General features: G+C 38.5%; 4 protein-coding genes and 3 pseudogenes across 4 annotated transcripts; 3 read left to right on the plus strand and 4 right to left on the minus strand.

Moving 5' to 3' along the window:
* Positions 1-15,151: 15,151 nt before the first annotated feature.
* On the minus strand, positions 15,152-17,312 carry LOC148918751 (G-type lectin S-receptor-like serine/threonine-protein kinase CES101). The gene is made up of 7 exons (XM_089048695.1): positions 17,210-17,312; positions 16,751-16,864; positions 16,463-16,641; positions 16,172-16,382; positions 15,836-16,079; positions 15,562-15,712; positions 15,152-15,466 (listed from the first exon to the last, which is right to left on the minus strand). The coding sequence occupies exons 1-7, from the start codon at positions 17,310-17,312 to the stop codon at positions 15,152-15,154; spliced, it is 1,317 nt and encodes a 438-aa protein (XP_088904821.1).
* Positions 17,313-20,663: 3,351 nt separating this feature from the next.
* LOC103326179 (G-type lectin S-receptor-like serine/threonine-protein kinase CES101) lies at positions 20,664-28,635 on the plus strand (annotated as a pseudogene).
* Positions 28,636-30,332: 1,697 nt separating this feature from the next.
* On the plus strand, positions 30,333-33,130 carry LOC148918752 (uncharacterized; annotated as a pseudogene).
* A 10,157-nt stretch (positions 33,131-43,287) lies between these two features.
* Positions 43,288-43,938, minus strand: LOC148918753 (uncharacterized). Its single transcript, XM_089048696.1, has one exon. The coding sequence runs from the start codon at positions 43,936-43,938 to the stop codon at positions 43,288-43,290; it is 651 nt and encodes a 216-aa protein (XP_088904822.1).
* A 379-nt stretch (positions 43,939-44,317) lies between these two features.
* LOC103326178 (G-type lectin S-receptor-like serine/threonine-protein kinase CES101) lies at positions 44,318-47,475 on the plus strand. Its single transcript, XM_089048697.1, has 7 exons — positions 44,318-45,503; positions 45,735-45,838; positions 45,926-46,114; positions 46,195-46,405; positions 46,524-46,767; positions 46,888-47,038; positions 47,134-47,475. Exons 1-7 carry the CDS (start codon positions 44,318-44,320, stop codon positions 47,473-47,475), a joined length of 2,427 nt encoding a protein of 808 aa, XP_088904823.1.
* A 19,506-nt stretch (positions 47,476-66,981) lies between these two features.
* LOC103326177 (tyrosine-sulfated glycopeptide receptor 1-like) lies at positions 66,982-69,295 on the minus strand. Its single transcript, XM_008228374.3, has one exon. The coding sequence runs from the start codon at positions 69,245-69,247 to the stop codon at positions 67,052-67,054; it is 2,196 nt and encodes a 731-aa protein (XP_008226596.1). The 5' UTR covers positions 69,248-69,295; the 3' UTR covers positions 66,982-67,051.
* Positions 69,296-72,074: 2,779 nt separating this feature from the next.
* LOC103326176 (tyrosine-sulfated glycopeptide receptor 1 pseudogene) overlaps positions 72,075-72,089 on the minus strand; it is a 2,323-nt pseudogene continuing 2,308 nt past the window's right edge.

A 72,089-nucleotide genomic window follows, 5' to 3' on the forward strand; every position in this document is an offset into this window, starting at 1 on the left:
CTGGCTATACTCCGTTTCATAGGTTTTTGGCGCTGGTTTTTTTTTTTTAATGAAAAGTTTGGTGGTTTTTTTTTATGTAAGTTTTGGCACACTGGAAAATATGAATTCCAGCACTACGGAAATTGTGAAATGACGCCTATTTTGGTGGAAATTAAACTTGGGAATTTGATGCCTCAATTTCCATGATTTTTTCCACGCGTCATTTAATAAGTTTCGAATTTAAGTTGCCAAACAAGGAATTGTCAATTTCTCTTCTTCAATTCCTGACTTTTACCTAAATTCTAAGTTATTTTCCCTCATCCAAACGGAGGGTAAGTGATTTTCTCATAGTTTACCAAACGGGCTAGGCTTCCCAAATTTTTTTTAAAATAATTTTTTTAAAAATCACTTATCACTCCAAATAAGCAATGCCAAACATGCACTTACAGTTTAGTTTTCACAACTCCATTCAATTTTCCTTCAATCGCAGGGGCAAGTTTGTCATTTTACAAGGGAGAATACCAGAGAAACCTAAAATAAAAATATGTAAAAGAAAAAAATATTAAAAAAAGAAGGGAGTTTGGGTCGTGGTGTGCCGTTGGTGAGAGAGAGAGAGAGAGAGAGAGAGAGAAAGACTCGGCAATTGGTCACCAACAAAGGCATTGGAATCCCTAAGCCGCCATACCCACCACCACCCCACAATTACGCCCCTACCCACCCCCTGAACCCCAACCTCTGCCCCACCAGACAACAATTTATGAATGTTTCATAAATGATAATTAAGGTACTAATACGGTGTTAGTTGGATTGGCCAAATTTTAGATGTGCTCTCAAGTGGTGTGGTGAGTTCAAGTAACTATGATACTCGTGTGTGTGTGTGAGTTTACCTCCTCCCCTTCTTAACTCTGACAAAAAAATAAAAATAAATTATACGCTGAAAAACAAAGGCATGAGTCCTTCGTTGAGAAATAGACTGTGTTCTTGTTAATTGAATTATGAAACTTTGCTTCTGAAGTTTTGAGTAAGAATTTTGGTTTGCTTTTTACCTTTATTATTTATGGTTACCTTGGTTGCTTTCGAGCTGTTGTGCCTGATTTTTAAAAACGAAATTGAAAATTTGATTGGTTTGAATAAGAACTTTAGATTCATATATCCGAGAGTGAGAGATAAATGACTACTACAATCTAGGTGACAAAACCTAGTGACCCAAATACTCGGTCTCATTGCTAATGGGCTCTGTAGCAGAGCCACTAAGGCCGAGGATGGCCTTGGCCCCACTTTTCTTAATTTCATATATATATATATATATATAATTGCCATTTTATTAAGGGATTCTTTAAATAATTTTATTTAATGAACACTCTTTAGGGTATTCTACTAATTTTTTTTTTTAAAGATCCAAACTATCTATTTTTTAAATCTACATTCATAAATCATCCTTGCAAAAAATTAGACAAATTGAAAAACATTTCGATATGCAATTCTATCCTACAAAATTAATGAATACGGTGCTTCAAGAAAGTACTAAAATTTCAATAACACAATTGAGTGGTCAAACGATATTGGATTCAAGTGATTTTTTATAAAGACGATCTTTGAATGATTATCTAAAATATGGACGGTTTGGATTAGTGAAATACAATATAAAGTGGGCCCTACAAAGGTGTCCCTCAAATAAACTAATTTGAGGGATCCCTTAATAGAAGTTCTCTGTATATATATATATATATATATATATCTATATATCTATATATCAGTTCCATTTTATTAAGGGATTCCTCAAATAATTTGAGGGACACCCTTCATGAAACTGTTTAGATATCTAATTGTGTCCTACAAGATCAATGAACAGGTGCTTTAATAAAGTACTAAAATTTTAATAATTTAATTGAGTGGTCAAATGATATCGAATTCAAGTAATTTTGTATAGAATAAATTGACACTATATTAATATTCTTAAGGAGAAAATGATGTGGTCTTATGTTTGTAGACGTGGTTTAGGATAGTTGGCTAAGATAATGTGCCCACTCCTTGCATTTGAATTCGATCATTCTCTCTGCAGTAATTTAGAATATCGCTTTATTAAACTTATAAAGTGACCTTCAGTGCAAGAGATTTATATCTCAAGTGGTTAAGAGCATTAACTCTTGCACCCGAGGTCCTTAGTTCAATCTCCCTCCTTCTTCCCCCTTCCCTCTCCAATATTGCTTGAATTAACAGAAAAAAGAAAAAGAAAAAAGAATAGGAGCTTACGTCTGAGAATTCTAATTGGTTATGATTTGGAGTTTATTTTCCATAACCATAAAGAACCACTCGTACTGGTCGTTCCAATTACGCGTGCTTCGTGAAAGTAAGTTTTTTAAAGCCTTCTTTAAATTGATTATCAATCACAATGTCTGGACTCGAAAACTATAGTTACGGCATGAAGTATTCCACTATTTTCTTCAGGTCAAGGTCAATCACTTGCAATCAACCCATATTTTAATTGTCATTACAATTCTATTCGCCCATATATCGGATGATGAGACTATTTAGATTAGGCAAGCTGGTCGAGACAATATGCCTCCTCTTCGCACATTGAAGCAGTTTAGAATATTACTTTATCAAAAGTATTAAAAAAAAAAAAAAAGTCTTATGTGCAAGGAGAGTTTATAGCTCAGGCAATTAAGAACATAATATCCCCATTCCTTATTATTGCGTGTATCAACAAAAAAAAAAAAAAAAAAAAAAAGTGGCCGTAAGTTTGAGAATTCTAGCTGGTTATGATTTGGAGTTTAAATTCCGTAACCATAAAGACGCACTAGTGGTCATTCCAATTATATGTCTCATTGAAGTGACTTCTTTAAAGCTTTCTTTAAGGGCAATGATTTCCCCACTCCTATTTTATCCACTTACACTCATTTTTTTATAAAAAAAGAGTGTAAATGGATAAAATATGAGCAAAAGGACTGGGGAAATCACCACTCTTCTTTAATTAGGTTATCAATTATTTACACTAACAACCCTTGAGGTTTTAGTGTTTACACAAAACTCCTTGAGATTTCAAAACCTACACAAACAACCTCTGAAGTTTCAATTTGTTTAAAAGAAACCCATTTTTGTTAATTGCTCATTTAGTCTAACTTTGTAGATAACAAAAGTAACCTCAATAAATGTATGTGCAATCTAATCTCAAGGGCTAACTTTGTCATTTGGAGAATTTTTTTAAGAGTTATTTATAACACCCCCTCAAGTTTTTGACTTTTTTACAAAACCCCCTGAGGTTTTGGTAATTACATGAATACCATTTGAGGGTTTAAACTGTTTTCACAAAACCCCTCAACGAAAAGGTGTTTGTGTAATTTCTGAAACCTCAGGTGGTTTTGTGAAAAAACGGAAAACTTAAGGGGGTGTTATAGTGTAAATAACTCAATTTTTTTACATATATAAAATTATCAATCTTTGGACGAAAAAATCAATGTAAAGGGATTTTGTGAAAAAAAGTTAAAACCTCAAAGAGTATCCATGTAATCTCTGAAACCTTAGATGTGTTTTGTGAAAAATTTTAAAAAAAAAAAAAAAATCAAAAGAAGTGTTAGCGTGAATAACTCTCTAATAAAATACACAGCAAGGGCATCGCAGCAACTTCCAAAATATGAAGGGCTAAAGGAGAAGAAAATCCAAGGGAAGCAAGTTGGTCAGCAGCACCATTCATTAATTCTCGATAAACATGAGAGATGTTGCAGCTCCAAATCTTTTGCAATTCTCAAGCAAATTGCACTTTTCCATCTCTCAGTGCTCTATAATCTTTTTTCCAAGCCAATCACAATCCATAATATATACACAATGCCTACAAATTATTCAGCCTCCATAATACCAACAACAGTTGCTTGTCTCTTTTGTTGTTTATTGTCTTATTTAATTTGGGCACATTTGATACAATTAGAATAATAGAAATGATTAGAAATTGAATAATGCTACTTTTATCATATTTGTATGTAACATTCTCATATCATCATATGTGGCAGATGAGGTGGATAGTCATATTAATTAAAATTAATTTAATATTTTAGTTTTCTTTATGATTTATTAACACTTTTTAATTGATGTGAATGTTCACTTCATTTGCCACATAAAGTAGTATAATAATGTGATATACAAATATAGTATGAATAGCAATAAAACCTGTTGGATTAGATGACGTATTTAATTGTGTGGCATCTCTTCATTCCATTTACTTTGGACGAGGACTTGAGCTAGACATTTTAATCAAGCACCAGATAAGATTGATGCTATCTTTGGTGAATTTAATTTAGTGGGATTAAAAGAAAGATTAAATTAATTTAGTGGACGATCACTTTTATCATCAGGGAAATTTTTTAATTACCATTTATTTATTTTTCTGTCATTAATTTGGGGGCTAATGCTCATTCCAATTACGACTTGTAAAAGTAAGTTCTTAAAATAGATTGGACATTGATTCTTTGTTTTATTTTAATTGTCATTAATTACAGTTCTATTCACCTGTATGTATGTCGGATTGGACGACATTTTAGGTTAGATTATTCCCACCTCACCCAGCGAAAGTAAAAAATGAAAAGAATTTCACTAAGTGCTTGTACACGATCTCCACTCTGGACTTTTGGCTTGTATACCCCAGGACCCTCCATAATCTACCACTTATTCCTAATTAAGCTTTGTTGGCTATAGAGTTTGTTTGAGTTGAATTTGTCCAACTTGGAAAAGTTAAGAGTGTCATGGAGGTCTTTATAAGACTTAGGGCTCGTTTGGTACACCATATTAGACTCTGGATTGGAGTAAAGAGTCTATGTCAGTTGTTTGGTGTCAACTTGTATTCTTTAATTACCTGCCTATTTTGAACGGGTTAGACTTTTAATACTCTCCTTACCTGACTAATTAATACAACTCACAAACCCCGGTTTAATACACGCTTAATTATACTGGGGAAAAAGAATACACACGTTCACGTGAAAATTTCTATTTTCATCATCTTCTCCCTCGAATTCTATTTTCATCCTCTTTCCATCTTCTTCATCTCTTTCCCTCTCATACTCTCTCCAATATGCTTCTTCTCTCTTATCTTGTCTTCATCTTCTCTTTCTTTATATATTTCCTCTTTTTAGGTGGGTTAGGAGTGAGGACACACAAAAATACAAATTTTGACACACCTTAACTTTTAGATATTTTATCATCCTACGGTTGAAAACATACAGGTGAATTTAAAATTATGTATCCCAAAAACTGGCATTAAATATTATTAATTGAAATTATGGCTGCTCACCCTTGATTTAATCCAAAGCAGTTGACCAATAAACTCCTCGGTCCTAGGGGAATGGGACTGAAAAACATATATGAGATTAAAAGCTCATTTATTATTTTATCAGTAGTATAGTGCCATTAATCTATTTTACACGGTACGAGAACAATAGAGCATCTCTAATAATCTCTTCAATCATTTTAGGATGATGAGCCACATCATAAAAAATCTCTCCAACAACCTTATCAAACCTATTCATCAAAACTGCAACTTCATTCTCTTTTTTCAGGACTGGTAAGTTGACTTTAACTCTTCAAAACATTTAATTTTACTTTGGAAAAACAAAACCTACCTTAAAAATATTAAAATCTGCATTTTTTCTTTTCAAATAATAAATACATAGACAGTTTTCACATGTTTTCATTTTTTTTCAAGATATTGCATTAACTAAATTGAAGAGTTTGTTGGAGGAAAAATTATTCAAGTATCAAATAAACCTTTTTAAATTGCCACATAAGTCAACAAACTTCAATTTGAAAAGTTTAATTTGCTACTACTATTGGATATGCTCTTAAGCATTAGCCATATACTCTTCTTCCCCCTCATTTACCAACCATTTTCTCTCCCTAACTATTCAGAACAGCCCTTTCATATTTCACCATTTTTTCTTTCTTTGAAGCCCCCGTTTCTCTCTCTAAAAACAAGAAGAAGTTGAAGGTAACATAATTTTGTGAAATCCCCTATTTCTTTCTTTAAAACCCCCGTTCCCTCTCTAACTTGTACTATATATCGTGGCTTGTTTTTTTGATACCAGACTATGCTCTGCTTTCTGGAAATTGAAGGAGCTGCCGTAGGTTTCTATTGTGAGCATTCAAAACGGCAAAGTTTTACATATCCTATTCTGTATGTATTTACTATTTGAACCCGTATATATATCCACCTTATAGAATCAGATAGAATGCTATAAAAATAATTCAAAAGGAATATTCCTCAGCCTCATCATCCATATCCAGAACAGCTTGGCATGTCGTTGGTCTCTTGCTAAAGCTTGGTCCTTGGTGCCGTGATTGTTTTCCTGGGTATGCTGTTGCTTTTCTACCCTGTTATTTGTGTTAGACTATATATGAGATGTTGCCATCTGTAATATTTGTAATAGCGTATGATTGTGACACATGCCAGTAGAGGTTTTGCTGTTTGTACGGAAAATCATCTTAACAAAGTTAATCATCGTTTGGGAGTGATTCTAAAGAGGCTAATAGTCACTTTTATGAAGAATCACTTCTCCAAATAATCACTTTAAGTTATTTTAAGTGATTTTATGAAGAAGCACATAGGAGGTGATTCTAGAGAGAAGCACGTGGGAGATGTTTATTCCCAAAAGTGATTTTGGTCTATCTAGAATCACTCTATTTTATCAAAACTACGATTCTTTGTTCATTTTTTTTAATAAATGTTTTGGTTTTTATTTTTGTTTTAAATTTGAAAGTTTTTCCTTTTTTTTTTTTTTGTTTTGTTTTTTTTTTTCAATATTTCATTTTAAGAAATGTCAATGATTTGTTAGAGGTTAATTGGTGTTCGAACGTTCTCAAATTATATATATATATATTTTTATATATAAAAGATATAGTCTAAATTATTTTAAATTAATCTAATGTAAGAAGAGGCATTCGAACTTGGATACAGGGGACGCCCTGACCAACGTACATATGCAATTGAATAATTTTTAAATTGAAATATTTGTCCCTAAAACTTACTCGCAATGGTGGCATTGGTTCTCTCATCTTTTACCCACTTCAGACATTAGGGATAAACTGTGGGAGCAAATATTCCGACTTCCACAAGGTGCCAAGTGGATAACAAGAATATCTTCTAGGTTAGTAATTGAGCCCATTTATATGGCCAATTAATTGATACCAAAAATAGGGATTTATCTTAAATATGGGATATTATCTTTATTTGGGAATATAATCACCAATTAAAAGATAATATCATCAATTTAGGATATTATCTTATTTTGGAGATATTATCATCAATTAGTGATTTGATCCTAATCAAATCCCTAATGGACTCAATCTCTACATTTTGGGAAAAGAATATCTTCCTTTCAAATAAGAATATATTCTTTGAAAAACCCTAGATGGCTAGAGCCCTATAAATACCTAGCCACATTCAACATATAAGATAATTCGAAACCTAACTCTAAAACCTCCGAAACCTCTTTCTCCCCCTAGCCTTCGACCACCTCCATTGTAGCCGGCCACTTCTTCTCTCATATCTCCCACACAGCTAAGTGCCACCATACACGGCTTCGGCCATCCGACTCTCCCCGTGAGAGAAAACTCCAACCAATTTAGTTATTGCCACATCTTTTCTCAAAGATCCAATTGAACTAACTAAGGCATCGGAGGACATTTGGCCAACAACTCCCGAGTGTGGTCCTTTACTCCTATTTGGTTTACAAGAATTGAGGAACAGAGAGAATGAAGCTAAGAAAGTAAAGGATCTACACGTAAATATTCTTCCGTGAGAAATTTGGACAAACGTTTTGGTGCTTTCATTGAGAGTACGAGTTATGCTCAATGCATGCTTTTGAATCAAAGGAATCCGTTTCTTCCTATTCATCACCCAACCGAAGCCTTTCAAATAACCGTGGTTGGAAGCAAGCGAACGAGAAAGAAAACTGCCATGACGACGCAATCCGCGACGGATCCAAACCACCAAGGAAAAACTTAAGAAAGTGTTAAGGTCACCAGCTTGATGGTTATGATCAACTAGCTTGATGCAAGTAGACGAGCTTGACATGAAGTTTGTCTTAAGCAGATAAGATACACATGCATCCTATGCAGAGTTAGACTTGTCAACCTTTGGACCAGCTATTCGCAATTCCGAAAAACCTTTTGCCCGAGCAAATGACTTTCTAGCCTTTTTAGCTGCTACCACCCTTGCTTCTAAAAGAGTCAACGACATTGAATCAGCTTCATGTTTGACTGCTCGGGCTCGACGCTGGATCGCAATGGTTAGGCGGAAGATTAGTTCTCCCAGTTCGATCCTCGTCCCTTGACCGATGAAGGCGACTTGAAATTTGGGGATGAATATCAATATCTCTTTGCCTCTTGGTAGGTAAACTGGTTCGGGAGCAGACTTCTCTACAAGGTAGTTTGAAATTTCTGAGCTTGTCAGTAGGATACTTGAGCGGAGTGTCTCGAACATTTTGCATGTCACCAATCTTCTTGCTATCCGCATTGACAAGGTGCTTGACCTTGGCAAATGATGAAGGAGCAGTCCCAACTTGCGTCTTCTAGGCAGATGGGACATTTTTCAAAGAAGACTTGATCACAGCAAAAGGAAGTGCTAGCTTCTTTCTCAGCGATGACATATCTCTTGCCTGCGAAGTTGCAACTTCATCTTTAAAGGACTTAGCGTCGACCATCATTTTTTAGGGGGGTTCGGCTGAACACTCATCCTATTCGATGGGCAGATCCATCGAGTCTAGACCATACTGTTTCCATCTCTCAACATCCTGGGCAGGGGACCGGCAACCAACTTTCTTCGGATACTCGCTCAAAGCTAGCGCCATTCGCGAAACCTTAATGGGATGTTCAAGTCCCAGTGGACCTCAGCCATATCCGACTCGAGATCCAGTCTATTGCAAATTTCATTCTCTGCAAGCAAATGATAGAAGTCAATTAGTCATACATCAAAGAATTCATACAAAATTGAAGCGGATGAAAAAAAAAGTTATATGTACCATTGCAGTAAATGATGGGAACAAGTGGAACATCGCCGACCTCGCCTTCCCACTATCCGCTGACCTTCAATACATTGGCGTGCCATACATGATCTCCTTGGTTAAGACTGTCGAACAGCTTGGCTCTGCATATATGAACTTGGACATACTTCTCATGGCGTTTCACTTCGAAGAAGTAGAAGAACTCTCACATTGCCAGATCCAACTTGAAGAAACTGCTCAGATTCTCAAAGCACATGATTGCTTGGTAGACGTTCAGATTACATTGACTTGGGGCACACTCCATGGAGCAGAGCACCTTCTTGAAGAATTTCGACAACCGGAACGTGAAGCCCACTGAGAAATAGAAGAGACAAAATGTTATAATTCTAGGATCTGGATCATTCGTATCTATACAAGGCGGATCGTCGGTCAAAGACTCCACTAGCTTGACGTGCATGTCATCAGGTATGACAGAAGCATATGTGGCACGCCATTTCTGGAAGTGAGCTTCAAACGTAACGTGGTGTAGATTAGCCACGAATCTTTTCTTATGCACTTTGGAACCACCTCACAGGTACAAAGGCACTTGCGAGCTCAGTGATCAACTACCTTTCTCACAACATGATGAGTGGACAATTGCAAGACAAAAAGAATTTTTTGCAAGTCGGATTACATGTCAGGTTTGCAATTGAAAGAAAAAGAACTAGCAACACAAAAGAAAAAGAGAAGAAGAATTGACCTTGTGGCCCGAGTCGCAAGGCAAGCCATGGAGTAGTCAGTGGAAGCCCAAGCCTTGGAGCCCGGGACCCGTCCGAATTTCCCGAACCGAGATGAACCTGCGGAGACCCGGCATCACCCCATGCGGGTTCACTCCTTAAATCTATGTCCTCGTTTACGAGAGGATTAGGGCACGAGACTTCTGCAAATTTGTGAGTCTCCCCTGTAAATTGAACATTTCCCCAAAATTTCCACCTGCAAAAACACATTTATAACCCAAATGCCAGCATGCACAATATAATCTCATGCCATTTACATAAATGGCCTCCGGCCTTCAAATGATTCTAGCATAACTGCCCACAAAGTTCTTAAAATAACTTCATGCATCAAACATGCATATAACAACTTCAAAATCTACTCACGCGCACCTTCACTCACTTAGTCCCCAGGACAAGCCTCAATTCAACCAAGTTTTGGGACCAACAACGAGGTCCAAACCAATCCCAATAAGACCACCTAAGTGGGGTCTAATCTGTGGCTGCACCTAGTAACTTCAGGCTGCCTACGTACCCTACTAAGGGATCAAGCCACACGTAGCTCTTTCGTATCTATCCTGGCTACTAATATCACATAAACCATTACCACCACACAATTACATACATTCTAATATTTATCCATCACAACCCATCAAACACAATCACAGTATCACCCCTCATACGACGGGGCACCCGGCCTCGTATGGAGCACATCAACACGCGCTAATCCAAAGACGCTGCGTGCGACCTCACCGGGCTGGCTACATTCTCACCAGCCCGGCACGCTACATTCTCACCAGCCATCACATAATCACATCTCCCCTCATACGTCGGGGCCGCGACCGCCACGTATGGGGTGCAATCAACTGTTGGCTAATCCAAAGCGCGTGCGACCTCACACCTGGGCACGCTACATTCTCACCAGCCCGGCCGCTACATTCTCACCAGCCATCACATAATCACATCTCCTCATACGTCGGGGCCGCCACGTGTAGGGTGCTCAACACGCCGGCTAATCCAAAGGCGTGCGACCTCACACTAGGCACAGCTACATTCTCACCACCCTCAACATGATCACAATATGGAAGTGCGTGGGGTAGTGCGTATAGCACTGTAAGCTAACATTCAACCGCTTTATTTACTTTTAAACATCCACACAATTTAAATATATAAAAATATAATTTCTAAACTTATATAAACCTCCACAAATAAAGCATACCGTAAACTCCCCCATTTAATTTCACTAATTTAAATCTTAAGCTCACGGTCTCCGTTTCACTCAGCAACGCTCGAGACCTGTCACTAAGGTCATTCTAGCCCTCCTGGGATGGTAGAACTACAAGGAAAGTCTAGCGGTCAACCCAGGGTCAAACTACCCAAACTTGGTCAAACGGGCCCGCGGGGCCCACGACCTCCAAATTCGATCCGAAAGTTCCTATAGGTTCTACAGGCTCTAGGACACACGTCCTGCAAGTTTGGTCCAGATCGGACGGTCGGATCGCTCACGATCGCACGATCGGACGGTCACTAAAACCCTAACCCTAGGGTTAGCATTTCTGGAGTATCCGGGACTCCATTTTACGATCCGTCGAATCCTACATGATCCTGGAAATACCTAGATCAACATATTATAATTTCAGGACCATCCAACGGTCCAAACCTAGCGAACCCGGAAAATACGCGATATCGATATCCGTTCGGAACTCTAACGGTATCCAAAATGAGATCCGAGCACACCTCTGGCGCTCGTGACATCGAGAGGATCACAATGGGACAAAATGCCCTCAGCTCGGTGCCCACGCGCCGCCACACGCGGCATGGGTGTCTAAAGCGATATCGCATCGCCGGAAAACTTCCAAATCGTGAGCCAAGACTCCTACCCTAGGTAATACACCTAATTTGGAGTCACTTTTGTTCTTGGGCATACCCCAAAATTGACCGGAAGTGGCCGGAATCGCGATCGCAAAACCGGCCGAATTCAAATCGTAGATCGAGCTACTTAGCCTCAAAATTTATGAAATCCTACCCAACCATCAGCTAGATCATGCAGAAGGGATGAATTTCCATACCTTGATTGCCAAAAATGGCGGCCGGACGACGGAGAAGCGGCCGCGAAGTTTCACAAAACCGGCGCTTTCTCCTCGTTTTCCGCGGAAACAGGCGGTGGCGAGACCCGGCTGGGTAGGAAGAGGACGGCGGCCGGTCATTTTGGCCGTCGACTTTGGTGGCGGACGAGCACGGCCGGCCAAAGCGTGGCGGCCTCCATTCTTTGTCGCGAACCAGCGGAGGGAGAGAGGGCCGCGGGAGAGAGAGAGAGACAGACGGGGCATTTCCGTCTTTTAACCAAAAATCCAATTTCCAAATATTTACGATTATGCCACTGAGCTTCTTCTGATCATATCTCTCTCGTTACAACTCCGATTCGAGCCCACTACGTGTCTACGAACTCATCTCACCGTGCTCTACGCAACGGTACAACCGAAATTCCCAAATTCCTTCCGGGTAAGAAAATGACCAAAATACTCTTATCCCACGGGTAATTTCTCAATTCCACTTAAATTAATTAAACATGAGATAAATTTGGGGTCGGGGTGTTACAGCCACAACAGGGAAGCCATGGTGCATCCCAATGAGGAAAAAAAGAAAGGCCCGTGCGTCCCAAACTACGCCAGATGGAACAACTCTTCCGCACCAAGCAAGGCCCGAGCCGTAATGAAGCACATACGCTTCCCCATTTCCCTTGGTCATAGCCTTTGTTGCGAAGCTAAACGGCCCAGCTTTGATAGGAAAAAGAAGTAGAAAAGGCGCGCGTGGGCAGGCAGCAATGGCAACCATTGCCATCGCCATTGTCGTCGCCACCTGCAGCTATCCTATGCCATCATGACGACTCCTCTCTCTTCGACAGGCAGTACAATTCTCCAAGATCTCTCTCAAGCTAGAAGGTAGAGAAAACAAGTTTGCAATTTGAAGAGGAGTGAAAAGAAGCCTTGTATTTATAAAGGTTGGGCATCCTAGGTCGATGAGGAATCACAAGCCTATTCCCATTGGGAGCCCAACTCCAAGAAAAAGTCTAAAGCCTACTCCAATTAGGAGCCCAATTTGCAAAAGGTGTCCAACTCAAAGAAGAAACCCCAGATGCAGTTGGGAAGCCAGAAAAATATTTCTCATCTCCTTCCTATGCCTCACAAACGCCATGGAAAAGTTGGGGGCATTTGTGGGAGCAATATTCCGGTTTCCAATCACAAGGTGCCATGTGGATAAGAAGAATATCTCATAGGTAAGTAATTGAGCTAATTAAGTGATACCAAAAATAGGGATATTATCTTTATTTGGGAATATAATCACCAATTAAAAGATAATATCATCAATTTAGGATATTATCTTATTTTGGAGATATTAACATCAATTAATGATTTGATCCTAATCAAATCCCTAATAGACTCAATCTCTACATTTTAGGGAAAGAATATCTTCCTTCTAAATAAGAAGATATTCTTTGAAAAACCCTAGATGGCTATGAAATAGGTACTTAGGTGACAAGGGGTAAATTTTACAAGACAACCAAGACACAACAACCTTCACACACTTTAGAACTTGATCAAAGACACTTATGACTAGTCAACAGCTAGTCATGAATAATCACAATAAAGAGTGCACATAGAGTATGCCGCGAAGCACTTGCAACCCTAGAAGATTACTAGTGACAACCTAGACACTCAGAAGGACCCGTCAATCTAGGCATCCCCTGTGCTAGCAACAACTATGGTGAAAGTGTGTGAAATCATTATAATCAAGTATATACCAAACAGCAAATAAAGATGACTAGTCAATTACCAAGAACACAAACCCAGAAAAATTATAGATATGTAAAACAAAATTTGTTCACCCAGAAACTTACCATTGGGAAAAACTGGGAGTCATCAACGGACCAGGCAATCCACTAAGTAGAAAAAGATTCTTAAAAAGGAAACACAACCAAGCTCAAGAAACACCTAGATCTATTTAGGAGGATGAGCTATACCTTCCTTCGTGCAATCTTTTTCTCCAACTTAGCAAAACTTGAAGCTCAGTTCTTCATAGCAATGGCAGCTCCTTCTCCAACTTGTTCATCCCATGGCACTAGTTTGCAAGCTCCAGCTCAAACCGAAACCAAAATTTGGATTCAAAGGAGAATGAACAATTTCTTCAAGAAACCATACTCTTGAAGAAATCAGTCTCGAATTTGACCTATATATAAATGAGAGAGTGTTTAATGAAGCTAGATGCAGATTCGTATTTCAAATGCAGTTTTTCCAAAAAGAAATCAATGGGAAAACTCATAGATGAAATATTTGGTTCTCTCTTGAGGAAGAAGAAGAGAAAGATAGCAAACCAATCTTTCCAAAACTTCCACACAAAAGAGACGGTTACCAAAAGAGGAATACACTAGCCTTTATAGACAAAAATCCCTTAGGTCAGAATGACACATGGTAGCAGAGAGAGAAAAGAGAATAGGACAAAAAGTTCGTTAACTAGCTGGAAATCCTACAGAGCAAGGATGACTTGGCATATGAGAAACAGGTGACTAGTCATCATTTTATGAGAACAATTTAATGCAATGATATGCAATGCACATATTACCTTTGTCAATTTGCTTGAGCCTCCATAGGATAGAAGTTAGTTAAGAACACCTAGAGAAGCTATTCTTAAACTAAACGTGAGCTTGATAAACACAATAACAATCCTATTACAAAGTTGTCAAGGGAAGCCAAAAGAAACAAACTCATAAATGCATACATTAACAGGCTAGAGCCCTATAAATATATAGCTACATTCAACACACAAGGTAATCCGAAACCTAGCTCTAAAAACCCCAAAACCTCTCTCTCTCCCTAGCCGTTAGCCACCTCCATTGCCGCCGACTACTCCCTCTCTCATCTCTCCCCACGGCGAAGTGCCACCACACACGGCTCTCCCCATGAGAGAAAACTTCGACCAGTTTAGCTATTGCCACATCTTTTCTCAAATATCTAATTGAACTAACTTAAGCATCGGAGGGCCTTTGGCCAACCACCCACAGATGTAGTCTTTTACTCATGTTTGTTCTACAGGAATCGAAGAAGAGAAAGAAGGAAGCTCAAAAGATGAAGAATCTACATGCAAATATTCTCCCGTGAGAAATTTGCACAAACATAAACCATATATATGATAACCTATGTGGAAAATATAGAAGCAGAGCAAACATTATGATATAGACACTAGTGCCTTGTTAATAACATAGTTTTTAAAAGAAATAATTTTGGAAATTCACATATATAGCCAGCATCACCTGAAGATCAAGCTTCGAACATATCATCATCTATCTTTATTATTTACAATTTTATGAAGTATTTCCATATGTAACACTTATGAAATTAAGCATAACTGAGGCTAACCAAATATATATTAGTGATTTTAACGTCCCTCCAAATCCGAATTAGACAAGCCATTTATTGATATAATAAGTTCCAAATCATTTCCACCCACGCCACCCCGGCCGACCACCCTTCTTTTTGTGAAAAATGCTGGCTTTGTAGGCATAGGTAATGGCACACCTTCATTGGTCAACATAGATATGACATCTGACATGGTGGGTCGATCGACGGCATTTTCCTCCACGCATAATAGACTAACATGGACGCATCTCAACAATTGATCCCTAACACATGACTCGCCTAGTGTTGGATCCATAAGTTCTAGCCCTGCCCCTTCTTTCCATAACTCCCATGCCTGATGTAATAAGATCATCAAATTAATTCATTTAGGATATCATAATCTCACACCTGAAAATTTTATCAAACATGGTATATATGTGTTTGACGTACATAACCCACTATACTGATCACATGATCATCATTGTAGAAGCTGCTGTTTTTTCTACCACATATGATTTCAAGCATTAGTACTCCAAAACTGTAGACATCGGATTTTGGGGAGAAAATTCCCTCCATGGCATACTCTGGAGACATATAACCTCTATTTCAAATAGAGAAAAAAAAATAAAAATTAGTACGTATAAATATACATGAATCATGATTAACAACCAAAAGTGAAATTATATATATGCATGTTAATTAAGAATATGTATTGTTTGCTTACAATGTGCCAACGATCCTATCAGTATTTGCTTCCAGTTCATTATGGACAAATGCCCTTGCCATACCAAAATCAGAGATTTTAGGGTTCATGTTTTCATCAAGTAGTATATTACTAGCTTTTAGATCTCTATGAATTACTCTCAATCTTGAGTATTTGTGAAGGTAAAGCAATCCTTGAGCGATTCCTTCAATTATGCCGAAACGCGCCTTCCAATCTAGTAACAGGCCTCTGGTTGGATCAGTACCTAAAATAGAGTTAGAAGGATGAGTAATATATATCACAATATGTATGTACTTCAGAATAAATAACAAATAGATGTTTGTGTATGTTCTCAACCAAATAAAAGGTAGTCCAAACTTTTGTTTGGCATATTCTCATATATTAACATCCTCTCTTCCTTATGAATGCAAAATCCAAACAGACGAACAAGATTCGTATGTTGAAGTTCAGATATGAGTATCAATTCATTCTTAAACTCGAATGTTCCTTGCCCTGAACATCTTGAAAGCGTTTTCACGGCTATTTCTTGTCCCGATTCCAATGTTCCCTGAATTAATGGTACAAAATATATTAGGTATTTCTTGGAAATCGATATAAAAATACTTTCAATAGTAATCATAGACTTACCTTATAAACAGGTCCAAATCCCCCCTCACCAAGCTTGTTTTGAATGGAGAAGTTGTCTGTGGCAGCCATGACAGATGCATAGCTAAATACTCTTAAATCATGTTCCATCACTCCATCATTTTGAAGCCCGTTGACATTAGTGTCCGTCAACTCGACCAATACATTCTCAATCACTGTCCCTTTTTGTTTGTCAGAGATGAGAATCATTCTATCAATATGATGTTTCAAGGTTAATATATGTACATGTTCTGTATAAACGGCTGCACATTAAGTTTAAATAATCTATACCGGAACGTAGTAATTTTCTTCTCCTTCGTAAATAGCACACGATCCAAAGCACCGCTACCAATAGAGCAGCAGTACTGCCAGAGCCAATCCATAACCACTTATCATGTGCTGCATCTAGTATCGCAACATTTAATTAGCTATATATGTATTTTGTTATGATACAAAATTAGAACACATTTGTTGTCCCTCATCCTAACTTTCAAATTACAGTCTGCCATACAAATGACCGAAAAAAGAAAAGACTATTGAAAATAAAACAAAGAAAAATTATTGCATATATGCACACACACTGTGATTTGTGATAAGAAGGAATAACATTATGTGTAATGGGTCAAGTATTTTTCTGCCTGAAATTCATGTATCTGGAATACTTCGAATTGTTGTGATCACTTACATAGGAACCCAAAGTGAACTTCCCGTTCGCAGAAACTAAGAAGCTGGAGTAATCTAGAGTCTCACCTGGTTTAAGTGTGTCCGTGCCTCTTGCACCACAAGCACAAGTACTCCATATTAAGATTGAGAAAATGATGAAGACAATTAAGGTGAGACTGCACCTAGCCATGATTCAGTACCGCAGCCACAAGGTGTACTTCTGCAAATTATTCTGACCAAGGTACCTGTGTGCAATGGAAACGATAACCATCGTCTGTAAAACAGGTCTCTATTTCAAATGGAGCACCCCTCATACATATCAGGAGATGCATTGTATCATTTTAAGAAAATTCATGCAATAATTAAGGGCTCTAAGGTCGCAAGAGATCGCTGCTTAAAAGGATATATGGAATCTAGTATTATTTCTATAGTTTAAGATTCAGAACAAGAAAAGAAAAACAAAATCCAAAGTTTTGATATGAAAGTTAAGAGCACTCGCCCATTGTAATTCAGACTTATACTGTTGTATATATAAACGACTGTACAATTTAGCGAGATGCCCACTTAATTTTTTCCCTAAATGAAAGTGGTGGAGCGAGGAAAACTATCATGGGAATCAACCTTAAACGACATCAACTTCATTTTGAACAGTATCATGGCAATAATTGCACAGTTAGGGTTAGAAGACTTGATTGTTTGGTTTTTTCAATAACCCCACAAAGAAAACTGAGGAACTTTGCCCAGCCAAGTGTACGGACGTTGACAGCTTTTCTGAGAAAGGTCAAGCCTTAAGAATGTTACATACAAAAATCAAATAGAAGCATGCAAACCAAAATCTGCAAACTTGAGAAGGGTCTGTGAGCCTCAAATGATTCAAATGAACATAACCTACCTTACCTTAAAGCATATGCACGGGAGTTCTGTACAATTACTGTTTGAGGCCCCGAAAGCAAATTAATGAACCTCTAACTAAGAGGGAAAACGATGAGATTCATTGTAATTAGTCTCTAATTGGATGGGATTAAGTAGTCCATGTCCAGTGAGATCCCACATATATTTTGATAAGATTAATTAATTAAGTAGTCTGTGGGCGGATCACCCTGCACTAAGAACTGCGTGGTTTTTTTCCCTGACTTTTAACCATCAAAACCTCCTCAAGAAACCAGTCAAACCGGGGCCAACAAAATTACTTAATTAAAAAGGGTTCAAGACCTCAACCTTAAACTAATCTTCTGCGTAACTACGTTCGGACTGCAGATGTAAACTTTGCTTAGCATGTGTACACGCCTCCAAATATTTCGGCTTCCTGTATTTAAGCACGTTGGTGAGCTGCAATAGACCATTTTTTTCCCATTAATTGAAAAGACTTAGCCAATTAATGGACTTGTTCGTTAATCAAACTGAGAATCACAATGACTAATTGTTGTATGACTTTTAACCATCAAAACCTCGTCAAGTTGTGTCAAGCCGGTGCCCAACAAAATTACTTTGGAAAAAAGGGTTCTAAGCCTCAACCTTTCTTTCCATAGTAATTTTCTACATAATTACGTGCAGACTGCAGATGTAAACGTTGGTTAGATTTCGGCTCCTAACTTTAATTAGTAATGTTGAATGGAGTACAAGAAAGTCATGGGGCGCGTGCCAAAATATAGTTAAATTGGACTATGTACAACTAAATTCTAAATTGCTCAACACCCATGTTTCATGAGCTTTCTCTTTTCTTCCCCTCCAAATGCTGTCTGTGGGTTGAGGACAGATGCTGTCGGGGGGTTGGGCACCTTCGGTTATACCTAGGATCGATGTTGTCAATAATTTTAAATTTTATTTTTGAGTTTTGTTGGTAATATATATAAACCTTAATACGTTGGCTTGGCAGCAGCCTGTTAAACCTTATGTTACTTTTGATCTCGAATGTCTCCCCGCACCATTCTTGACTCTGCAATGTTTCCTTTGTGCCCACATATACATAAAATACTTTGTCTTTTGCTTTTCTTCAAAAAAAGAACAACATTATAGGCAGTTGTAAGATCAGAACCCAGTAGCGAAAGGGAAGCCGAAGGCCGGAAGCCACAACACTTGTTCTGTTCATCATATCTGTAGTTTCTGGAGCCGACCTGAGCTTTATCATCCCCACCTCTGTCCAAGAACGAAAGGAAAACCCTAATAATTGAGTACAAGTATGAACATATTATAAGCTAAAAAACCTTTGCGGTCCGGCAAGACCTTTGGACCAAATATAGCATAAATTAGAAAAAGTAAATTATATAGATAAATATCTTAGATGACTTTTGAACATTCCAAAGGTCCAATAAACCGCCCCACGACGTTCAACTAGCGTCCCAATCAATTCAAGGGTGCACCGTACGCGGTTAACCATGAATCATGATGAGCGAGACCAAATTTGGTCGTTTATTCTAATAAATTAATTTCCTGCCACCAGGCACGTAGCCACAACACTACTGTTACTATTTGGTAATTTTATTAGCAGAGTAAAGATGCAGAAGGTCACCCCCTTCACCTTGGTGCTCCATTTTCAATGTTTTCTCCTTGGTAATTTTACTGGAGTTGGTTCTGTAAAAATGAATGATTATTATTAATTCCAATCCCTCAGCTCTATTGATGCCATTGCTGGCGTGATTGGTGTGGGGTATGTTGAGAAATTTTGGGTGGCAGAAGGGGTAAGTCCGGTGGGAACGGCTGGAGGGGAGGGGAGGAGAGAGATTTTTTTTTGATTTTTTAAATTAATTTGATTTAATTTTACTTTTTTTTAATAAAAAATTGTTTATTATTTGCTTTGTCTACATAGGATCCACATGAGTAGAAAAATTGGGGCCACGTTTGCTACATATCAATAAACGATCTGGGTAATAAAGTGTCTCATTTGGGCAGTTTTTGTAAGTTGGTGTACAATTTGTAGGGTATTAGAAGTTCAGGTATTAATTTGAAAAGATCACCAAAATTGAGGGGATTTTATTTAGTCAACCCAAATAAATATTTGATCATGTATTAAATTTGCTTTCCAGAGGTAAGTCCTGAAACTAAATCCAACTCTCTACTAATTAACAAAAGTATAAATGAATGGACCCGTTATTTAAAAAAATGTGTGTTATAATGTGAGTCCCATGATCCTAACTCTTTATATATATTATTTGAAGGACGCCTTGTAGGATACGATACAAATTTTATTTCAACAATCCAAACCGTACATTTTTTAAGCATTCATTAAATATTATCCTTCCAAAAAATTAGGAAAGTTAGAAACCATTAAGGTATCTAGTTGTGATCAACAAAATCGACGATTCGGATGGCTCAAGAAAATGCTAAGACTACAACCATTGATTGACCGGTCAAATAAAATTTTGAAGGAATACCTAAAAAATAGATGTTTCGGATTTTGAAAATACAATGTGGATGAACCCCACGAGCTTATTTGAGGGATCCCTTAACTCAGGTCTCTGTATATATATCTCCGAAAAACTACCCATCAAATTTTCTTGTGTAGAAAGAATGAAAGTTGTATTATAGCTTAACTGCAATTGCAATGAACTCTGTAGCTGTTGTAGGATTTTGCCAATCAGTGACTGCTCAGCAACTGAGGTTTGAGACAAAAAGAGAGAAGATAAAGGTTGAAGGTGCCGAATGTGAAATAATGACAAGTTATTAGGCTTGAATGTACGTACTAACCATGATACTATATTTTGTGCTCACATAAAATAATAGACCATAAACAAAGTGATTACGAAAAAGAAGAAACTGGTGACTAATCTGCATTATGGCGTCTTCTAATAATTAAGAATCCTTGGACAATCAAGTTAGCTATGAAGCTAAGATAGAGCACCAGGAAACTTCAGAAATAATGACAGGAGCACTTTGTCAAGGATGACATAATATTTAAATGAACATAATTACTTGTTTCTGATATTGATCCTTACTGAATAAAATTTTCAGTTTCTGCCTTGTGAGTGTTTAAGCGACTTGCACTCAGAGTTTTGTGTTTAACCTTCATGTCTTTTTTCAACGGGGTCTAACCCAATGAAAAAGGGCTTTAACTTACAGACCAGAGGTTTTAGTTTTGAATACCCATGACATTATAGTTATGTATGTGAGAAATCCCCCTCACTTATGATTAAAATTTAAACTATCACTTATAATAAATAAATAAAATTTAAAAATTCTTGTCTTTCAATTTCGCTCGTATAAAAAAGAAAGAAAAAAAGCCCAGGAGTGTGGCTTAATACTCACGTAGGATTTGTAGTAGCATAATATTCAACGATTTCAAGTTTTCCACATAAATTAAAAAAAGTGGAATGACCAGATCAAGTGGAATAGAAGGAAAGTAGCTGCTAACATATAATACTACAATTAGGTTAATTTCTCTTTTTTAATCCAATGATATAAACGTGTAAATAGAAACATTTAAGATATGACATGCGTTATTTCTGACCAGAAGTTTATTATATCATAGAATTAGAAAGAAAACTTTTCTGGTCAACAAAAACGATAAGAAAACAAGAAATTCTCTTTCATCTTCATCCCGTGTTAGGTAAATCTTTACAGATTGTCAATTTAAAACAAATAAATATATATAAATTCAGCAAGTCCAAGCTGAAGTGATGTTCCATACGATATAACATCAGACATGATAGGACGTTTGGCTGCATTTTCTTTCACGCATAAAAGACCAACAAAAGAAAAGAATATCATATAAAATATCAGCCAAAAAGAGTTCTTGGGTAAATTTCAGTGTGTTCAAATGGAGGTCTCTATATAGGGTACAAAGACATATTTGAAGTGCGAATAAGTATATTGTTTGTAATAAAGTAGTATCAAAGTAACAAACCGTATGATTTAATATAATTTTTTATATAATAAAATTATAAAATTATAATGAATTATAGTATGGTTATAAATTTGCTATTATAATGAATAAGGATAAGTCGTCTTCTTGAATCTTAAAATATTCCTTTCCTATTTTCCAATTAAATCAATTAGAAATCAATAAAAGAAAAAGTAAGTGGACTTAACCCATTGCATCATAATTATATCCACTATTCTGATATTAAAATTCGATAGAGATTAAATTTGATCTTTTTTTTCTTTGGACTACGCGGGAATCTGTCGATATATCCGATTAAATCCTCTTGTTCCTAGATGTTCTATAGGAAAGGAATAAATTAGGAATGAATAAATTACTATCTTCCATGAAAAGAACTATACAATAAAACCTAATTATAATTAGTAATTGACTACAAATTAGTCAATCATCAATCTTATCCTAAATAAGACTAATGTTAATACTCCCCTTCAAGTTGGTACATAAATATCTCCAATGCCAAACGTACCAAGTGCGTCATAAACACCTTACTTGAATATGCTTTACTAATAATATCCGCCAGTTAATTCTCAAAATTCACGAAAGGCATGGTCACTAATTCAGCCTTTAACTTGTCCTTAATAAAGTGTCGATCCAGTCCATCCGACATTTTCAATTCATTCTGTCATTTCAATCGATTCGACCTCAACTTTGTCGATTAGTATGGTCAATCAACCTCAGCAGTCATCCCGCTTAGCTCTTCAAAAGTTCTCATCTCCTCCGAAAGACTATGTTGGGATACTGCTCCACCAAAATACATTTTAGTCTCTAGAAAAGTCATCTGCATAGTAACATAGGTGTGACAAGAGAGAGGATGATAACACCGATATCCCTTTGTTGGTTAAGGGCATAGCACACATCATAAGTCTCATGGTTCCAACTTAGTCCATTGGTTCTTCTTAAGATATGAATACATGTGCAGATAATACATCCAGACGGGTTCGAAAATCAAGAGCTCGAGATGGCAAGTGATTCATTATATAAATTGCAGATGCCACAATATCAGTCCAATAAATCTGTGTAACGTGTGTGTAAGACCCGTCAGTTTGGTAAGAAGCAAGATAGGTGAGCAATCCCATATCAGTTAGGGAGGGAAATGTGATGTGCCTTATAAGAGTAGTTGCCATATCACTTAGTAATATTTGTAATTATAAATTGACATAGCGTATACATGACCATGATATATTGACAATGAACTTTAAAAGTGCTTTATCATACATGAAGGCATTAAATTTTTGCAGGACATGCCTTCATGCCCAAGCAAACTTAAAGGTACTTAGAATAATATCTTATTTTAAATGCTTATAGGGTTTGTTATATAAAATGCTTCTAATTGCAGGAAGATAATATGATAATGGCAGAGGTACGAGAATGTCTTTCCTTTGTTCTTATTCCATTCAGGCTCTATGAGTAAAACCAGATGATCAAATTCGCACTAAAATATTAGTTTGGCTTTAATACATGAAATTCGTCGTAATGTAGACTCCATAACTGAATTTCAAAAAAAGAGAGGTTCGTGGCAATATTTCTTGAATTTGGCCAAATCTGTTGTTTTTGCCAATCGCGTGTGCATAATATGTAGCTCTAGCTGTGTTTGGGCCAGAACTGATTTGCCACAATGTCATGGGTTTAAAAAGAAATAAAGACAATTGGTCTCAGACTTGTGTCGATCTCCAGATTGAAGAATTGGACCACAAATAAACTTAATACTCAAAATCTCACCATGGACCCCAATGCGGGGAAGATATAAAATTCCCATAGAATGACTCAACTACATATATCACGTATCGAGTCATTCTACAGTGATGGTTTATCTAAGGCTCTTAAATGATGTCATATCTGAAATTGGTACTTAGGTGACGAGGGGTAAATTTAAATGATATTCAAACAAGACACAACAAACTTCACACACTTTAGACTTTGACCAAATACTCTTATGACTAGTCAACTGTCAAACATGAATTACCATAACCAAGAATATACACATAGCATACCAAGATGTACCTGCAAGCCTAGAGAATTACTAGTGACAACCTAGGCACTCAGAAGAACTCGTCAATCTAGGCATTCCCTGTGCTAGCAACAATAATGAAAGTGAGTGAAGACATCATAATCAAGTAAACACCAAACATCAGAAAATGATGACTAGTCAACCATAAGAACACAAACCCAGAAATACATGAACATCATGCGATGACTAGTCAACAATCAAGAACACAAACCCTGAAAATTATAGAGATACAAACTAGAAATTGTTCACCTAGAAACCCACCATTGGGAAAAACTGGGGGTCATCAACGACCAGACAATCCACTAAGCAAAAAGATTCTTAAAAAGAAACACTAGAAAGCTCAAGAAATCCTAGGTCTATTTAGGAAGATGAGTTATAACTCGTTTGTGCAATCTTCTTCTCCAACTTAGCAAAACCATAGCTTAGTCATTCATGGCAATATTGACAGCTCCTTCTTCAACTCTTTCATCCCATGGGACCAGTTAGCTAGCTCCAACTTAGACAAAAATGAAATTTGGATTCAAGGAGAAAATGCCCAATTTCTTCAAGAAACCATTCTCTTGAAGAAATCAATCTTGAATCTGACTTAGGTATATATGAGAGAGTGTTTGATTTAGCAAGATGAAGATTTCATATTTCAAATGCAGTTTTCTAAAAATCAATTTGGAAAACTCAAAGATGAAAAATATGAAAGTTTTTGCTCTTGAGGTAGAAGAAGGGAAAGTTCTCTAAGAAGCTTTTCAAAACTCACCCACAAAAGATAGGGCTGCCAAATGAGGAATACTCACGTTTTTACACCAAAATTCGTAGGTTAGAATTGAACAAGGTAGCCGAGAATTTCGCAGAATAGGACAAAAAAGATGGGTAGGATCCAACTGGAAACAGTGAGCTGGAAAACCTACGAACGCAAAGGATGACTAGTCATACGAAGGAAAGATGACTAGTCATAATCTTTAGGAATTTAGAGAATGCAATACAAAATTTACCTTTGTCAAATGCATTGTTGTCCATCATAATGTAGCCAAATAAGAACACCTAGAGAAGTAATTCTTAAACTAAACTTAGAGCTTGGGAAATTACAATGATTGTTCTATTACAAAATTGTCAAGGGAAGCCAAAAAAACATCACAAAATGCATACATTTACAATATCTCTTAATCGTTTGATCAAACTAATCAATTTGATCTAACGGTTAAGAGATAGGGCCTCATCTAAGGGCCCTAGATAAGACCATCACTACAGAATTCTACATCACATATCAAACAAGTAGCACTCAATCAAAATTTCATTAGTAGCCTCATTCTTTTATTGTATTTATCTACTTCTTATATCAAATTTTAATATTTTTACATAAGAATTAGTCTTAAGTGTATTCTTAGTGCATATAAAACTAAAATTACTCATTTATACAAATAAAATATTAATATAAAGCATAGAAAAACTAAATTATACTTCATATTAAGTCGAATCGGATTATTATCCATATCCAAATTCATTTATAATTGGATTATTGTACTTGCGGTGCAAGTGGCACGGACACACTTAAACCAGGTGAGACTCTAGATTACTCGAGCTTCTTAGTTTCTGCAAACGGGAACTTCACTTTGGTTTCTATGTAAGTGATCACAACAATTCGAAGTATTCCAGATACCTAGCTATCTGGAGCAAGCAAAATTACACGAATTACGCATGGATTGCAAACCGAGACAAACCTATTCCATACCCTTTTGTGGCAGTTCTTACTTTGGAAAAAACCACTTCAACCCTCAAAATTGCACTCAATGATGGAACTGGGAGCCCTATCCAGCTTTACACTCCTCCAAAAGCCTCTACCAACATTAATACTAGTAATGTTGTGGCTACCCTCTTGGATTCTGGTAATTTTGTCCTGCAAGAAATGAACTCTGAGTCTATTAATGGATCAAAGGTGAAGAGGGTGTTGTAGCAAAGTTTTGACTATCCGACGGACATCCTTTTGCCAAGTATGAAATTAGGTATTGACCATCGAAATGGTCACATTTGGTCACTTACATCTATGCTTACCGAGTACAGCGCAGCGCCAGGGCCCTTCACCCTTGATTGGGATCCCAGCGCACGCCAATTGAAGATTAGGCGACGTGGGGTGGTTTACTGGACTAGTGGAGCCTTCATCAACAATAACAGATTTAAATTCATATTACCTAACGACGAATCCAAATCTGAGATATAATTTCACAACTGTTTCAAATGAGAATGAAGACTATTTCACTTTCACAAGTGCAAATGCGGCATCAGAATGGACGTTGACCACAATGGGGAGACTAATTGACCTTGATGGAGGAGTTGATATTGCACAAGCAGGTAATTGTGATGGCCAAAACACTGATGGAGGATGCCAAAGATGGGATTGTACGCGGATCCACGTTACATTTGAACCACGAAGTGGTGAGTTTCATCAAATAAGCAAATCTGACTCGGATTCAACAATCTCGATTCTCGACTGATCCTGATACAAGTCTCAGCAGCAATGATTGTACGGGCACTTGTATGAGCTCTTGTGACTGTATCGGATTCAGCTCTCTATTTGATAATGAGACTGGATGCAAGTTTTGGAGTGGAAACTGGAAGTTCATTGAAGACTATCTCTCTGATAATAAAACAAGGGTTTTTGTACAAACAACAGAGGCAACCCGTTCTTGTAAGTAAAATTAATTTTTCTAAGATAATCATTACAGGCAGAAAAATACTTGAATCATTACACATAATGAGTTATTCCTTCTTAATTTCAGGCATACATGCAATAATTTTTCTTTGTTTTCTTTTCAACAGTCTTTTCTTTTTTTGGTCATTTGTGTGGCAGACTATAATTTGAAAGTTAGGATCAGGGACCAAAAATGGGCTATACTTATAAAACCAGCGTCTTCGAACAAAATACATTTATAGCTAATTAAATGTTACGATCTCTAGATGTAGCACATAAGAAGTGGTTATGGATTGGCTCTGGCAGTACTGCGGCAGGGGTGCTTTGGATCGTGTGCTATTTACTAAGGAGAAGAAAATTTATACGTTTCGGTATACTTTCTTTAAACTTAATGTGCATCCGTTTATACAAAACATGTACAAACAAAAATATTGACAGAATGATTCTCATCTCTGACAAACAAAAATTTTGATTTTCATCATTAATCTTAATAGGGACAATGATTGAGAATGAATTGCTCGACTTGACGGACAACAATGTCAACGGGCTTCAGAATGACGGAATGACGGAACACGGTTTAAGAGTATTTAGCTATGCATCTGTTATGGCTGCCACAGACAACTTTTCCATTGAAAACAAGCTTGGTGAGGGGGGATTGGGCCTGTTTATAAGGTAAGTTTGATTACTATTGAAAGTATTTTTATATCGATTTCCAAGAAATGTCTTATATATTTTGTACCATTAATTCAGGGAACATTGGAATCAGGACAAGAAATAGCTGTGAAAACGCTTTCAAGATGTTCAGGGCAAGGAACATTCGAGTTTAAGAATGAATTACTACTCATATCTGAACTTCAACATAACGAAGAGAGGATGTTAATATATGAGAATATGCCAAACAAAAGTTTGGACTACCTTTTATTTGGTTGAGAATACACAAACACATCTATTTCTTATTTATTTTGAAGTACGTACGTTGTGTGATATATATTACTCATTTTCTAACTCTATTTTAGGTATTGATCCAACCAGAGGCCGGTTACTAGACTGGAAGGCGCGTTTCGGCATAATTGAAGGAATCGCTCAAGGATTGCTTTACCTTCACAAATACTCAAGATTGAGAGTAATTCATAGAGATCTAAAAGCTAGAATATACTACTTGATGAAAATATGAACCCTAAAATCTCTGATTTTGGTATGGCAAGGGCATTTGTCCATAATGAACTGGAAGCAAATACTGATAGGATCGCTGGGACATTGTAAGTAAACAATACATATTCTTAATTAACATGCATATGTATAATTTCACTTTTGGTTGTTAATCATGCATATATATTTATACGTACTAATTTTTTATTATTATTACTTTTTTTATCCATTTGGAGTAGAGGTTACATGTCTCCCGAGTACGCCATGGAGGGAATTTTCTCCCCAAAATCCGATGTCTACAGTTTTGGAGTACTAATGCTTGAAATCATATGTGATAGAAAAAACAGCAGCTTCTACCATGATGATCATGTGATCAGTATAGTAGGTTATGTACGTCAAACACATATATACCATGTTTGATAAAATTTTCAGGTGTGAGATTATGATATCCTAAATGAATTAACATGATGATCTTGTTACATCAGGCATGGGAGTTATGAAAAGAAGGGGCAGGGCTAGAACTTACGGATCCAACACTAGGCGAGTCATGTGTTAGGGATCAATTGTTGAGATGCGTCCATGTTAGTCTATTATGCGTGGAGGAAAATGCCGACGATCGACCGGCGATGTCAGATGTCATATCTATGTTGACAAATGAAGGTGTGCCATTACCTATACCTACAAAGCCAGCATTTTTCACAAAAAGAAGGGATTGGAGGGACGTTAAAAGCACTAATATATATTTGGAACTTATTATATCAATAAATGGCTTGTCTAATTCGGATTTGGAGGGACGTTAAAAGCACTAATATATATTTGGTTGGCCTCAGTTATACGGATGATATATTCGAAGCTTGATCTTCAGGTGATGCTGTCTATATGTGAATTTCCAAAATTATTTCTTTTTAAAACTATGTTATTAACAAGGCACTAGTGTCAATATCGTAATGTCAGCTTCTATATTTTCCACGTAGGTTATCATACATGGTTTATCCCTAATGTCTTCTTTTTTTTTCTTTTTTTTTGGTTGGAATTTGTTATCCCTAATGTCTGAAGTGGGTTAAAGATGAGAGAACCAACGCCACCATTGCGAGTAACGTTTAGGGACGAATATTTCAATTTAAAAACTATTCCATTTGCATATGTACGTTGGTCAAGGAGCCAAGTTTGAATTTGTCTCTTTTTAAATTAGAATAATTTAGACTATATCATTTGTATGAAATATATATATATATATATTATAGTACATTTAATCACGCAATGCGTCCTACAAAATTTGAGAACGTTGGAACACCAATTAACGTCTAAAAAATCATTTACATTTTTTGAAATGAAATATTTAAAAAGAAAAAAAAACTTTACAATTTAAAAAAAAACATTAAAAAAAAATTGTAGTTCTGATAAAATATACCAACATTGTTCAAATGATTTTCTGTACAAATAGCAAAACCTTTATTGGCATGTGTCACAATCACACGTTATTACAAAGATTACAGATGGCAACATCTCATATAGGGTCCAACAAAAATGACAAGACATTTATAAACGAGCAAAAGGAGCTGTACCAATAAAAACAATCATGGCAACCAAGCTCCCGCAAGAGGACAGCTCACGAGACCAACGACATGAGGACAGCTCATCATGTGGCTTAGGAATAGTCCTTTTGAATTTTTTTATATTCTATGCCACTAACCTCTCCGCACGTACTTCAACGCCTGCGAGAGGCTTAAAAAAAAAAGAAATTATTTATTTTAAAATTAAAAAAAGTAATAGGTAGTTGTGTTCCACAAAATAGAATCCATTATCTGATAATGGATAGTCATTAAAGTCATAACCAAGAACACACATACAGAGCATAACTAACTGTACCTGCAAACCTAGAAGATTACTAGTGGCAACCTAGACACTCAGAATGACCTATCAATTTAGGCATCCTCACGACCCGCATGTTCAAGGCCCAGCCCGTTGGATTGATCATACTAGACCTCTTAGCCCACATGTCCAGATTCGTTGTATAATAGTTGGTAGACTACGATTGGTGATAGTAGGTGGTAGATGCCGGTAGGTGACATTGTATCTTAGCCACCTACTGTGGTGATAGGTGGGATAGGAACAGTATATAAGGAGGATGTCACATTGTGTATCCTCACCTCACAACTTGTGAAGCATTTAAGTAGCAATACAAGCAGATATTCTCCCACACTTTCTTTAGCATTCTTTTGCGTTTTTGCTCTTGCGATTTTTCTTTGCTTGGTTCGATCTTATGTTGTTGGAAGGAGGTTGACTTAGCTTGTTCGAGAGGCGATCAAGTCTAAGGCCGCACTGAAAGGAAGACTCGAAAAAGTCATCCCGTGACGGTTGGTATCGAGCGAAAGCTGGAATCATTTGAAGAAGCATGTCGAAGAGCGGATCCGATGTGGAGACTGATGTGTCCAAGGTCAATATGGATCGTGGGGGCAAATCAAAGAGGGAATGATCTAGAGATGTTGTAGCCATAATGGAGAAGCGGCTTTCTAAGATGGAGATTGCCATGGTCGAGTTTGATCAGAGACTCGAGGAGGACATCCTTACGAAAAGTGGTTTCGAAGCTGTGGCGGATGAGCTTCAAGGCCAATTCCAAGGAGCCCTCAACTCGCTAGACAAAGCATGCGACTAAATGTCCAAACCAAGCTGGATCACTTCTTAGCGGAGCGTGCCGCCGTGAGAAGGTGAATGATGTGAAAGGAGATTAGGCTTTGTGCAAGAAAGCTGTCTTGAACAAGACCCGGACTCCGAAGGAACCCAATGTGTTAGATTCTTTCAAGCCCAAATCCTATAATGGGAAGAGGGAGGTGAATGAGCTAGACATGTTTTTGTGGAATATCGAGAGGTATTTCAAGTATCTGAAGCTCGAGGATGATGAGCCCAAGATCAAAACGACAACATTTTGTTACTCACCGACAATGCTCTCATGTGGTGGCGTCGTCGATCTATGGAGATCGAACAAGGTATGTTTACACTTGAGACTTGTGATGAATTTAAGAAGGATATTATGTTGCATTTCTATCCAGAGAATGCCAAGTATGAGGCAAAGGAGAAGCTGAGATGGCTGAAGCAAACTGGGAACGTGAAGGACTATGTCGCCATGTTCACCAACTTCTTGTTCGAGGTGCCTAGTATGACGGATGAAGACAAGCTCATGTACTTCATGAGTGACCTGCAGAATTGAGCCAAGTTGGAGTTACAAAAGAGACATGTCGAAACCTTGTCAGAGGCAATTGCTGCAGTCAAGTCTCTTGTTGAGTTCAAGAAGAAGGATCAAGGCGACTCCAAGTTCAAAGGAAAGAAAGATAGCAGTGGATCTGGTGGGGGAGACAACAAGCCAAAAGAGTGTAGCAAGTCAGGAGACAAGTCTGACAGTCACAAGTCATCCGAGAGGAAGAATGACAAAGGTGACAAGGGGAAAGGCAAGTCGAAGCTAGCTTACTACTTGAGCGATAGAGCGTACATGATGCGGGATTGTCCCAGAAGAAAGCCTTGAATGCTATGAACCGAGAGAAGGAAGAGGAGGCCGACAGGGAAGCAGGAATGGGGGCCATTCACCGTTTCAATGTTGTGCAGGCCAAAGTTGCTCAACCATAGGTTCAAGCCAAAGGTGTGATGTTCGTCGACGCCATGATGAATGGCAAGACAACCCGTTGCCTGGTGGATACAGGTGTCTTGCACAACTTTATGTCCATGCAGGAAGTAAAGAGACTTGGGTGTCGAGTCTCGAAGGAAGCAAGCAGTATGAAGACGGTGAATTCAACTGTCAAACAGATTGATGGAGTAGCTCGTGGTGTGGAGCTACACATTGCCACTTGGAAAGGAGTAGCTGACTTCTCCGTGATCTCGATGGATGACTACGATGTCGTGCTAGGAATGAAGTTCATGGACAAGGTAAATGCATTCTCCATTCCATTTTACAATACTATGTGCATTGCATAAGGTGAAGCAATGCCATGCATGGTGCCAGTGGTGAGGCAACAAGGCTAGTCGAAGCTTTTGTCAGCCATGCAATTTTCCAAGTCTTGGAAGAAGGGCAAACTGACGTTCCTTGCGACTATGAAGATGGACACAATTGAGAAAGAAGTCAAACCAGTCCTAAAAACGGAGGAGGCAATCCCTAAGACGTTTGCAGAGGTCATGCCCAAGGAGTTGCCCAAAACCTTACCACCTAGGAGGAAGGTGGATCATGCCTTCGATGAGTTGAAGAGGGCACCTATGGAGGAACCAATGCTGATACTACCCGATCTTAGCAAACCTTTTGAGGCATACACTAATGCATCAGATTCTGCTATTGGTGGTGTACTTATGCAGGATGAACACCCATTGGCTTTCTGGAGTCGGAAGCTTAATGACACGGAGCAGAGGATACGAGAGGGCTTGTTGCATGATCCCCAAGCTAAAAGTCTGTTGGAGCTTGCCAAAGATGGGAAGACAAGAAGATTTTGGCCCGATGATGGTGTTCTTTATGTAACAAGGAAGAAGATCTATGTTCCAATGTGGGACAATCTGAGGCACTATATGAGTGCCAACCAGCGAGATTGGGCAAAGTTGGATGTTGCTCAATTCTCATACAACTTGCAGCGGTCGGAGTCAACATAGTCAAGTCCCTTTGAGTTGTCAACATGACAACAACCTATGACACCGAACACAGTGGTGTCGGGCTACAGAGTAGCCCATGCATACAAGACGGCCAAGGAGTGGCAGGTGACTAATGAGCTGGCTCGGGCTCAATTGGAGAAGGCAACTCGGAAGATGAAGAAATGGGCGGACAAGCATAGGCGAGATGTTGTGTTCCAACCAGGTGATATGGTCTTTGTGAAGCTCAACCCCTCTCAACACAAGTCCACTATAAAGTTAGACAAGGCATTGTTGAGGAGATATGAGGGCCCATTTCCTATCATCCGATCAGTGGGAAGAGCTGCTTACCTTGTGGAACTACCACCCCAATTGAAGATTCATCTAGTGTACCACGTGAGCAATCTCAAGCCATATCATGCCGACCTCGAGGAGCCAAGTCGTGGAGAGTCTCAACGAGCTCCACCTTTGATGGTGACTTCATTTGACAAGGAGGTTGAGTGCATCATGGCCAAGCGAGAGGTGCGACGCAAGGGTGTACCGAGGTGCTTTGAGTACTTTGTCAAATGGAAGGGCCTGCCAGAGTCCGAAGGCAACTGGGAGAAAGAAGAGTCTTTGTGGAAGTACAAAGACATCATCGAAGCATTCGAACGAAAATGATCTACCACGGCGACGAGGACGTCATTGGATTAGGTGGGGAAGAATGTCACGGCCCGCATGTTCAAGGCCCAGCCCGTTGGATTGATCATGCTAGACCTCTTAGCCCACATGTCCAGATTCGTTGTACAGTAGTTGGTAGACTATTGTTGGTGATAGTAGTTGGTAGATGCCGGCATGTGACATTGTATCTTAGCCACCTACTGTGGTGGTAGGTGGGATAGGAACAGTATATAAAGGGGATGTCACATTGTGTATCCTCACCTTACAACTTGTAAAGCATTTAAGTAGCAATACAAGTAGATATTCTCTCAAACTTTCTTTAGCATTCTTTTGCATTCTTGCTCTTGCGATTGTTCTTTGCTTGGTTCGATCTTGTGTTGTAGAAAGGAGGCTGACTTAGCTTGTTCGAGAGGCGATCAAGTCTAAGGCCGCACGAAAGGAAGACTCCGAAAAAGTCATCCCATGACACTGTGCTAGCAACAACTATGGTGAAAGTGTGTGAAAACATCATAATCAAATAAACAGCAAATGGCAGATACTGATGACTAGTCAACTGCAATAACACAAACCCAGAAATGCATAACATCAAGAGATGACTAGTCAACTGTCAAGAACACATACCCAGAAAATAATATATTTGCGAATAAGAAATTGTTCACCTAGAAACCCACCGCTGAGAAAAACTAGGGGTCATTAACCGACCAGACAATCCACTAAGCAAAGAAAATTCTTACAAAGAAACACAAGCAAGCTCAAGAAATCCGAGATCTATTTAGGAAGATAAACTATACCTCCTTTGTGCAATCTTCTTCTCCAACTTAGCAATGCTAGCAGCTTAGTCCTTCATGGCAATGACAACTCCTTCTTCAGCTCTTTTATCTGATGGCACCAGGTAACTAGCTCAAACTCAGACAGAAACCAAAATTTGGATTCAAGGAAAAATTACCAATTTCTTCAAGAAATCATACTCTTGAAGGAAACCAATTTTGAATCTCACCTATATATATATATATATGAGAATGTGTTTGTGTTAGCTAGATGCAGATTTCATATTTCAAAAGCAGTTTTCAAAAAATCAATTTAGAAAACTCATAGATGAAAATGGTGGCTTTCTCTTGAGGAAGAAGAAGAACAAAAACTTAGCAAGAACCTTTTCAAAACTTCCCGTCAAAAGTGACGACTGCGAAAATGACGAATCATTTTACTTTTACCCAAAAATTCCTCTGTCAGAATAGTACACATGGCAGCTGAAAAAATTCGCATAATATGACAAAAATGTTTGTTTTGATCCAGCTGGAAATCCTTCAGCTGATGCAAAGGATGACTAGTTATATGAAAACAAGATCACTACTCATAATCTTAAGAATCTAATGAATACAATATGATACAATGCACAAATTACCTTTGCCAATATGATTGATCTTGCATAAGATAGCAGCCAGATAAGAACACTTAGAGAAACTATTCTTAATCTAAACTTGAGCTTGGGTAATTACAATGTATGTCCTATTACAATATTGCCAAGGGAAGCCAAAAAAAAAAAAACTTTAAAAAACGTAGACTTAACAAGTCCTGTACATCTGACAGCCACTTTTGATGAACTTGCAAATATGCAAATATGAATGCATGGATGCAAAACATACCTTGACATTGTCTCTGAGTCACACTGATCCAGGATAGCAGAACGTCACTTAGAAACACCTAGCCATGATGAATACCAGCTCCAATACCGACCAAAAAAATAACAGCTCCAATAAGCGATTAAAAATAACAAAAAAATCAAATAGAAACACGTAGCCATGATTAATACCGAAAGACTGGAAGAAAAATGGTAAACAACCCCACTAATTCAATTGTATGCGTGCTAACTATATATTAATAATTTTAGAGAGCCTCCCCTCAATCTATTTCTCTAGTTACCCAAATTTGCATAAAGTTTTACGTACTTTTCTTGTTTCTTGCTTTCAAATATGAGGATATCTTCTTCAATTGTTTCAGACATTGTTTTCTAATTGCACCCACATAAGGTTTATATAGGTTTGTCAAACTCCTTCTTTCATTTAAATGATTATGTGAAGAATTTCACAAGGAAGGCCAACTAGATTACTTATTAATCATGTTTAAGATGGCAAGGATGATCTATGAATGAAGATGTGAAAAATAGATGTTTTGGATCGTTGAAATTTTTTTAGTCTAGCAGTACTTTTCTTTCCAATATATGTTTGAAACGGTGTCAAGTTGGAATCCCTCTACTTGGTTGATTAAAAAGGAAAAATAGAATGAGAAAGGTATATCTTAAATCAAAAGTTCTTAAAAGTCCTGTAGTTGTAGAAATTTACTTATATCATCGATGATTAGAATGAATAATCATTCATTTTTAACCAACTCCAGCTACCTAGCTATAAGGTGGGAGAACAGTGCATGGATTGCTTGTGGAGTTGTTTCGTTTGCATCACGGTGAAGGAGGTGACCTTCTGCATCTTTACTCTGCTGTATAATTACCAAATATAGTAACAGTAGTGTTGTAGCTACGTACGTATCCTGGCGGCAGGAAATTAATTTATTAGAATAAATTACCAAATTTGGTCTTGTTCATCATGATTCATTGTTAGCCGCGTAGGACGCAAAGGCGGGGCGGCGAACCAATGGACGCTAGTTGAACATCGTGGGGTGGTCTATTGGATTGTGGAATGTTCAGAAGTAGTAAGAGATTTGAATTCATTCTGAGTAGTTGTCATCTAATTAAGATATATATTTTATATAATATACTTTTTGTATTTGGTCCAAAGGTCTTGCTGTCACTCACGCGCTCAAAATAGTGCCCCTTAACTTTTTTTCTTAAACAAAAAAACATGCTGAGGCTTGTTTTTTAGCTTATGGTATGTTCATACTTGTACTCAATTATTAGGGTTTTCCTTATGTTCTTGGACAGAGGTGGGGATGTTCATACTTGTACTTGTTTTATATATATACATGTAACATATGGGCACAAAGGAAACCTTGCAGAGTCAAGAATGGTGCGGGGAGACATTCGAAATCAAAAGTAACATAAGGTTTAACAGGCTGCTGCCGGTAATTAAGGTTTAGACTACTAACAAAACTCATACAGAAAACGTAGTACGACTTGGTAGACAGAAGTAAAATATAAATAAAATTATTGACAACATCGATCCTACGTATAACCAAACGTGCCCAACCCCACGACGGCATCTGCACTCAACCCACAGAGCATTTGGACGGGAAGAAAAGAGAAAGCTCTTGAAACATTTTGGCACGCGCCCCATGACTTTCTTGCATTCCATTCTGGTCGATTGGATAAGTCTTCAGTGGGAAGAAAAGGTCTAAATGCAGATCAACTTTACTAATTAAAGTCGGACATTTCGGTTAGATTACTATGGAAAAAAAATTACTACAGACAGAAAGGTTGAGGCTTCTTTTTTCTAAAGTAATTTTGTTGGGCACCGGCTTGATTGTTACTTGAAGAGGTTTGGATGGTTAAAAGTCATACAAAAATCAGTCATTTCTTTGGTGATTCTCAGGTACACTGCACAGCACTCAGTACGAAACGAGTCGATTAATTGGCTAAGTCTTTTCAATTAATGGGAAAAAATGGTCTATTCGTACTAAAATATAAGAAGCTGAAATATTTGGAGGGCGGTTACACATGCTATGCAAATTTTAAAATGAGTTCTTAGATCTATGTCTAAAATGATTAGTTGTCATTGAGTTTAGTCCACGCTTTTTGGTTTTAGATATAGGTTCTTTGACTTTTATTACTTTTTTGTTGTGTCGATTTTACCCATTGGGATAAATAAGGAAAACACATTGAAAATTTAAATTTAATGCATTATTTCCTCATAATTGAATTTCAGAATTTAAATTTTGAATTCTTTCTTTGATAATATTTACCTAATATATGGATAAAATATAATTTAATTAATGATAGTAAAGACCCATATATTACACCAATTATTCAGGCAACACCCACATGAAATTATGTACATTAACATACATGTAAATAGTGTTATTATTAGCAATGAAAAAACTTAGTGATGTGTTACTTATAAGTCAGAAACATAAATTAAAAGACTACCTATAAGTTAAATACAAAATAGACAAATAAAAATTGTTTGTTACCTATTAAAAAAAAGGTACATAAAATACTATTATACATTGTTCAAAATATGAAAAACACATATACGTATCCAATAGGCAATAGAACAATATACTTACACCATAGGATAACATATCTATAAGAGTATGTAATATACCTCTACCATAGGGCGAACAAAAATAAAAATTGTTACCTATAACTCATGTGCTAAACGATGTGCTATTGTATTTTCTTCCCTAAAAACATGTAAAATAGAGACTTGAGCAAATTGAGCCAAAATAGACATGCACAGCCATCGACCAAGCACCCTGCTGTGCCAAATGAATTTCAAGAGACTTTCCATATCTGACATCAAAATGGTCCCCAAGAAAAAAGAATTGCTTGCTGCCATGGAGGTTGCTGATGTGAAGAAGAAGTGGGAGAACAACTCTTGGGGGTAGGAAATTGATTGTTTAGAAGAGAAGTGCATCTTAGGAAATATCATAATATTTAGTTTACAATTTTGCCATGGAAAAAGCTTTATGTACCCGATTCAAGGCATAAGGGGCAACATTGGAACAAAAAATGATTTTACAAATTAAAAATAAAAATATTACATAAGAAAATATTTAAAAAGGAATGTAATCCTATATGGCACAAAAGTCAAAACACTTGTAGCAAAGTCGCCAAATCTGAGGATTAAACCCAACTTCTCAATAGAAATTTGGATCTATATAACTTTTCTAATTTTAAAACTACGAAGACTAAGCAAAGTTTACATTTGCAGTCCGAAGTTAATTACGCAGAAGATTACTTTAGGGGCTTGAATCCTTTTTTTAAAAGTAATTTTGTTGGCTCCGGCTTGACTGGTTTCTTTAGGAGGTTTTGATGGTTAAAAGTCAACCACGCATTTCTTAGTGCAGTCCGCCCACAGACTACTTAATTAATTAATATGATCAAATATATGTGGGATCTCACTGGACTTGGACTACTTAATCCCATCCGATTAGAGACTAATTACAATAATCTCATCGTTTTCCCTCTTAGTTAGAGGTTCATTAATTTGCTTTCAGAGCCTCAAACAGTAATTATACAGAACTCCCATGCATATGTTTTAAGTTAAGGTAGGTTATGTTCATTTCAATCAAGTTTGCAGATTTTGGTCTGCATGCTTCTATTTAATTATACAGAAATACCATGCATGCTTCTATTCGTTTTCCCTCTTAGTTAGATTTTGGTCTGCGTGCTTCTATTTGATTTATGTTCATTTGACCTTTCTCAGAAAAGCTGTCATTTACTTACAAACAGACAACTAACAAATTGAAACAACCTCTTTCTCTATTCCCTAGCCCTCTCTTTTTCTGCTATGCATCACTCACTCGAACCTTTTTTCTCTGATCAAGTCAGGTTTTTCTTTTTTACCCTAAAGTTGTACGTTTCTACCACAACATCCATACACTTGGCTGGGCAAAGTTTGTCCGTTTTCATTGTGGTTTTATTGAAACAACCAATCAATCAAGTCTTTTAACCCTAACAGGGCAATTATTACCCAATCCCAAGTCTTTTAACCCTGAAATATATATTTGATACTGTTCATAATGAAGTGATTATGAAAATTTCAAACTGTAAGAACTAGTTGTTGTCGTTTGTAAGTCTCTTGCAATTAATGATTTATGAATCAATACTAAGGAGTTGTGTTATTAAATGATTTCTTTTTTTCTTTTCTTTTTTGCCTTAGTATTTAGTATTTGAGGTTGATCCCCATGATAGTTTTCCTCGCTCCACCACTTTGACTTGGGGAAAAAATTAAGTAGGCATCTTGCATCATCCTTGTCCAAGCGACCTCAATATGGCATGTTTTTAAATGGAAACCTGTCTTACAGACGATGGTTATCTTTTCCTTTGCAGACAGGTACCTTGGTCAGAATAATTTGCAGAAGCCCATTTGAGTTTTTCAGCCAGCTTTAAGTCTTTGTTTGGATCAGAAAGTACATCTTGTGGCTGCGGTACTGAATCATGGCTAGGTGCAGTCGAGAAGAAGGAATGCTTTTTCTATATCATTATTAATTCCGTCTCAAAAACAAGGTATATATATACAACCCTATACAATCCTACCGAGTAAAGGAAAGAATAATCACATCCTAAACTAGGAAACCAAATATGGTAGGAATCCCACAATTGTAGGAATCTTAATACAAGTCAACACTCCCCCTCAAGTTGGTGCATAGATGTTGCACATGCCCAACTTGTCTAGAAACCTGGAGAACTTGGCACTCGAAACCGCTTTAGTGAGAATATCTGCTACTTGGTCGTCTGTTCCTATGGGAGGAACCTCAATTACTTTGCTATCTAGTTTCTCCTTAATAAAGAACCTGTCAACCTCTACATGCTTGGTCCTATCATGTTGCACTGGATTATGAGCAATATCACGAGCAGCTTTATTGTCACAGAATAACTTCATCGGCTGACCACATTTGACCCCCACATCTTGTAATAGAAACTTAAGCCACAAGAGTTCACAGATACCGAGTGCCATGCCTCTAAATTCGGCTTCTGCGCTTGACCTTGATACAACATTCTGCTTCTTACTTCTCCACGTTACTAGATTTCCCCCAACAAAGGTAAAATACCCGGATGTCGAGCGCCTATCATCCGTTGATCCGGCCCAGTCAGCATCTATATAGCACTCAATTTTGAAATGCCCATTTTTTCGAAATAAAATTCCTTTACCAGGCTTCCTTTCAAGTAACTCAATATTCTCATAACTGCACTCATGTGTTGTTCTCCCGGATTGTGCATATATTGACTAATTACACCTAAGGCATGAGCAAGATCCGGCCTAGTGTGAGCCAAGTACATCAATCTTCCCACTAACCTTTGATACCTCCCTTTATCAATCAATCCTTGGTTCTGATCAATACCCAACTTCATTCCTTCGGCCAACAGAGTAGACACCGGCTTGCATCTTTGTCATGCCGTTTCTTTCAACAGTCAAGAATATACTTCCTTTGTGATAGAAATATCCCAGACTTGCACCTCGACACCTCAATCCCAAGAAAATATTTCAAAGAACCAAGATCTTTCATTTCAAATTCTGTGGACAAATATTTTTTCAAGGCTGCTTGCTCAACAGGATCGTTACCAGTAACCACCATATCATCCACATATACGATGAGAGCTGTAACCTTTCCATTCTTGTGTTTCAGGAATAACGTGTGATCCCAATTACTTTGCCTATACCCGAATGCTCTCATGGATTTGGTAAATCTACCAAACCAGGCTCTTGAAGACTGCTTCAATCCATACAATGATTTCTTGAGCCTACATACCTTTTGTTTCCGTATGTCCGGATCACTCCACCCTGGTGGAAGGTCCATGTAAATCTCCTCAGTTAGATCTCCATGGAGGAATGCATTTTTCACATCGAACTGTTGCAAAGGCCAATCTAGATTTTTGCTAAGGATGAGAACACTGTATTAATCTTTGCCACTGGTGCGAACGTATCAGTGTAGTCAATGCCATATTTTTGTGTATACCCCTTGGCCACCAATCTTGCCTTAAAGCGATCAATTGTTTCATCTGCTTTGTATTTCACTGTATAGACCCATTTGCATCCCACAGACTTCTTTCCGGCTGGCAAGTTGGTTATTTCCTGTAGCATTCTTCTTCAACGATCTTAATTCTTCATTCATTGCATCTTTCCAGCGGGAATCTGCTAAGGCCTCCTGCACACTGTTAGGAATAGATACAGTAGATAATTGATATACAAATGACTTATTTGATTCTGACAGGTGACAGGTAGACACATAATTGTTTAATGGGTATCTCACTTTTGAATCGGAATTTGGCTCACTCAAGGAATACTTGTGTTTACACTTAGGATCTGCCTCGTAAGTGGGTTTGGGAATACCTCGATTAATACGCTCTGGAAGGCGACGGAGTGGAGTTGCATCCGGTGTAGAAGACGATTAGTTATGAGAATTAACATAAGACGAGTTTATACTTGGATCTAATATAACATCGGAAGGAAAATCCCGTGGCAATTGCTGTAGTTGCTGCTCGGTTCCATTGCAAATAATGGGCTGCAGCTCATCATCAAGCCCAAACCCCGTGGGACCCGTGGGATGCTCTTCCTCCTGCAATGTTTGCTGCTCCTCGGACCTGCTCGGTGGGCTGATGACCAAAGCACATAGGCTGCTGCCCGTTGCGGATCTTTGTGGTGATCACCATAACACGTGGATGCCCTTCTCTAGGTGCTGTGTACTCCAAACGTGATGACTGCAATGGTTGCTCTTCATGCAGCTCATTTCTAGCCACAGGAGAATAATCAAATGTCAAAACTTCAGTATTATCTCGGGTCAGAACTTCACTACTTCGGTGCTCCCCCTGAAGTGAGGACGTGGAGGATCCAAAAAACATTTCATTCTCATGGAAAATCACATCCTGAGTAATATAAACATTTTTTTACTCGAAGGATGATAACAACGATATCCTTTCTGGGTAGTAGCATAACCCAAAAAAACACAACGAATGGCTCGAGGCTCAAGTTTATTATGCCGTTGATGGGGATGGAGGTGAACAAAAGCAACACACCCCAAGATCCGTGGGGGAAGATTGGGAGTCGGTGGACTACTAGTCTGAGATGTGAGAGCCTGAAATGGTGTATGGAAGTTGATAGTACGAGAAGGAAGACGATTAATAAGATAGGCTGCGGACGTAAGCGCCTCTCCCCAATAATGTAGAGGCAGATGTGCCTCAATGAGTGAAGCACGAACCATTTCTAACAGGTGTCTATTTTTGCGTTCAGCAACCCCATTCTGTTGAGGAGTATACGGGCACGTGGTCTGATGAACAATACCATGCAGTTCTAGGAAGGAACGAAGTTCCAAATTAACATATTCACCACCATTGTCACTTCTAAGAACCTGGATATTCCTGTTGTATTGCACAGCAACCATTTTATGGAACCTTTGAAAGGCCGAACTAACTTCGCTTTTCGATTTTAACAAAATAACCCAAGTCATTTTGGTGCAATCGTCAATAAAAGTAACAAACCAGTGAGCACCACCAAGAGTAGCTATTTTCGACGGTCCCCATACATCAGAATGCACAATCATAAAAGGAATGATACTTTTATTGAAACTGGGAGGAAAGGAAGTTCGATGGCTCTTAGCCATGTCACAAACATCACACTTAATTTGAGAAACATCAGTCTTGAAAAACAAACTAGGAAATAACTTATGTAGATAACTAAAGGAAGCATGCCCAAGGCGCCTGTGCCACATCCAGATGTCCGACACTTTATTAGTATCCCCTTGAGAATCATCAACAGAGAGAGCTTGAGTCAGCAAGCTAGAACTACTAGTGGTCAATTCCAAGTAATAAAGTTTTCCTCTTCTAATACCATAACCAATCGTCTTCCGCGTCCGGATGTCCTTAAAAACACAAAAATAAGGCCAAAAAATAACCAAACACTGTAAGGCAAGGGTTATTTGAGCAACAGACAACAAATTATAATTTAAAGAGGGAACCACAAGAACAGTGTCAAGTTTCATGGTATCGGAAAGGGAAACAGTGCCTTCCCGAAGGGACGACATTACCATTAGCAACATTGACCTCGGTTTGGGTTGATGTTTTTAGTGATGGAACCTGTCTAGAATCGCAAGTCATATGTTCAGTAGCTCCGGAATCAATTATCCATGTATTATTCATAACAAAAGTAGAGGTACTTAGTGCCTTACCATCACTACCTGCCGTAGCAATCATGGCAGATGCCTTGTCCGCTATTTGGTCTGAATCATTCTTGGTTTCTGCAGCGGAGGCTCGAGACTTGTTGCACCGAGGATCACGGGTCCTATCCCAATTCTCGGGATATCCAATCAGCTCAAAACAGCGACTCTTGGAGTGTCCTGGCATGCCACAGTGTGGGCACTTACCTTGGGGACGATCCCGGCTTGGCTGGCTAGGCCGAGTTTGTCTTGGCCGGTTTTGTGACCCTTCTCGGTTAGGCCCATAAGATGATCCACGGGCCTTTGCTGCCATTGCAGCGGGTTCACTTTTGTCCACCTCCGTCTTCATTGCTTCCTTCCGATCGGCTTCACGACGAACATACGCATAAGACAGCCGAAGGCCAAGTGGGATCCTTCCGTAGCACTTCTCCACGCACCTGATCAAACTCATCATTGAGACCACCAAGAAACACATAGACTCGTTGTCTCTCAGTGGATTTTTGAAACACTTTGATGTCGTTTTCACACTCCATGGATACTTTATTAAAATGATCCAATTCTTGGAAAATCTCAGTTAGCTCCCCAAAATAGGTAGCCAAAGGTCGGCCATTCTGACAAAGACGTGATGCCTTCTGATTCAACGAATAAATTCTAGCCTCGTCATTCTCATCGAAGTATGCTGCCTTAAGGGAGTCCCAAATCTCCTTCGACGTAGACAGCCTAATGTACCGTTTCATAATCTCAGGCTTCATTGAAGACAAAAGCCAACTCTTAATTTTTTGATCTTCAGAGAACCAATCATCATATTTAGGATCGTCTTCGCTAGGTGCCTTGATAGACCCACGAAGATATCCCATCTTCTTCCTTCCAGCAATATGGATTTGAATGAGAGGAGCCCATAAATCATAGTTCTTTTCATCCAAAACCATACCAATATTAAAACTTGAATTCTCTGACTGCACCATAATTGGAGCAGCCGCTGGAACAATCTGAGAACCGGCTCCCTTTTCTTCAGCCATCTCTCTTGCTGTCGGTATAGCCTAAAACCTGCAGCGTTGATGGGATTCTGGAACAATACGGACAAACTGACAAAACAGGGGGCAGCAACAACTTCACAGTTGCTCGCTGCAATTGATCAGGAACACGGCAGAAGGAAAAAAAACAATTAGGGTTCGGTGTTTTCCTTTTCTAACCAAGCTCTGATACCAAAAAGAAGGAATGCTTTTTCTATATCATTATTAATTCCGTCTCAAAAACAAGGTATATATATACAACCCTATACAATCCTACCGAGTAAAGGAAAGAATAATTACATCCTAAACTAGGAAACCAAATATGGTAGGAATCCCACAATTGTAGGAATCTTAATACAAGTCAACAACCTTAACTGTCTTCATCATGTTTTTGATCTTAATGTGGAGTACTAGTACTTGTGGTGCAAGCGGCACGGATACGCTTAAACCAGGTGAGACTCTAGATTACTCGAGCTTATTAGTTTCTGCGAACGGGAAGTTCACTTTGGGTTTCTATGTAAGTGATCACAACAATTCGAAGTATTCCAGATACCTAGGTATCTGGTGCAAGCAAAATTATATGAATTACCCATGGATTGCGAACCGAGACAAACCTATTCCATACCCTTTTGTGGCAGTTCTTGCTTTGGAGAAAACCAATTCAACCCTCAAAATTACACTCAATAATGGTACTGGCAGCCCTATCCAGCTTTACACTGCTCCAAAAGCCTCTACCAACATCAACACTAGTAATGTTGTGGCTACCCTTTTGGATTCTGGTAATTTTGTCCTGCAAGAAGTCAACTCTGAGTCTCTATATGGATCAACGGTGAAGAGGGTGTTGTGGCAAAGTTTTGACTATCCCACGGGCATCCTTTTGCCAGGTATGAAAGTAGGTATTGACCATCGAAATGGTCACATTTGGTCACTTCCATCTTGGCTTACCGAGTACAGCGGAGAGCCGCGTCCTTTCACTCTTGGTTGGGATCCCAGCGCACGCCAATTGAAGATTAGGCGACGTGGGGTGGTCTACTGGACTAGTGGAGCCTTCATCAACAATAACAGATTTAAATTCATACTACCTGATGATGAATCCAATCTGAGATATAATTTCACAATTGTTTCAAATGTGAATGAAGACTATTTCACTTTCGCAAGTGCTAATGCGGCATCAGAATGGATGTTGACCACAACGGGGAGACTAATTGACCTTGATGGAGGAGTTGATGTTGCACAATCAGGTAACTGCCATGGCCAAAACAGTGATGGAGGATGCCAAAGATGGGATTGTACGCGGATCCACGTTAGATTTGACCCACGAAGTGGTGAGTTTCATCAAATAAGCAAATCCGACTTGGATTCAATAATCTCGACTGATCCCGATGCCAGTCTCAGCAGCAGTGATTGTATGGGCACTTGTATGAGCTCTTGTGACTGCATTGGATTCAGCTCTCTATTTGATAATGAGACTGGATGCAAGTTTTGGAGTGGAAACTGGAAGTTCGTTGAAGACTATCTCTCTGATAATACTACAAGGGTTTTTGTACAAACAACAGAGGCAACCCGTTCTGGTAAGTAACATTAATTTTTCTAAGATAATCATCATTACAATATTGTGCCCTATGTAACTTACATGAATCATTACACATAATGAGGATTTATTCCTTCTTAATTAATTATTACAAATCACAGTGTATGCATACATGCAATAATTTTTCTTTGTTTACTTTTTTTTTTGGTCATTTGTGTGGCAGCGTCTTCGAACAAAATACATATAGCTAATTAAATGTTACGATCTCTAGATGCAGCACCTGATAAGTGGTTATGGATTGGCTCTGGCAGTACTGCAGCCGTGCTTTGGATCGTGTGCTATTTACTAAGGAAAAGAAAATTACAATGTTCCGGTATACATTCTTTAAACTTAATGTGCAGCCGTTTATACAGAACATGTACAAATTAACATAATATTGATAGAATGATTCTCATCTCTGACAAACAAAAAGGGACAGTGATTGAGAATGCATTGCTCGACTTGACGGACACTAATGGCAACGGGCTTCAAAATGATGGAGTGATGGAACACGATTTAAGAGTATTTAGCTATGCATTTGTCATGGCTGCCACAGACAACTTCTCCACTGAAAACAAGCTTGGTGAGGGGGGATTTGGACCTGTTTATAAGGTAAGTCTATGATTACTATTGAAAGTATTTTTATATCTATTTCCAAGAAATGCCTGATATATTTGGTACCATTAATTCAGGGAACATTGGAATCGGGACAAGAAATAGCCGTGAAAACGCTTTCAAGATGTTCAGGGCAAGGAACATTTGAGTTTAAGAATGAATTGATACTCATATCTGAACTTCAACATACGAATCTTGTTCGTCTGTTTGGATTTTGCATTCATAACGAAGAGAGGATGTTAATATATGAGAATATGCCAAACAAAAGTTTGGACTACCTTTTATTTGGTTGAGAACACATCTATTACTTTAATCTTATACACATACAAACACATCTATTTGTTATTTATTATGAAGTACGTACATATTGTGATATATATTACTCATCCTTCTAACTCTATTTTAGGTACTGATCCAACCAGAGGCCTGTTACTAGATTGGAAGACTCGTTTCGGCATAATTGAAGGAATCGCTCAAGGATTGCTTTACCTTCACAAATACTCAAGATTGAGAGTAATTCATAGAGATCTAAAAGCTAGTAATATACTACTTGATGAAAATATGAACCCTAAAATCTCTGATTTTGGTATGGCAAGGGCATTTGTTCATAATGAAATGGAAGCAAATACTGATAGGATCGTTGGGACATTGTAAGTAAACAGTACATATTCTTAACATGCATATATATAATTTCATTTTTGGTTGTTAATTATGGATTCATGTATATTTATACGTACTAAATTTTTTTTGTTTTTATCTATCTGGAATAGAGGTTACATGTCTCCTGAATACGCTATGGAGGGAATTTTCTCCCCAAAATCCGATGTCTATAGTTTTGGAGTACTAATGCTTGAAATCATATGTGGTAGAAAAAACAGCAGCTTCTACCATGATGATCGTGTGATCAGTATAGTAGGTTATGTACGTCAAACACATACATACCATGTTTGATAAAATTTTCAGGTGTGAGATTATGATATCCTAAATGAATTAACATGATGATCTTGTTACATCAGGCATGGGAGTTATGGAAAGAAGGGGCAGGGCTAGAACTTATGGATCCAACACTAGGCGAGTCATGTGTTAGGGATCAATTGTTGAGATGCGTCCATGTTAGTCTATTATGCGTGGAGGAAAATGCCGACGATCGACCGACGATGTCAGATGTCATATCTATGTTGACAAATGAAGGTGTGCCATTACCTATACCTACAAAGCCAGCATTTTTCACAAAAAGAAGGGTGATCGGCAGGGGTGGCGTGGGTGGAAATGATTTGGAGCTTATATCAATAAATGGCTTGTCTAATTCGGACGTTAAAAGCACTAACATATATTTGGTTGGCCTCAGTTATACTTAGTTTCATAAAATTGTAAAGAATAAAGATATGATGATATGTTCGAAGCCTGATCTTCAGGTGATGCTGGCTATATGTGAATTTCCAAAATTATTTATTTTAAAAACTATGTTATTAACAAGGCACTAGTTTCAATATCGTAATATCAGCTTTTATATTTTCCACGTAGGTTATCATACATAGTTTATCCCTAATGTCCTTTTTTTTTTTTGTTGGACGAATATTTGGGACGAATATTTCAATTTAAAAATTATTCCATTTGTAGATGTACCTTGGTCAAGGAGCCCCCCCGTCTGTACCCAAGTTTGGTTTTGCCTCTTTTTAAATTAGAATAATTATTCAGAATAATTTAGACTATCTCATTTGTATGAAATATATTTATTATATTACATTTAATCATGCAATGCTCCCTACAATATTTGAGAACGTTGGAACACCAATTAACCTCTGAAACATGAATTACATTTTTTAATTTTTGTATATTCTATATCATTCTGTAAAGGTGGATGGATATATATATATATATATATATGGGTTCAAATTGTAAATACATAGAGAGAATAGGATATGTAAAAGTTAGCCGTTTTGAATGCTCACAATAGAAACCTACAGCAGCTCCTTTCTTTCTTCAGAAATGGTTCTTTCCATTTTCATGTAATCTTATCTCGTATATACGAAAGTAGAGAGTTGTTTAATGAACACATTCAATAAATATATCTGTTTATGCCCATTTTATTACAAAATTGAACTTATATATAACAGAGATACCACCGTGACCATATCTCAAGTTTATTACACATTGTCATGTTAGAAAGTTAAAACACATAACAATAATTGACGTATTATAGCACTACGGTGGCATACCCAGTATAAGAGAGTTTTTCTCCTGTGCTAAAAAACAAGCATCAACATGTTTTTTTGTGTAAGGAAAAAAGTTAAGGGGCGCTATTTTGAGCGCGTGAGTGACAGCAAGACCTTTGGACCAAATACAAAAAGTATATTATATAATATATATGTATATATATATATACAGAGAGCTTCCATTGAGGGATCCCTCAAATAAGCTTATTTGAGGGACACCCTTTGTAGGGCCACTATGGATTGTATTTCACTAATCCAAACCATCTATTTTGTAGATACTCATTCAAAGATTATCTCTATAAAAAATCACTTGAATCCGATATCATTTGACTACTCAATTGAGTTATTGAAATTTTAGTACTTTCTTGAAACACCGTGTTCATTGATTTTGTAAGACATAATTGGATGTCGAAATGATTTCCGATTTGTCTAATTTTTTGTAAGGATGATCTATGAATGAAGACCTAAAAAATAGATGATTTGGATCACTGGAAAAAAAATTGTAGGGTACCCTAAAGGGCGTCCCTCAAATAAAATTATTTGAGGGATCCCTCAATAGAAGGGGACTGTATATATATATATATATATCTTAATTAGATGACAACTCAGAATGAATTCAAATCTCTTACTACTTTTGAACATTCCACAATCGAATAGACCACCCCACGACGTTCAACTAGCGTCCATTGGTTCACCGCCCCGCCTTTGCACGCGGCCAACCATGAATCATGATGAACAAGACCAAATTTGGTCATTTATTCTAATAAATTAATTTCCTGCCGCCAGGATACGTACGTAGCTACAACACTAGTGTTACTATATTTGGTAATTATACTAGCAGAGTAAAGATGCAGGTGGTCACCTCTTTCACCGTGGTGCAAACGAAACAACTCCACAAGCAATCCATGCACTATTCTCCCACCTTATAGCTAGGTAGCTGGAGTTGGTTCAGTAAAAATGAATGATTATTCATTCTAATCATCGATATAAGTAAATTTCTACGACTTCATGACTTTTAAGATCCAAAACATCTATTTTTCACATCTTCATTCATAGATCATCCTTGCCATCTTAAACGTGATTAATAAGTAATCTAGTTGGCTCTCCTTGTGAAATTCTTCACAAAATCATTTAAATGAAAAAAGGACTCTTTCAAACCTATATAAAACTTATGTGGGTGCAATTAGAAAACAATGTCTGAAAAAATTGAAGAAGTTATCCTCATATTTGAAAGCAAGAAACAAGAAAAGTATGTAAAACTTTATGCAAATTTGGGTAACTAGAGTAATAGATTGAGGGGAGGCTCTCTAAATGATTGATATATAGTTAGCGCATACAATTGAATTAGTGGGGTTGTTTACTTTTTTTTTCTGACAAGACCCATCCAGAATTTCTCGAAACCCGGGACGAATCCTGTGAAATTCCCGACATCACACCAATGTCGGGACCACTCACTAAAACTATAACCTCCTTTTCCAAGGAAGGAATCAAGGCACGAGACTTTCTGCCGAAGTTTCGGTAGAGTCGCCCCTGTAATTTGAACATTTCCCAGAATTTCAACCTGCATAAAACACATTTCATATTTCCAACTAGCAGCATGCACAACAAAACAACATGCAATTTACAAAAAAGAGAACCACTAGCAATGTTCTTAAATCACAATAATGCATTAAGCAATGCAAATAATAAACTCAAACTTACTTATGAATACCCCTTACAAATAACATAAATTTGCTTCCCAAATTTTAACATGCATCAACTATCATCTAAGAATTATCACCAAAAGTTCCAAGGCCTCAGCCTACTATACCACATGATCAAACTTAAAACAACATTTATTCCGAACTGGACCTCAGACCAGTCTGGACCAAACTCAATAAAACCACCCAAGTAAAGTTTAGCCCGTGGCTGCACCTAGGCACTACCTTAGGCTGCCTACGTACCTTTACTAAGGGATCAAGCCACACGTAGTTCTTTCATCAGAAATCCCGATTCTAATAATATACAATCCATTACAGCCATACAAATTCATACATTCTAGAATTTATTTAATTCCCTTTTTAATTTAAATCACAACTCACCAAACAAAATCTTTTTCAAACCTCTTTCTAATAATCACATAATCTCCTCATAAGCCGGAAAATCCAATGCCACGTATGGGGTCTGTCAACACGCTGGAAAATCCTACGCCACATGTGACCTATCATCTAATATCACATACTCCCCATATGCCGGAACATCCAGCTCCACGTATTGGGCATGTCCACACGCAGGAAAATTCTATGCCACGTGGGACCTAGCCATCATATCACATAAGCTCCCCATACGCCGGAACATCCAACGCCACGTATGGGGTCTGTCAACACGCCTGAAAATCCTACGCCACGTGTGACCTCTCATCTCATATCACATACTCCCCATACGTCGAAACATCAGCGCCATGTATGTGTCTGTCCACACGCCGGAAAATCCTAAGCCACGTGGGACCTAGCCATCATATCACATAATCTCCTCATATGCCGGAACATCCAACACCACGTATTGGGTCTGTCAACACCCCAGAAAATCCTACGCCATGTGTGACCTCAACATCATATCACATAATCTCCCCATCGCCGAAAAATCCAAAGCCACGTATGGGGTCTGCAACACGCCTTGGAAAATCCTACGCCATGTGCAACCTCAACATAATATCACATAATCCCCCCATACGCTGGAAAATCCAAGCCACATATGGTGTCAACACGCCGGAAAATTCTACGTCGTGCAACCTCAACATAATATCACATAATCCCCATACGCGGAAAATCCAATGCCACTTATGGGGTCTGTCAACACGCCGGAAAATCATACTCCACTTGTAACCTCTCATCTCATATCACATACTCCCCATACGCCGGAACATCCAACGCCACGTATGGGGTCTGTCCACATGCCGGAAAATCCTAAGCCACGTGGGACCTCACAATCACAGGATGGTACTTACACAATGTAATCAAACATCTTTATAGTGTGTATATATATATATATATAATAATTCCCAAAATAGCATAAACCTCAACCACAATATAGCATCTGATAATCTCTCAAACGAAAACAATAAATTAATATCCTAGTCCCACAATAATTAAGAAGGAATAACTCCTCATTATGTGTAATGATTCAAGTATTTTTATGCCTGAAATAAAATTCATGTTAGTTACATATGTAGAAGTTGAGATAGGATTGAGAAGAAGACTAGATTGAAGAATGACCCTGTCGAGGATTGTTTTGTATTCATCACAAATTTATAATTACAAGAGTTGACTTTGTACAAAGCTAATAATATTAAGTAAATATATCTAGAATAAATATAGTGGTCTGCATATAGGAAAGAATATGAGATTGCTTCTGTCAAGAGCAATCTCCCTTGGTAGATGGAGAAATATTTGTTCATGGTAGAATTACAGGAGAAGACTTCGTGGTGTTTTCTTTAGGTGGGAGGCTTCTCTCTTCAACCCACCTCAAGCGAAGCGAGAATGATGTGGAGGTTGAGCTGGTATCTGAGATAATGAAAGCATTCACGAGTGAGCCCTTTGGTGAAAATGTCAGCCAACTGATGATGAGAGGACACATGATGGGTGCGAAGAACCCCTTGAGTGAGTAACTCACGAACAAAATGATAGTCGATTTCAATATGACGGGTCCGGGCATGAAAAATGGAATTAGCAGCTATGTGAAGTGCGGAGATATTATCAACATAGATGCAGGGAGTTGAGCGCAAAGGAATGCCAAGCTCATGAAAAAGGAAACAAAACCAACGAATTTCAGCGATGGTAGCTAAAGCACGGTATTCAGTCTCGGTGGTTGACTGAGATACGGTGGATTGCTTCTTGGTAGTCCAAGTAAGAAGATTTGGACCCAGAAAAATGCAAGCACCAGTGGTAGAACGTCGATCACAACATGAGCCATCCCAAGCATCGTGAGAAACCATGAAGGGAAAAATCATGAGAACGATGAAAAACTATACCATGCTCAAGAGTCCCTTTAATGTACAGATAAATGCATTTAACACTTTGAAGATGAGTGGTGCTAGGAGCATGCATGAATTGGCACACTTGATTGACGGCAAAGACAATATCGGGGCAAGATAGTGTGAGATACTGTAGACCACCAACCATACTACGATAGGGAGTAGGATCAAGCAAGAGGTCACCATCAAGGGACAAGAGCCGGGTTAAGGAAGACAATGGAGTTAGACAGGGCTGACATAACTCCATGTTGAACTTCTTCAACAAGTCAAGTGCATAACGAGTCTAAGACAAGGAGATGGTTTTACGCATGCGAAGAATCTCCATTCCAAGGAAGAAGCTAAGATCACCCATTTTGAGACTATCAAACTTGGAACATAGAAGATCAATGAATGATGAAATCTCAGCGGAACTATGACTTATGACAATGATGTCATCAACATAAATAAGAACATAAATAGAAGTATGTGAGCCATGATGAATAAATAAGGATGCATCTGAATGGCTGTGGAAGAAGTGTTGCTCAAGTAAGAAAGAGGTCAGCCGCTGGAACCAAGCACGAGGAGCTTGCTTAAGCCCATATAGAGCTTTATATAGCTTGCACACATACTGTGGTTAAAGAGGATCTAAGAACCCAGGAGGTTGTTTCATGTACACGTCTTCTTGAAGGAGGCCATTGAGGAACGCTAGTGGCCCCATATTTCCTCTTCTTCTGGACTATGCTCTAGAGATTCATCTTCTGCATGTCACTCTTGTCGGATAGCAAGTTAGGTGATGCTGATTGTAGGGGTGTTGAAGGCACTTAAGAAGGAGAGAACGACAAAAGCCTTTGTGTCGTTTCCCACAGACGGCGCTAAGCTGTTAATGCTCTTTTTGAGAGGATCAACTTAGAAAATGATTTGCCTTCACAGGAAAAGGCCTTGTTTGCCCGTTTTGCGTTTACTCCTGTGGTGGAAGGGCAAAGTTCCCCACTGCCTTGAGAACCATAAACTGGTCAACAAGTCAGCTTTCTTTGGTGTGCGAGCGTGCCACTGCTAGCAATAAAAATTCTAGCAGACTTAGTTTGGAATAGATAACTTGCGCCAAGTTACTGATTTCTGCAAACAAACGATTGTGAATTTGGGTGAGGAATATCTCCCAAGTAAGTTCTTTTCTTGCCTCAGACTGGTGAGGACTTTAACAATTTATCTCAGTATACTTGGTATTACGCGAATGGTTGATGGAATTTAAATTTGTTTTAGTGAAGCGCCTTTTACACAACTATAACAATAAATACTCATGCTAGAGATAAAGATACAGTTGGAACTCCATTTACTGGATGGGAGGCTACAGGCTGGTGATTGAGGCTCCGGCCGGGAAGTGTTCGGGCTGGACTGGAACTATCCAGCCGGAATTTGGAGATGCTTGGGCGGTGGAATGTTGACAACTCTGATTGCTAAGCTTCAACTATAAATCGATACCAAAGTTGATTGGCAGAGCTTCAATGTACTTTAAGCTTTTGTGAAGCTTGAGTGGCGAGCTGCGGCTTCTTGATCTGTAAGGCAGTGGCTGTTCTTGAGGACTTGATGGGCTAGAGACTTGCACTGTGAAATTTGTTGAGGTTTTCATGTTTGGGAAAAGCTCAAGCTCTACCTGTCTTGGTTTTTGCTAAACCAAATTTGTAACGAGAGAAGTCTCGTTTTGAATGACTTATTTTCTAAGTCTGAACCTTGGGAATTCTAATCTAAAGCTGGTTTTCACTTGGAATTCAAGTGAGCTTCTGGTTGATTTGGAGTTGTTTGTGGTGGCTCAATGAGCTTTGGTTGCTTCAGTGTTTTGAAGGTTTTTTGAGATCAAGTGATCATTTTGAGTTTTTGTTTTTGATTGATTTTTTTTTTTGTTGTTTTTTTTTAGTCCCTTTTACCATGTTCACCCCTTCTTGTATTTATAGTAAAACTGTTTCTTCTCTGGAGTAGGGTGATTGTGTTTTTTTATTGGGCGGCAAAGATATTTTCCCCTCTTTTCCTCTTCTTCTTCAGTTTTGGCAGATAGGCTCTCAGATAGGCGATCACTTCCCTGTTTTTCAGCTGCCCCTTGTGATATTTTACCGTGATGGTTAGTTTGATTCCTTTTACAGCTCCTGCTTTCGCTTATCCTCTACTGAGATTGTAACTTGCTTATCTCCTTGGGAGAATTACCTTCTCTGAGAAGATGAAGAAAATCTCTGAATATACATATATAAGAGGGATTTGATCTTCAGTTCTTCATAATCAACTTGATGTCATGAACCCTTCAATCACTTCTTCTATGGCAGTTGCCATTGCTGACTTCGCCATTCTTGACTTTTTATCCCAGAAGTTGCCATTGCTGACTTTTTATCAGAGGTTGCCACGTGAAATTGTTCCTTCTTCTGGACTCCTTCTTCCTATTATATTGGGCCTGTGAGGCCCAAATCAAGCCTTGTTTGCTCTGATGAGCCTTGGTGACTCTTACAGTTTTAGGCTTCATCTTTTATTTGAAATGGATGTGTCAATTTTGGCCCAAACAATACCCCCAAGTCGAATCGTTTTGGAGCGGTTCCAGACTTAAATGACATAACCGATTAAATTGGCGTGCGATAAATTCCCGTTAACAGTAAAGTACAACAAAGGGACAAACTCAAAGCAGTAGAAACAAAGGACAAACTTAAAGACAGTAGAAACAAAAGGATAAACTTAAAGACAGAAGTAGAAACAAAAGGATAAACTTAAAGACAAATCTAAAACAAGGGTAATTTTGAAAGGAACCAAAAGATTTCTAGTGTAATCTTGTGTCTATCCCAGGTCTGTTTGTACAGCCTGCGAATCCCACATGGTTGGATAAAACTTTTTAACCATTTGCCATTGATTGGGCCGTATGAATTTCTCCATCCTATCCTGCAACTTGTATGCCCCATTCGAGATCGATTGATTATGAAGGCCTACCATGTGGCGACCATTTTCCATAACCGACCACATGGGTTCCGAGGGGCGAAGCTTTCAGACTATCTCCCTTCTTCAAAACTCTTGTCCACTGACTCTCTTGTTGTAGGCCCTTGATACACTGTTTCTCCTGCGAGTTTGTTGAGAGTGTCAATGCTGCATCTAATCCCCTCAGCAGCGGCATGGCACAGGGTAGTTTCTCTCTACTAAGTCATGTTGGTGAGCAATTCGAGGGTGCTATCTCCATAGGCAGAATTGCATCATGACCGTAGGTTAACGATAGGAGTCATGCGATCCTTCTCTTTTGAGTTCTATATGCCACAGAGTTTCTGACTTCTCATGCCATTGTTTGGATTCTTCTCAAGCATTTTCGATAATGTTGATGATCACTTTGTTGCTTCATTCACTGGCCCATTGGCTTGGGCATAATAAGAGTGGATTGGGCAGTCTGAATTTGAATGCCTCGCCATATCCGGCATTTCTCCGGATATGAAGGAGGATCCTCTATCGATTGTGATTGATTGGGATGCCAAATCTTTGGATAATCTGCTCTTCTATAAGTGATGATCTCTTGAGGCGTAGTAGATTTAACACCTTGGCTTCCACCCATTAGTGAAATAGTGCAACAATGATAAGCGTCTTTATTGGATGGATCTTACCAATGAGATCCATTGCCCATCCTCTAAAGGGCCATGGTTTTACCACCTGGATTCATGGAACCGATGGAGCCAATGATTAAGCGAATTTCCAGAGTTGGATTCCTAGTTCCACCAGTTCTAAGCCAATGATTAAGGCCTCATATTACCCTGTTGTTGGTGCATTGGAAATCAATTGGAAAAGTAGCATGTCGATTCCAAGTGGCTCTTCCAAGACAATTCCTCTGAAGTTGTATCGATTGATCCATCAAAGTATAACTTCCAAGGTGCAAGATGATCGGTAGATAGGATTGTTGAGGCAGGTATGAGCTCCGTCAATAGATCTGCATTTGCTATGTCTAAAGAGTCCATATTTTCAATCTCCCCGGGATGATTCGCTAGGAAGTTCTGCCACAGCTTGTCCTTTGGACGGCTTTCGAGGAACATATCTCAAGGCAAATTGCTAAGGCTGTCAGGAGTCCATTTTCCAACCTGCTTCTCGGATTGGTCTTGTTAGCATGTATTTGATCGGACTTTGGCAATGATATAGATGGTGTATGGCAAAGATGTAATGTCCGAGCGCAGCTATTACGTAGCTTGTGAAGTACAAGGCTAGGCAAAGTCTTTCAATTGCGTAATATTTTCTTTCCACTTCGCGTAGTTACCTTGAGGTAATACCGCGCTCCTTTCCTTCCTTATCCCGAACTAATAAACTTCCAATGGATACAGATGCAGTATATATAAAGTTTGAGTGGCTGCCTCTCTCCTATGGTGGGACAGAATCTGTGGATTTGAGAGGTAATGCTTGATTTCTCAAAAGCTTGTTGGTCTGCTTCTTCCCACTTAAAGGTTTGTTCTGCTTTTAATCTTAACAAAGAAGAGAAAGGTGATCTTTCCTATAATTGATATAAATCTCTCAAAAATTAATTTTTCCTAAGAGACTTTGCAATTCTTCTTGTTCTTAGGTGGCAAAGCTTCTATGATGGATCTTGCTTTGTTTTTTGTCGATCTCTATGCCACTTTGGTGGACCAAGAATCCTAGAAATTTCCGCTTGAACTCCAAAACGCACTTTTGGGTTCATTTTCGGCTTATGTTGCCTCATTCTAGGAATGCTCTTCTTAGATCGCTCATGTGGTTTCTCCTCCGTGATTTAATCACAACATCATCAATATAAACTTCGAGAATGTCCAATCATATCGTGAAACAGAATTCATTGCCCTTTGATATAGGTGCTCTGCATTTCAAGCCAAAAGCATTACAAAGGTATTCAAAGCACCTATATGCCCTGACATGAAGGCTATCTCGTGGATATCTTCTTCGCCATCATGATCCCTGATTGTAACCGCGCTGCCATCAAAAGATAGCATCGTTGTGGGCGGCCCATCTACTAGCATGTCTACGCCATTGGCATAGGTACCATCCTTGGGAGAGGCTTCATGTGAGTTTCAATCCACGCAGATTACAGCGCTGATGTTTTCCTTTAGAATCGGGTACAATGTTAGCTAGCTAATCAAAGATAGATGGCAGGCGATGAATCCTCGCTTGAGCACCTTTCTATTTCTTCTTTGACTTTCAGTTCTGTGTCCATGGACATCCTTCTTCTGCATGTTTGACTAGTATCTCTTTGATTGCGCAGCTTGGTTCTACCATTCCCGTCTAACTGGCATCTCATGATAATGCCAACAAAACAATCTTTGAACTCTTGTAGAAGTGCAACGAGTTCATTCTTAAGTGGCTCTTTCAATAGTGCGCTGATAAAGGTAGGCCTTGGATCCTCCCCTGTTCCTAAGTTTATTTCCCCAAAGGATCTTCTACCTTCTGCAGAGTCATCCAGTTATGGTGCCGTGGTGCAAAATCTAGCACTTCCTTCCTCTCGTAGTTCCTCTTCCTCCGGCTTTGTGCTTTCATGAGTGAATCCGCCATATTGATGGTGAAGATTCGCTAAAACTTTCTTTCTCCCAAGATATCAACAATCTTTTTGTAATGGACCGGATTGTTGCATGATCCTTTTCTTGTTGATTGGGACTAGACATTAGTGCTATGGAAATTTAGAACAAAAGGTCTGTTCCAATCCTCCAAGGAATTGGTTAGACCTTCTTCAATGAGCCGGGCCGTGACACCATGGGGGCGGCCGTTATTGACTCCAAAGAAGGTGAAAGGACCAAGGTCATCATGATAATACCTTGCCTCACAACACATGGCAGAAGGTAGAAATGGCCGTGGATCGGCCTCTATTATCTCCATGTAGCCTTCTTCATTCCATAAAGCTAACTGTTGATGAAGAGTGGAAGGAACACATAGACTCTGGTGAATCCAGTCTACGCCTGCCAAGCAATGCATTGTAAGTGGTAGAGGTAGTTTCTACCTACAAAGAATGCAACCTTCAGCTTCTTGCTTCCTACTAAAACATCCACATCTAGGATCCCAAGGGTTTTGGTGATGCCTTTGCTTGAAATTGGTGACGGTCGGGCGGGTTGGAATTAAATCTTTTATGTTCGCTATTTTGCTCAAAGACTCAGGAAGAAAGGTATGTTGATGTGCACCCATCTACCATAGTTTTGGGAATAGGAACACCCCAAAGTTTGCTGTTATAAACAAGGGTCTGAGGTGGTTTGCCATTTCTTTGGTTGGTTTGGAGAAGCAAAGCGATCTGTAGCCAACTTGTGGGTTGTTCCTTCGGCCTGACTGCTCGCTTGTGCTGCCCTTTCTTCCGCTTTTACAACTCGCATTCAAAACTTTCTGGGAAAATACGCCTCGCCCTGAGTGCTCTTCTCTCTGCATCGCCGTAATCCTTCGCGCATCGAACACCATATTGATGCCTAGGCCAGCATGCAACAAGTCCTCCACCCGCACCAAAGGCCCTGGGCTCGCAGATCCACCCCTCCGTCATAATCCATCCGCTCTCCTTCATACCCCGCCCATTCTTCAGTTCTTCTGCTCCGGGAGCGCGATTCGTCATCTAGATGGTTCATAATCCACCGGCTTCCTCTTCATATTCCTCAACGCAGCTTCTACGCCCTCTTCTCGAATAGGATCGGTTTTTTCCTCTGTCGGGAGTTTTAAGTAGATTTTCCGAGGCGGAGGCGTAATGGATAAGGTTTCTTTGAGGATTCGCTCTTTCAACTTCGTTGAGAGATTGCTTGTTCCGTCTGGGAAATATTTCTCGCTCTTTTCCCTTTGGGCGTATTGGCTCTCGAAGCACCTCGCGCTTTTCGCTATTGAGGAATGTGCAAGATCGCTCTCCTCGAACCTCCTTTGGGTTCTTGCTCACCCATTGTTGGTCCGCCACTTTTCCGGATGATACCACCGCTTTCAATGATGGCTGCCAAAGGTTTATCACTTCGGCACTCTTATTGATTTTTTTCCTTGGTCGCTTAATCATTCTTCTCGCCGATTGACAGCCTAGTGTAGTTTTCTCCCTGCCTTATCCTCGGGCGTGGTTCCAATCCCCACAAAACACTGGAGGGGCAGATCCTGCTTTTTCCAGGTTACTTCCACCACCACACTTGCACCTACCGCAGAGCACTATTCCAAACTGAAATGGTTGCTTTTGGTCTTTCCATAGTCTCCTTGAACTATTCTCGTCACGGAGTCACTGTATCGCTTCTGCTCTTCTTCGCTCGCCAATTTAGGCTGACCATATTAACTTGTGGGAAAAGGATCTGTGGTGACTGGATGAGGCTTTTCTCGCTAGCTTCACTTCTCCCGCCGTTATCCTTCGAGTAACATCTCTCAAAACAACACAACTATTGGTAGAATGATTCCAAGAATTGTGCCATCCGCATACCGCCGCCCTTGAGTTCTTCTGGTTTGGGCATTACAGCAGGCGTCTCTATTGCTTTCTGTAGCAACATTTCATCAAACAAAGCATCTACTTTGGTCAGATCGAAAGAATATACTTTGTTCTGCATGGGTTTGTTTGGAACGAACCCTCCTGTGAATGGTTGCGCCACGATCCCTAGGGCTTTGTAAGGGTTTACAAGCGATGGGATGCTTTAATTTTGCCATTTCCGCAACTGCAACCTCTCTCTCCTCCGATTCCTCTGCATCTTCTTCTGACTCCACTTCAATCATATGTATTGAGGAAGAAGGGATTTATGTCGTGCCTTTGGAAGAGTTTCTCTTCTTTGTTCCTCTCTGAGCAATTCCTCGTGCTTGCTACTTTATCTGCAGATTCTGCGGATCTCAAACAACATCCCATCAAATCTTTTCCGAGAGAAATTTTGAGCGGCTGACCATTTGGATGAAGTGTCTTTCTTCGATGGGATTGGCACTTCATTTTGAGCTTCTGAACACATTTATAAAGTCTTGGCAGGTTCATCTTCACTCTGTTTGAGGCGGCAAGGTCATGATGGTGACTTCGGTGAATCTGTAGTAGTAGTCATGGAAGGCTCTCCATTTGCTCCCAAGTCGAATAGAATTTCTTTGGCGAGGTTAGTGTACCAAGTGAAAGCTTGTCCAGGGAGAGAGTTCCCAAAAAGTCTTAGCTTTAACAGTGGGTTATTCTCTATGGCTATGCATTGGGTGGAAAATCTGCCTACATGCTCAACTGATGAAGCATGAGGATCCTCTCCGTTGAATAAAGTGAAGTTTGGTACTTTAAAACCTGGGGACAAGGGTATCTGATCGATGTAAGGTGGATATGGCTTCCTATAGGTGGGCCTTTCCCCCCTCCTAGCTTCAGGCTCCATCATTTCCCTGATCATCCTCTGCAATGCCCCCACGTCATTTAGAGCATTAACGGGGAGGAGGTTTTGTCCACTGATACATTGAGCAAATCCACATTACAGTGAGCAAATCGTGGTTTTGCTGAGCAAATCGTGGTTACGCCTATTTGGTCTAGAACTTCTTCCTGTGCTCCTCGGCTCTTCAGTCTGGGTGGTTCCTCCAGGTTTGCCCCTTACATTTACATCGTTATTGGCATAAGGTAGTTTCCCCCTCTGCCTCTCCTTTCTCTTGCGGTGGAGGGAATGGATTGGGGTCCATCATACGGGCTGTAGGGCAATATTCTGCTGTTGAGCGAATTTCCATAGGGAGATCTTGTGGGGCCGCTTCTGCGGAACAAGCGAGGTTGTGGTCTGGGACTTGTCTGGCGCGGAGCTTCGGCGCGTATTGGGGCCACGTTCTTGGGCAGGAACAACCTTCCACTGTGTCCGGCTGGATTTCTCCCGTTGGCATCGGCTACTGTGCACCGAGAAGATTCTCTTGATATGGCCATGCCAATCAGGTGGGGACCATAGGAAGGTCTAGTTCTTTGACCACCTCATCGAGATTGAATTAACATGGCGACCTCGGTCCTTTTGAGATTGCTGTTGACCTGCCATTGCATCATGGCTGTCATATTATTTAGGGTATCTTGGCTCCTTTGTGTTGTGACCTCTTGTCGTAACACAGATTCTGTCGAGTTCATCCTTCAGGCAGTCTGGACCTCTGCTTCTGTCTTTGCCATGTCTTGAATAAGGGCATCACTTTCTACGATTCGATCCTTCCTGAGGGCCACTGGTTTATTTTCATGTCGTGGTGTGGGTTACGAGCTGAGCTTCCGTATTCATGGGTGGCAAAGAACTCAATGAGAAGATGTATACTTGAAGTCCCATTGGCGTGCCAAATTGTTTGCCCGTTTTGCGTTTACTCCTGTGATGGAAGGGCAAAGTTCCCCACTGCCTTGAGAACCATAACTGGTCAACAAGTCAGCTTTCTTTGGTGTGCGGCGTGCCACTAGCAATAAAAATTCTAGCGGACTTAGTTTGGAATAGATAACTTGCGCCCCAAGTTACTGATTTCTGCAAACAAACGATTGTGAATTTGGGTGAGGAATATCTCCCAAGTAAGTTCTTTTCTTGCCTCAGACTGGTGAGGACTTTAACAATTTATCTCGATATAACAGGTACATACAGCGGAATGGTTGATGGAATTTAAATTGTTTGAGCAGGCGCCTTTTACACAACTATAACAATAAATACTCATGCTAGAGATAAAAATCTGATTGGAACTCCATTTACGCTGGATGGGAGGCTCTGATACAAATTGCAGGCTGGAAGTGTCCGCCAGGCTGGAACTATCAGGTAATTTAGAGATGTAAGTGGATTGGAATGTTGACAACTCGATTGCTAAGCTTCAACTATAAATCGATACAAAGGTTGATTACAGAGCTTCAATGTACTTTAAGCTTTGTGAAGCTTCAGTAAGTGGCTAAGCTATTGATCTGTAGAGGCAGGATGAGGCACTTCTTGAGGAGACAGTGGGCTAGAGACACCTTGTGAAATTTGTTGAGGGTTTTCATGTTTGGGAAAAGCTCAAGCTCTACATCTTGGTTTTGCTAAACCAAATTTGTATGAAGTCTCGTTTTGAATGACTTATTTTCTAAGTCCAGACAGCAGAATTCTAATCTAAATGGTTTTCACTTGGATTCAAGTGAGCTTAAGTTGATTTGGGTTGTTTGTGGTGGCTCAATGAGCTTTGGTTGTGATGTTTTGAAGGTTTTGAGATCAAGTGATCATTTTGAGTTTTGTTTTGATTGATTTTTTTGTTGTTTTTAGTCCCTTTTACCATATTCACCCCTCTTGTATTTATAGTAAAGTTTCTTCTCTGGGTAGGGTGATTGTGTTTTTTATTAGGCGGCAAAGATATTTTCCCCTCTTTTCCTCTTCTTCTTTTTGTGGATAGGCTCTGGATAAGCGATCACTTCCATTTTCATTTGCCCCTTGTGATATTTTACAGTGATGGTTAGTTTGATTCCTTTTACGACAGCTCTGCTTTCACCTTATCCCTCTGAGATTGTAACACTTATTTCCTTGGGAAATTACCTTCTCTGAGAAGACAGAAGAAAAATCTCTGAATATACATATATAAGAGGGATTTGATCTTCAGTTCTTCAGAATCAACTTGATGTCATGAACCCTTCAATCACTTCTTCTATGGCGATTGCCATTCGGCTCATATTGCTAACTTCCGCCATTGCTGACTTTTTATCCCAGTTGTCATTCTTGACTTTTTATCAGAGGTTGCCCAGTAGGATTGTTCCTTCTGGACTCCTTCTTCCTATTATGTTGGGCTGTGAGGCCCAAATAAATACTGTTTGCTCACAGTGAGCCTTGGTGGACTCTTACAGTTTTGGGCTTCCATCTTTTCGCTGGGCTGGATGTGTCAATTTTTGGCCCAAACAGGCCTAGACTTTCAATAAAGGCTAGCTTGCAGAAGACAAAATAGGAGAAGCAGTCGTTAAGCTTCGGACCCCGGTGTGGTGCGGGCCGAAGGCTCTTCGATGCTTAAGTCAACTAAGAGGGGTAACTTTAGCAGAGTAATAGTAAAATATAAGAAAGTAGTTACCCTTTTTACTAAGGTACTGTTTCCTATTTATAGGGAAGTGAAAGTGGGAGGTTTATGTAGATTTCTGATGTGAGACTTTGTGCAAGTCGTTGTGGTGGTGACACCTGTCATGGATATTAGGTTTGGCAGTTTGTGAGCTTCTGCAGTCGAGAGCTTCGGCAGGTGCTTGGCACCTCGGAAGAATTTCTTCCTTCGGCATGAAAGAAGGCGTGTGTGCCATTGGAGCTAGTCGCTTTGAGGCTGGATATGCTCGATTGATTATGATATAAACAACATTGCTCACAGGTTTGGATACATATAGACATAGGAGCAATTAAAAAAATGTAACTTGTTTCCTTTCTTTCTAGTATGTAGCAGATTGTGATACCAGCGCATCTTTCATGTGAATCAAAGTCCAAGTTCCAAGTTGTTTTCTTGGAAAAATTGGAGCTAGGATAGTCATTCTTTCCAAGTCAACTACATTAAAATATAACGCACGACTCATTAAAAAAGAACCTAGCCTCTTTTATGCGGGATTTTATAAATTAAAAAAAAGAAAAGAAAAAGGAAAATCATTAGGTCTAAAGAGGAGGCGGAGTTGAGAGGACAGGACCTCCCTATTATTTTAAAGTCTCCGACGATTCCAAGCACTTTGCCGCAACGGAAGGAAGGCAACCAAATTCAAAATGTTGGAAGATTTTCGTAAGTGTTATTTAATACTATCAAGTGTCGCATACAAAATCATGTCCCTGACAACTAAATCATGGACCGGAAAATAAACTTTTCTTGCTCGGAAAAGACATATATTGTGTTTAACTTTCTGAGCTGACTCAACTGAACAACTAATTTCAAATATATATGCATGGATGCCAGTGAAATGAACCCTTCATAAACATGATTAATCCAACATTTTTCCTCGACAGCATATTATCTAAGTCACCTAAAAACACCAACATTAGTGTTAAGCCTGGTAGATAATCCACAGCATTAGTGCATATATGTAGATTTCCACTCATTAATGAAACCGAAGTGAAAGCCTGATTGATCTCACGGGGCGCTCTACACCAAGAGTAACGTCATTGATAATATATATATATATATATATGAAGAAATCATGTAACGAAGGGGATTCTTATTTGTACAAATGGTACTTCGAACTTGGAGCGAGCATGAAAAACGAGTCCATAAGAAGTGATCCCATTTTTTTCATCGGGTCGGGGTAGAGACCAAAGGTCTTGAAGCCCATCCTCTTCATCATAAATGATCCGCTTGCTCCGAAATGACCTGACCCAATAGGGAAATCCCAATTCATTGGGCCTTTACTATTACAAATATTTACACCATTTATCATTACTTGTAAGATAAAATACAACATAGTTGTTGCTAGCAAATACCACTATTTTTGGTTTTGGATCTTCCAAATCATTCCCGCAGGAGGTCCATATCCAATTTGACCTATGGACGAATACGCAAGCATACGTTTCATGCTTGTTTGAGTAATAGCAATGAGATTCCCCAATATCATGCAATCAGTTGTTAGAATCAATAGGTCTTCAAATCGTTCATTTCAAAAAATTGAAACCCTTCTTATTGGATGATCATGAGACTTCCCAAAAATCTAAATTCTTGATCAATGGAGGAACAATATCACCATTTTTGTTCAATAAGATACCAAAAAATTAAATAAAGGTATATACTATCTAGAGTAATAGTAAAAAATATTACGATATTCGGGAATTGTAAAAAAAAAAAGGAAAGAGATCTAAAAGATCTTTTTTTCGGTTGGGGAAGAATAAGAAAAAAGTACTTAAAATCAATAATTTAATTAATTAATTTATTTTATGGATATGTTTGATGTTATAATTCTATACTATAGACATAATTTATAATTTTCTTGAGCCGTACGAGGAGAAAACATCTTATACGTTTCTAGGGGGGGTATTGTTCATCTATCCCAATGAGCCATTTATCGATATATATATATATATATATATAGAATGGTGAAATATTCAAAATACTAATTATTAATGAATTTATTAAGAATTGAAACTTTTCATTAAATTTTTATTTTCCAATTTCTCTTTTGTAATGAAGATTATGGTAAAATAAAAAATAAAAAAATTTCATTTACTAGATTTATGTTCCATTCCTGCCAAATAATGACAATGGTGTGTTGGATGGTAATATTTAATTAATTAATTCATCGGACCTCTTCCAACATTAGGATTGTTGACAATTCCTTTACTTGGTGTATAACATTCTATTGGAAAAAATACACATATATATAAGGATTATGGAAACTTAAATCGGTAATCAATGACATACATGGTGTACGCATGACTATGATAAATTGAAAATATATAAATTTTAAAAGTGCTTTATCATACATGAAGGCATTAATTTTTTGCAGGATGTGCCTTCATGCCCAAACATACCTAAAGGTACTTAGAATAATATCTGTTTTTAAATGCTTATAGGGTTTGAGTTATATAAAACGCTTCTAATTCCGCAGGAAGATGATATGATAATGGCAGAGGTACGAGAATATCTTTCCTTTGTTCTTATGCCATGCAGGCTCTATGACTAAAACCCGATGTACCAATTGGCTTTAGTACATGAAAGTCGTCGCAATGTAGGCCCCATAATTGAATTTCAATAAAAAAGAGGTTCGTGGCAATATTTCATGAATTTGCCCAAATCTGTTTTTTCCCCCAATCGCATATGCAGAATATGTAGCTCTAGTTGTGTTTGGGCCAAATCAATGTCATGGGTTTGAAAAGAAATAAAGACAATTGGGCTCAGGCTTTTGTCGATCTCCAGATTGAAGAATTGGACCACAAATAAACTTAATACCCAAAATCTCACTATCAACCTCAATGTTTAGAAGATATAAAATTCCCATAGAACGACTCAGCTACATATATCATGTATCGAGTCATTCTACAGCGAGGGTTTATTTAAGGCCCTTAGAGCATCTCCAAGGGAGATGTCAAATACCAAACATCAAATTTAAATTTGATGGCTGATGTGACAATTTGATATTTAAACAATTTTACACTTAATCCGATATGTCAAATAAATAATTATTGTAACAGTCAAATATTAAAGATAAAGTAGAAAAAAAAAAAGTAAAATTATAAATGAAAGTCACAGCCATCTGTCTTTAAAAATAATAAAATATTTATTTGACATCTTGCTTTTGGGATGTCAAAAATAACAGCTGAATCTCCAACCTTCATTCCACATCAGCTTTGATAATTCGGTTGGAGTGATGTGAGATATTATTTATAAATTTAAATGTGTACTGCAGCTTGTCTTGGTTGGGAATGCTCTTAGATGAGACCCTATCTCTTAACTTTTAATGAAACTAACTAATTTGATCAAACAGTTAAAAAATAGAGCCTCGTCTAAGAGCCTTAGATAATACCCTCACTACAAAATTCTACATAACATATCAAACAAGCAGCACTTAATCAAAAAGAAGGCTTTTCTTTAGTGAGTTTGAGGAGGGGGCCACCATGAGAGAGGGACAAGACCTTCTTTTAAAGTCCACAATGACTCCAAGAACCGACTCTTTAAGTTGTCTTGATGTTGATGATTTTTCTTTGAAAATGATGATGACATTTGGTGAAGTTGTATTTGTTACTCGCAAAGGTAGCGTGCAGAAATCACATCCAAAAAAAAAGAAGAATTATATGAACCAACTGTACCTTACTATTACATCACGAACACAAAAGAAAAGCAAACTGAAAATGTAAAATAAAAAGCACAATAATATATATATCCAGCCTCGAAACCTTCTTTTTATCGTGGGGATGCTCACAGTTATATCGCATGGAGCCAATTCTGTACATTGTCTATGAATGAAAATGATGCATACCTCCATCTCTTATTAAAAATTAAATAACCAAAAACTCCCCAAAATCCCACAATGAACCCTAGTAGAACAGAAGAAATATAAAACCATGGAAGTTGATGTCCATTCCCCTCGTCTTTGTTGTTGTTATGATCTTCATCAATGATCTTATTTGGTCGACCACACTCATTTGGAAGCGGGGCACCACAAAGATTAGGATTACCCTCATAGGCAGAAGCATCGAAGCTTTGGAGCTGGGTGCTTGTTGGTATTGGTCCTTGGAGATTATTGTATGAGACATTAAGTTCTTTCAAAAAATTAAGGGTCTCCAATGATGATGGGATTATTCCAGACAAGTGATTCATTGAGAGGTTCAAAACCTCTAAATTTTTTAGATTAGATATTTGGTCTGGAATGACGCCAGAGAAGTTGTTGTAGCCAAGACGCAACATGCGGAGACACTGTAGTTGGCCGATCTCATTAGGTATCTCACCACCAATGTTATTTTCAGATAGGTCTATCATTGCTGGATAGGAAGACAATTTCGACGATAGATAATAACTTGGGTTTGTGATTATAGGGCCCAAGAAGAAAGGCAATTCAAATTCATAACTAGTGTCGTCTTGAGAGGCTTCGGAAACCAACCTTGGTAGTTTGCAAAGTTGCTTTGGAAATTCACCAGAAATTCGGTTCTTTGGCAAGCTTACATGATATAGTCTAGGAAGAGCCCCCAACCAGCTTGGAATTGGCCCTGTGATTTTATTACTACCCAGAAGCAAGATCTCTAGCTTGTTGAGCTTTGACAACCATATAGGTATTTGACCCGTGAGCTGGCATTCAGCGAAACTCAATGCTCGAAGATTTTGGAATCCATTAATATCAGCCATGTCATCATCACCTGGCATTCCCTCACCTTTAAAGGAACCAGTAAGTAGGAGTGTGTGAAGACTTTTGCAACTCATTAATATCTTCATTGCCCCTGTGATGTTGGTGAATCGATTGAAACCAAGCGAGAGGAAGGACAAAGATTTCAATGAAAGAATATCAACTTGTATTTGTCCCTCTAGATGATTGTTGCTCAATCGAATGGCTTTTAGGGACCGACATGAGTACAGGCTTATTGGGAATGTGCCAGTGAAGTTATTGAGTCTTATGTCAAGTTTAGTAAGTTGACTAAGTCTGGAGAAATCAAGCATGGAGATATCTCCTTCCAAGTTGTTGGATTGCACATGTAGTTCTACAAGGTTTGTACAATTCATCAAAGATGGGGGCAAAGAACCTTCTAAATTGTTGAAATCAAGGTTCACATATTTCAACTTGGAGAGCTTCCCAAAATTGAGAGGAAGCTCTCTGCCAAGATGATTATAGATGAGGTCAAGGATTACAAGGTTGGTGAGGTTGACAATTTTATCACTAATGGCTCCATATAGTGAATTGAGAGGTAATGAAATTTCTTCAAGTTTAGTAGCATTATAGATATCTTCTAGAAGTAGTCCTGAGAGGTTATTGCGACCGGCCCGAAAAACCAGCAGTTCGGAACAGTCCCCTAGTCCAGGAGCAAGGTTGCCACTGAAGTCATTGGAAGAAAAATCCAATAGCCTAAGGAAGGGAGAAGAATGTTTGAGACAAATCGAGGATGGGATATACCCTGTGAAGGTATTGTTGCTGACATTGAAACTAGTCAATTTGCTAGCTTGGTGGAAGAATGAAGATGGAATTACACCATGGAAGTGATTGCTAGACAAATCCAGTTTCTGGATATTTCTGGATGGTAGAGAAAGTGGTAGCTCTCCAGAAAGAAGGTTATAACTCAAATCAAGGATCTCAAGACGACTCAAGGTCACGAAAAATTGAGTTTCAAGTGAACCAGAAAGTGAATTGTGCGAGAGATTCAAGTGGGTGAGATGTGTGAGATTTGCAAGTGATGAGGGAAACATACCTCCTTTGAGCCCTTTGGAGGGTAGGAGCAAATGGGTGACCCTACTATCTTGATCACAAGCGACGCCCTTCCATTGACAACAATTATCAGAGGTCCAATTGAAAGAAAGAGAAGATAAAGTTAGGATGAAGGACATGAGAGAGCTGCGATCAGTTTGGTTGCATGCATGAATATGTGTGGACATAATGGAAGAGAAAAATAAGAAGAGAAGGAAGCCATATGCCATTGGGTTATAAGGCTGCTGAAGTAGTAGCAAGTTTTTTTGTGTATTTACATTACCCACAGGTTTGATAGATATATAGGAGCAAATAAAGACATAATTTCTTTCTTTTCTTTTAGCTTTAGATTATAGACCCGGGATTAACCGACACAACACAAAGCGAATATTTTGAAAACTATAGTGATTAGGACTCCAAAGTCAATGTCAAGTAAACCATGCTTGGTTGCAGTCCTTTCGCTTTCATGAAGCAATTCCATATTTAAAAATTGAAGATGTGCTTAAATTTCAACTTTGATTTTGAAGGGTTCATATCAACCATGTTTCGTGTGAATTAAAGTCCAAGTGCCAAGTTGTTTTCTAAGACAACTTGGGCATTCTTTCCAAGTTGTTTGCCCCACATGAAGGCAACTACATCTACATTAGCAGACATGCAGCACTCATTCGAGAGAAGCCTCTCTTCTACACGGCAATTAAAAAAAGAATAACAGAGAATTGAGTTGTGAAGGGAATGTTAAAATTGATAACAGTGAAGCCAGAGTGTTAAGACATGGCATGAGAGTTACAGTGCTAGTCATGCCTTATCTCAACATTATATTGACGTTCTATTCATGTTAAAACTACCGGAGAAGCAGAACGTTCATAGCAAATCAACAATTTTAGTCACTCAGCTCCAACTACAAATCAAATTCACAACGACAGCTTAAACCCAAAACAACTCCTTCACAAATTGCAACAATAATAGAAAGAATAAGTAGAAATTACGTATGCCCAGATCAGGATGAATAATAGCAACATTCAACTTTGAGCTTCCTTTCTTTGCCATTTTCAGCTCTTCTCCAATTCTCGGCAAATTCTAATTCGAAGTCTCAGAGGATAAGCTTTTTCTGCCATATTGGGCCAAAATTGGGTCAGGGCTAGGCCAACATTTGTAATATAAAAGTATGGGCTAACCACTTTTTAGCTCTGGAGGTTTGATTTGGGGTTATTCTTGAAATGAGTAATGAGATTTTAATTTTGTCAATTTACGTACCAACATTTTAAAATTCGAGTAATTTACACATTACGCAAGTTTGATTGTTTGGTCTTTTGTTAAATTAATGAAGTGGCAGAAGCGATCCCCACTTTTATGCTTATGTCTAAATAAATAAATAAATAAATTCTCTAGAACAATATAAATAATATTTGTAAAACAAAAACCCAAAAGATATATTTATGCTGTTTGGTCTTCCGTGCTTTTACTGGGTTTGGTGCCATGCGGGGAAGGGGGAAGCCACCATCAGTGTGGTGGGAACCCATTGGCTTGAGATTATTGACATAGCATTAAACGGCCAAACATCACTTGCAAACTGAGAAATTGGCAAACAACCATAACCCCACAACACAAAGCAAAGACCTTGTTATTTTGAAGTCTATAGATTACCCTGATTGGGCGTCCAAAGTCAATGTGATGGGGTTGCGCATATAGTATTAGTCAAGTTGACCATAAGTGATTGCAGACCTTTCACTTTCATGAAACGATTCCATATTTGAAAAATGAAGAAGATTGAAAGTTCATCTTTCATTTTGAAAGGCATTCGGAATCTATATCTATACGTCAAAGAGAGATTTTCAAAGGAAATAAAGACTTCGTCCCACTCTTGGATAATAAAATCAACGAAATGCTGCTCCTGAGCGTGAGGTTTATTCTAAACAAGTGTTTTTTTCGCCCACAAAACTTGAACGCGAATTTGATCTAGCACAATGCCATTATTGTATATGGCTTTTAACTAATGTAGTCAAATTATAGACCGCATTAAGTCTAAAGAGGGCCACTGTGAGAGGACCAGACCTCCTTATTTCATAGCTGTTACTATCAAGTGTCTTACACATTCCAATAACTGACAAAAAAAGAAAAAGAAAGAGAAAATAGATTATGAGAACAAACTGTACCTTACATAAGGAAAACAAGAAAACATAAAAAAAAAGGAAAAAGACAACAGACCAAACACAAATGGAACTGTAAAATATAAAGTAAATCTACCCTCTGGAAACTAGTTTCTCTGCAACAGTAGTTTCTGGATCATCTTGAGCGTTGTTTGAATTAGCGTGTTTGGCTAGTACTAGTCTTCGTTTGTGGACAATGCAGACTACATTGCTTTATTGTATCCACAAGTCTTGCGTTGTTTGAATTAGTGTGTTTGGCTAGTACTAGTCTTCGATTGTGGACAATGCAGACTATATTGCTTTATTGTATCCACAAGTCTTGCGTTGTTTGAATTAGCGTGTTGGGCTAGTACTAGTCTTCGATTGTGGACAATGCAGACTATATTGCTTTATTGTATCCACAAGTCTTATTTGCATATTGACTTTGCACACACTGGTTATGAGGGAGCGCTAATTAACTTTTTTTCTTCGTACCAATAAAATATGATATGATATCACATTCACATTAGAATTACCAATAGTATAGTTTCTCTCATTTTACTTTGAGACAAGATTTAATATCTCAAAATATTTAGCCTGAACTGTTCTGAAATTTTTGCTTAAGAAAGTCATCTGTAGTTGTGCTAAAATTCTGTGAAATACAAAAACCAGCATTCGGATGGATGGAACCTTGCCGAAAGTTTAATTTCAGAGATAAAGAAAATATTATTATATTGTCCTCCTGTCAAATTAATAAGTTCGTTTCACTCAATTCTTTGCATTGCATCCATAAACATATGTAGCTGAAGATGTATTTGTTCCTTGCTTTGCTTTCATAAACATACTATTCAGTTGATATAGCATTCATGGTATTGGAAAGCCAAAACCTGTCGTTTTTGTTGTTTGCAGAAGGTAGCGTGAAGAGATCTCATCAGAAAAAGAAGAC

This window comes from Prunus mume, linkage group LG3 (assembly GCF_029339155.1).
Source record: "Prunus mume cultivar Tortuosa linkage group LG3, ASM2933915v1, whole genome shotgun sequence".
Taxonomy (NCBI): Eukaryota; Viridiplantae; Streptophyta; class Magnoliopsida; order Rosales; family Rosaceae; genus Prunus; species Prunus mume.

What these genes read in the sequence shown, in the direction of transcription:
- LOC148918751 (XM_089048695.1), bottom strand. Translation starts at nt 17,312, where the DNA reads ATGGCTAGGTGCAGTCTCACCTTAATTGTCTTCATCATTTTCTCAATC. An exon ending in CACGGACACACTTAAACCAG is followed by an intron (nt 16,865 to 17,209) that starts GTGAGACTCTAG and finishes TTGCGATACTAG; the next exon opens with ATGCAGCACATGATAAGTGG. An exon ending in GATTTGGACCTGTTTATAAG is followed by an intron (nt 16,383 to 16,462) that starts GTAAGTCTATGA and finishes CCATTAATTCAG; the next exon opens with GGAACATTGGAATCGGGACA.
- LOC148918753 (XM_089048696.1), bottom strand. Translation starts at nt 43,938, where the DNA reads ATGGCTGAAGAAAAGGGAGCCGGTTCTCAGATTGTTCCAGCGGCTGCT.
- LOC103326177 (XM_008228374.3), bottom strand. Translation starts at nt 69,247, where the DNA reads ATGGCATATGGCTTCCTTCTCTTCTTATTTTTCTCTTCCATTATGTCC.
- LOC103326178 (XM_089048697.1), top strand. Translation starts at nt 44,318, where the DNA reads ATGTTTTTGATCTTAATGTGGAGTACTAGTACTTGTGGTGCAAGCGGC. An exon ending in TTTGGACTACCTTTTATTTG is followed by an intron (nt 46,406 to 46,523) that starts GTTGAGAACACA and finishes ACTCTATTTTAG; the next exon opens with GTACTGATCCAACCAGAGGC. An exon ending in TGATCAGTATAGTAGGTTAT is followed by an intron (nt 47,039 to 47,133) that starts GTACGTCAAACA and finishes TTGTTACATCAG; the next exon opens with GCATGGGAGTTATGGAAAGA.